At 34.2% G+C, this 71,502-nt stretch overlaps 5 protein-coding genes and 1 pseudogene across 11 annotated transcripts; 3 read left to right on the forward strand and 3 right to left on the reverse strand.

The window, feature by feature from the left end:
- The first annotated feature begins 7,243 nt into the window (after nucleotides 1-7,243).
- On the forward strand, nucleotides 7,244-9,827 carry LOC117921750 (annotated as a pseudogene).
- Nucleotides 9,828-10,335: 508 nt separating this feature from the next.
- LOC117922667 (protein DSS1 HOMOLOG ON CHROMOSOME V-like) lies at nucleotides 10,336-15,449 on the reverse strand. 4 transcript variants are annotated; one of them, XM_034840842.1, is made up of 3 exons: nucleotides 15,404-15,449; nucleotides 14,049-14,157; nucleotides 10,336-10,784 (listed from the first exon to the last, which is right to left on the reverse strand). In XM_034840842.1, exons 2-3 carry the CDS (start codon nucleotides 14,137-14,139, stop codon nucleotides 10,654-10,656), a joined length of 222 nt encoding a protein of 73 aa, XP_034696733.1. In that variant the 5' UTR covers nucleotides 14,140-14,157; nucleotides 15,404-15,449; the 3' UTR covers nucleotides 10,336-10,653. The 4 variants fall into 4 exon arrangements, with proteins under 4 accessions (XP_034696733.1, XP_034696732.1, XP_034696734.1 ...); XM_034840841.1 differs by having other exon boundaries at nucleotides 14,049-14,171; XM_034840843.1 differs by lacking the exon at nucleotides 15,404-15,449 and adding an exon at nucleotides 14,874-14,973.
- Nucleotides 15,450-38,164: 22,715 nt separating this feature from the next.
- Nucleotides 38,165-49,077, forward strand: LOC117922662 (zinc finger BED domain-containing protein DAYSLEEPER-like). The gene is made up of 2 exons (XM_034840835.1): nucleotides 38,165-38,375; nucleotides 46,667-49,077. The coding sequence occupies exon 2, from the start codon at nucleotides 46,689-46,691 to the stop codon at nucleotides 48,756-48,758; it is 2,070 nt and encodes a 689-aa protein (XP_034696726.1). The 5' UTR covers nucleotides 38,165-38,375; nucleotides 46,667-46,688; the 3' UTR covers nucleotides 48,759-49,077.
- A 1,476-nt stretch (nucleotides 49,078-50,553) lies between these two features.
- Nucleotides 50,554-53,017, forward strand: LOC117922788 (putative pentatricopeptide repeat-containing protein At3g15930). Its single transcript, XM_034841002.1, has one exon. The coding sequence runs from the start codon at nucleotides 50,724-50,726 to the stop codon at nucleotides 52,980-52,982; it is 2,259 nt and encodes a 752-aa protein (XP_034696893.1). The 5' UTR covers nucleotides 50,554-50,723; the 3' UTR covers nucleotides 52,983-53,017.
- Nucleotides 53,018-53,410: 393 nt separating this feature from the next.
- LOC117922789 lies at nucleotides 53,411-56,237 on the reverse strand. 4 transcript variants are annotated; one of them, XM_034841004.1, is made up of 2 exons: nucleotides 56,169-56,237; nucleotides 53,411-54,756 (listed from the first exon to the last, which is right to left on the reverse strand). In XM_034841004.1, the coding sequence occupies exon 2, from the start codon at nucleotides 54,717-54,719 to the stop codon at nucleotides 53,748-53,750; it is 972 nt and encodes a 323-aa protein (XP_034696895.1). In that variant the 5' UTR covers nucleotides 54,720-54,756; nucleotides 56,169-56,237; the 3' UTR covers nucleotides 53,411-53,747. The 4 variants fall into 4 exon arrangements, with proteins under 4 accessions (XP_034696895.1, XP_034696894.1, XP_034696898.1 ...); XM_034841003.1 differs by having other exon boundaries at nucleotides 53,411-54,761; nucleotides 56,169-56,233; XM_034841007.1 differs by lacking the exon at nucleotides 56,169-56,237 and adding an exon at nucleotides 55,512-56,109.
- Nucleotides 56,238-59,585: 3,348 nt separating this feature from the next.
- On the reverse strand, nucleotides 59,586-64,075 carry LOC117921751 (protein FAR1-RELATED SEQUENCE 6-like). The gene is made up of 3 exons (XM_034839712.1): nucleotides 64,042-64,075; nucleotides 63,545-63,666; nucleotides 59,586-61,791 (listed from the first exon to the last, which is right to left on the reverse strand). The coding sequence occupies exons 1-3, from the start codon at nucleotides 64,073-64,075 to the stop codon at nucleotides 59,791-59,793; spliced, it is 2,157 nt and encodes a 718-aa protein (XP_034695603.1). The 3' UTR covers nucleotides 59,586-59,790.
- Nucleotides 64,076-71,502: the final 7,427 nt, after the last annotated feature.

A 71,502-nucleotide genomic window follows, 5' to 3' on the forward strand; every position in this document is an offset into this window, starting at 1 on the left:
GTCATTTCTTGGTTGAAAAATCTTATGATAATGAATGAATCATTTAAAACTTTTTTTTTTTTTACACCACATTGCATTAGCATGGATAGAGGAAATATTTTCTTTTTTATTTATTAAAGAAAATTTTAAATGGTAAGGAAAATGTGTGTATGTTTTCATTTAACTATTTAAAAAATGCAAGAACAAATATCATTATTTTGAATCTTAGACATCTCAACTATTTAAAATTCAAAAAATGTGAGAAGAAAAAAAAAAAAAAGGCACCAAAATCATCTTACAAATTTAGAAAAGATTGAACTTAACAAGTTGAGTTCATCCCAAGCTTACCCAAAAAGGAAACATCATGATTGCAGAGGATACGTATGATTTCACCCAATACTTTTTGAGATGTTTACAAGATAAAAATTAAAAATAAAAGAAAGTGAAGCATATGATTGGGGAGAGAGAGAGAGAGAGAGAGCGAAAACACAAAAAATAAAAATAAAAAATAAAATAAAATTGAAGGACCGGTAGGAACAAGTATCATTATTGATGATGGAAAGCAACAGTGTGGCAAGGAATCTTCTCTGCAACTCAACACACTGGCTTTCAGTCTCATCTAAAAATATCTTTTTTCTTCCACTTGTATATTAATTTACCAACCAGAAAGTTTTCTACTAATAGAATATGAACAGTAGAATTATAATCAACAATTATTCCTTGATCCATGAGAGCAACTGCTGAAAAAATTCAGTGGTTTTACAATTTTCTCAAATTTGACATCAACAATTATTCATAGTTTTAAATGGTCATTAGGAGTGGAATGTGACGATATTTTATTGCTAACATAATTACACATTTTCTAGGAAAATACAAAAAAAAAAAAACCTGCATAAGAAAATTCATTGAGTATATAATTATAATTCAATGGATAAGAAAATTATCGTAAATGTTAATGAGATCAAGAAAAGAGTATGTTCCATCCTCGCGTAGCTTTGAAGAGGTTCTTATTCCTAATTCAAGGATCGCCGTAAAAGCTCAATTTTTAAAGCGCAAAACAAGCTTAAGCCTTTCTTATCCCAAGTACCTAGATCCAAGGGGTTGGAAGGTCTCATTTTCCTACCAAGCCATAGTTAATAAGTTTTCTCGCTCTTCCGAAAAGAGTATGGAGAAAAGGCGATGGACCAAATGGTAAAATGATCCTGAATTAATCACTAATTATGAGAATTACACTGATAAATGAATTTCAACCATCCACAAGGAGCAAAGCATGAAACCCCAAATTGTAAAAAGACCTGAAAATTCATAATTTTGTACCAAATTCCTAGCAGAAAAATGGTTAGAAATTCAGAAGAAAATGATAAACAGGTATGAATTATTCATAATTATTGGCTTATTTTGCACAGCAAGTAACCAAGAACAACCATCACCAAAGTCCTAGGATCTGCATGCAAAACAACAAAACTATGAACTAATCCACATTGTCAACAAGCCTGAAGATCTCCCACCAAATTGGAAGAAAAAAAAAATTATATATATGGGAAAATGATAATATATCAAAATACAAAGAAAAAAAAGGTAGCTAATTAAACTTCAGGAAAAAAAAAAGAGGAAAAAAAACTAAAACTGGTTTGGATTCTTTCAGTAAATATACGTATAGAATCAGTACTATAATAAGCACATGAAATGTCACCAAGAACTGGAGTAATAGATCTGTAAAATTGAGAGAATTATCAAACAAATGAAGAAGTCCTGACTTGCCATGTCCTCCCACAGCTTTCTTGAGCTTCTATTTCACACTCCTTATGAAGAAGATCATCAAACAGGTAGATGGAAAAGTAGTTCAAGAAAGCTGTGGAAAAGCATGACAGGACTTGCCCACTTCACATGGCCTCTCCCTTCCTCTTCTCTTCTCATAAATTACTCCCCACATCTTCAAAACCAAAAGGGTTTCTGAATGAATCAAAGTTTAGAAGAAAAGAGCTGGAGACTTGAATAATTCACAGAGAGAGAGAGAGAGAGGGAGGGAGGGAGGGAAGGAGGGAGGGAGGGATGGAGAGGGAGAGGTAGGGATGGAGAAGGAGAGGGAGAGGGAGAGGGAGAGGGAGAGGAGTAAGGTTGAGAGAGATGGGCATAGAGGCAATGAAAAAGGACCACTCTACACTGCATATATAACATATATTGTGAGTGCAACAGCTTTTATAGAATGATAAGAGAGTGGGGAGGTTGTATGTTTTACCAGTCTTCCTCCAAGCACAATACACCACAACTTTAGTAGTGGGTGCACTGTGGGATGAGGGTAGATGCCCAGCTTGAGTTATGTGAAGACAAATACATATACATAAAATAAATAAAAAAAACCAATAATTAGGAAAATAAAATAAAATAAAAGAAGAAAATTAGTCTGGAAAATTCTAAAAATACCCCATTCCAGCACATGCATGTGATCACATTACTCTTCTTTTTTAATTAAGGGATGGAGGGGGTTTATATAATTTTATGGCTTGTGTATGGTCCCCCAACCTCTATGTTGCCTCTCTACCTTACACGTTGTATTTTTAATGGAAATCATCTCCTTCATCTAACCATCTTCACAAATAAAATATGTACCACACACCTATCAACTATCAAGTTGGTTGAGCAAGTTATTTGTTCTCCTTCATTATAGAAACATTAGGGTTTTTTTCTTTTTTCAAAATGTTAAGTAAAATGATTTTCTCATATTTGTTTTATTATAAAAAATAAGAAAAAAAATTAACATAATTAAAATTTTATGTATTTTTAAGTTATGTAAAAAAATAAAAATAACTAAAATAAATTTGAAACATTATATAAAAATAATTTATTATATTTAAATTTATTTTTTTAATATATATTTTCCTTCAAATTTCCTGAGAACTAGACACAGCCTAAAAATAAAATTTAATCAGAAGATATATTTTTTCTTTTATTAGTCTTATATGTTTTTAGAAAAATTGATACCTCAAATGAACCATATTAAAACTTTGATTAATTAAAAGTCTCAATTTCAAGTTTCTCCTATTATGTTTCTATGATCAAAGTTGTAAACTCCAAACCCTAATAATGGAGGAGCACATTGGTAAGATTATGCAAAGAAAAAAAAAAGTAGGGAATGGGAAGTGAAAAATCTTATACATTTTCATGATAAGAATGCTAGGTTTGAGAGAGATGAGAGAGTTTAGAATAGTGAAAGGATAGTAACAAGTCATGAGACTCATCTGTTGAATTACCCATATGGTGGGTAGAGAATAGGGTGGGAGCAGGCTACAGGCCATTTGGCCCCACCTAAATTAAACCCTAGCAGCATATCATGCTGGCCACATTTGTAAGGGCTTTGATGGGATTTGCCAGCATACCTAAACCCTAGGCATTTTAATGCTACCAAATTTCACACATGCATTTTTCAAAGGGACATCAATTTAAATTTGTACAATTCAACCGTTGAGACTATATATTCTTTTCTTCTGTTTTTTTTTTTTTTAAAAAATAATCTTATTATTTGCTTATATTTGAACATAAATATCTTTAATTTATTGTTCATATTACCATAGGTTGTGACACTAAATTCCAATGGAAGAATAAATCCCTCAAAATCAAATGTTAAGGCTATGTTTGATTCCCAGAAAATATGAAAGAAAATAAAAAATAAATTGAAAGTTGATAAATTATTTTTAATTGCTACTTCAAACTCATTTTACTTATTTTAATTTATTGATATAAAAATTAAATAATTTTAAAATACATAAGTTTCTAACTAGTTTTAATTAATTTGATTTTCTTTTATATTTTTCATAAACATCCAAATATAAAAAAAATAATTTTTCCTGTATATTTTTTTCTTTTTTTAATATTTTCCGGAAACAAGCATAACCTAAAACATTTTTTTGTGTTACCAAAATAATACTCATAACCTAATTAATAAAAAGCCCTTTCATTAATAACACATGTATTATCATCTATTTGAATACACTTTCCATTTTTTGTTTTTAAAATAAAAAATAATAAATTTTATAAAACAATTTTTAAAAACTTATACTAGATGAAGATGATGATTTTAAAAACTACTTAAAAAATCAAGGTATAAACAAATTTTTATTATCTCAATTTTTGAAAATTTCAAAAATAATTTAAAAAAACATAAAGTAAATTAAAAGATGTCATATTTTTCTATAAAAAAATTCTAATTTAAAAATAAAGACAAAAGTGCATCGAAATGGAAACTTAGATTTGACTTTCTATTTTTAAAAATAAAAAACAGAGTATTTTCATATAACATCTTTTAAAATTATTTTTTTTAACTTTTTGAGAACTATTTTAAACAATGGTCATATAAAATATGCATAATAATTTAAAGTAATTTTTAAAACATAAAAACATATTCATAATATTTTAATTTTCAAACAAACTTTTATTCTATAAAACATTAAAAACGGTTTTAAAAAAATATTTTAAAAAAATATTTTTCTAAATTTTATTTTCCAAATAAATGCTTAACATATTAATAAAAAAATTTATAACTATCATAATTCGGGTAAATATTGTTTGCTTCGATGAGGTGATTCTTATGGTTGAATTATAAGAATGAATTGTTTGCTTAGCTCATAACCCTTTATGCGGAAGGGAGGAAGCCATGAATGGAAACATTGTATATGGATGAAGAAGCTAAGAAAGCATAGGAACGAATCCAATGAAAGAAATGGTGAAGGAGAGAGAGAAAGGCAGAGGCAGAGCATGAGAAATATGGCTTAGGCTGTTAGGCAGCAGCCCAAAGTTGCATACGAAGAAAAAGGAGCTGCTGTTGTAATAATGGTACGACACTTTGGCTCCATGCATGTGCTGATGGTGCAGTGGAGCCACCCAAACGTGTGGAGAATGAAAAACCCTTCATCAATTCATTGTTTTCCTTTTTCTCTCTCTCTCTTTTTCTCTGATTATCTCAGCCAATTTTTATCGATCATCCCGTTCAAGAAATGTCCACACATGCATCCGCAGTTTGTTGCTTTGGAAAAGGACGCCATTAGTCCACTGCTGCATCATTGCAGACTGTCGTTACTAGTGAAGAAATATCATATATATATATGATGGAGAGCAGCACGTCAAATGGTAGTGAATATCATATATATATATATATATATATATATATATATATATATATATATATATATATATGATGGAGAGCAGCATGTCAAATGGTTAGGCCTTCTTCAGTAAAGCTATGTTTGGTGCTGGAAAATTTGAAGGAAAATGGGAGGAGAGAAGAAAATACAATGGAAAAGTAGAAGAAAATAAAAAATGAAGGAAAATAAAAGTTAATAAATTATTTTTATTTGCTACTTCAAACTTATTTTACTTATTTTAGTTTATCGATATAAATATTAAATAATTTAAAAATATATAATTTTTTAACTAGTTTTAATTATATTTAATTTTTTTGATATTTTTTATTGGACAATCAAACATAAAAAAAATCATTTTTCTTTGTGTTTTTTTTCTTTATTATTTTTTGGGAACCAAATATAACCTAAATGCTTTTGGGTGAAACTAATAGTTAGACGTAGTTTCAAGTCAACTGATCGATCATATAATTAATCAGAATTAGTCGTTATGGTTAAAATACAATCATAGGTGTCTGTTAGACCATATAAACCTCAATCAGTTGAGGTAAAAACTCAATTGCATCAAGACCATAAGTCTTTGCTAACAGGAATGCACTTGTCCAACTCAATTGATTTACGTCGATCGAAGCAGCCTTAGACTTGCTCGATAGTACTTTTAGTAGAAGTGTTTTTATTAATTTCTATAGCACTTCAATGAAAAACACTTTTATAAAAATTAGGAAAAGTAATTTTAAAAGTGTTTTTTTTTTACAATATATCGTATAATTAAATGCAAAAATGTTTTTAATATTAATAAATTACCAAAAAGAGCATACAATTTAATTACAAAAACAAAATATTATAATAAACCAAAAACTTTTCATTATAAAAGAATACATAAACATTTATATTGTTAAAAAAACAAGAATAATTGTTTTTAAAATTACAAGAAATTTAAAAAATGGATTAATAAATAAATATCACAATTTCTCAAAATAAAACAAATTATTTCACTATATGTTAAATTAAAAATAATAAATTCTTATCACAGAATAACAGGTATAACTACTCAAGATTCAAAAGTTTTCTTAAATTACATTTGTGTAAATTTGAAAGAATCAAATGTTAAAACCTTGCTATATTCATGCCCTAGTGTGAGGTGTTAGGTTATATAAAAAATAGCATATAATTCAATAAAATCATGCAATTTAATTTTAGTTAGACCTAAGTCTCTCTTAATTTGGATAAGTTATGTTCACTAAGGGGTTGTGTGAAAATATATGATAATTGATCATTAGTGTTAAAAATTCTAGTGTAATGTTCCTTTTTATGCATGATCACTTCAACAATGATGCTTAATTTCAGTGTCCTAAAGTATTGAATGAGATTTTGATGTTGTGCTCACATTTGATAAGTTATTCTAAAATCTAGCAAAGTTTATTTCATCCAAAGAATTTGTAGGCAACATAAACTTGGAGCTATGCATTCGACTTTTGCCATCGATAGTGCAACAAAATTTTGCTTCTTATTATGCCAAGACACTAGTGAGTAATCACCTAGGAAGTGACAAGTGTCATTAGTGTTTTTCCTATTGATTTTATAGTTGATAAAATCGATATCCAATTTGTTAAAATTGGTATACTTAAAATATCACAAGCCTAACTCAATTGTATCTTTTAAATATCTAATGATTCTTTAATAGCACTAAGATGATGTTCTTTAGGATATGATTAAAAATAAGAACACAAGTCAACACTAAACATGATATATGATCTACTAAGAATAATATATAACAAGGAGTCCATCCTTACTCCATAAAGAATTGAGTAAGTGAATTTACCTCTCTTATCCTTATCAAGTTTGATAGAGGAGCTCATTGAGATAAACATCGTTTTTACATTCTCTATCTTGAATCTCTTAAAAACATCTTTGATATACTTAGTGTGATTAATGAAGATTCTCTTATTTGAGTTTTTGATTTGTAGTGCAACAAAAATGCTAATTCTCCTATCATATTCATCTCAAACTCACTATTCATGCTCTTAAAGAACTCTTCATATACAGAAATGTTAGTAACACTAAGAACCCGTTTGATAGTGATTCTAGGAAGTGTTTTTAATATTTTTAATACTTGAAATTTTGTTTGTCATCCTTCTGCAAGTGACTGCATACTTGATTTTCAGTCTTTGTCATCCTCATCTTCAAGCTGTGAAGAGGGTGATTGGGGAAGTTTTCTAAACAAGGGCTGCTGTGGAGCAGCTTTTGGTGGATATCTCTATTCACTGGGGAAGCATGCAAATGAAACAGGGAAAGTATACTTGAATTCCACTGAACAGAGGAATTGCTTGACTTCAATGAAACGTTTTGAGGCAGATGCTGTCAGTTGTGGAATTGAGAAGCTAACAAGTGGTACTGGGGGCTGTTCTGACTTCTCTGTCTTTGATGTCACTGAAAAGTTGGGAGATGAATTTAGGAGTTTGGAGGAAAATTGCAAATTTGTGAGTCCTGATGGAGAATGGGATCAATCATGTAGTTCTTGTGTGACGAGTTGGGAAGACATAAGAGGAATACACTCCACTTTGAAGGATGAAACTGATGTTTGTAGGTTTGCAGTGCTGGTATCACTAATAAGCAGCAGAACTGAAGATGAGTCATGGTTTGGAAAAATTTACACATGCCTCAGGGAGCAGGACATTGACAAAGGTATGTAGCTTGAAAGTATTTACTTCTTCTAACACCATCTATGTACTATTACTTGATAACAATCTAGGTCATTTCCATTTTCAATCAAATACGCGGTCCTCTGGACAGGATGAAACATCAAGGAGTCATACAAAGTTTAAAATTAGCACAGGTGAGTCTGCATCCACCATCATATCTTAGATGGTTTGTTCTTTTCAATTAACTATGTAGAATTTTTACTCGGGTACAGGTTTATGGTTTCTGATAGGAGGTCTCATAGCGATGGCTTTGATAATAACCATTGGTATATGGTTCTTGTTAAGGAGATGGTGTAAATCATATGCTATACCAAAGAGAGCAGGTACAGCATTACAGCATTTCATATTCAATATCAGAAACCAAAAGTTCCCATACAAATAGCTTATGATATATGTATATATTGATTCTGTTTATTCATTTGACAGCATTAAAAGCCGTGGCACCAGAGGGGCCTGGTTGTATGAAAATCTCAATCAAGGAGGTCTACTCTGCCACAAACAATCTAAATGAGAAGAACATCATTGGTGAAGGAACAGCAGGTGAGAACCCAAGTGAAAGAGACATGGAACTTGGTCTACCAAGCCACACTAAAGAGAAACATCTTCCTTTTTGTTGCCCATTTTCTTTGACACTTTTTCTAATATTCTTTCATGGTATTTGAAACAACAACAACATCAAGGAATGTATCTATGTTGTCTAGAATGGGTCTTCGAGAAGTACTAAGAATGAAATTATGATAACATGTTTTTTAAGTTTGCAAGTGTGTGACCAACATGATCATAACATATGGTTTTCAACTTTGACATCTCGTTTGGATGTTCTATCAGGAAAGGTATACAGAGGCATACTACAAAACAATCAACATGTTGCAGTCAAGCACATCATCAATGACAATCATATGGAGACCTTTGTCAGGGAGATCACAAGCTTATCACACATCAAACATCCAAATCTTGTGGCCTTACTGGGTTATTGTGAAGTAGAAGATGAGTGCTTCCTTCGTTTATGAACTATGTCCCAATGGAAACCTCTCAGAGTGGCTTTTTGGTATCCCTTTTTCTTATTATGGAGCTATTCTCTCTGTTTGATACCTTCATTGCCAGTAAATATAAGTTGATGCATGACAGGGAAGGATAAAGTCCTGTCTTGGATTGACAGTGCTCAAGGTCTTCTTTTCCCCCACACATATCCAGCAGGATGCATTGTTCACTCCCATTAGTATAGTTCTTGCATTTCTCATGAATATATCAGTATGCAATGCCTGTTGATAGTTTTTTGTTCACATCTCTGCTAATACTATAGGTTGGATGGTTCTAAACTATTACTGAATCCAAAAAAACTCAAAACTATAAAACAATTTTGTGCCTTATGCTTGACCAAGTTTTCTCTAGACGCTATTCTTATGTTTCCCATTAGCAGTAATATGATATATGACACAAAGGGAAAGACTCCAGTCCACTGATGAAAATAGCTTTTAATTCCTGCAGCCAACAAATATTCTTCTTGGAGCAAACTTAGAAGCCAAGCTGTCTGACTTTGGATTGTCCAAGGTTATTGACCAGGGTGAATCCCATGTTAGCTCAGAAGTCAGAGGAACTTTTGGCTATATGGATCCCGAGTACCAATCCAACCACCATGTCAACTCATCTGGTGATGTATACAGCTTTGGGATAGTGCTTCTTCAAATCCTCTCAGGGAAGAAAGTTATAAATCTGAATCTGAAGGAACCGATTAGATAAAATGGTAAAAAAAATCACTGCCTGCATTTGTTTTCCTATTCTAAATTCTCTTGACCTATGAACTGCAATTTTATTCTTTTATATTTCTGCTTTCCAGGCCAAAATCCTTACAAAAGATGGAAGCATAACAGAATTTGTAGATCCTAAACTTGATGGGGAGTACTCAGCAGAAGCTTTTGACCTCATACTTAAGCTTGCTCTCTCATGCACATCGCTTAAGCAACAACAGCCATCTATGGAACAAGTTGTTCTGAGGTTAGAAAAGGCATAAATCCATGGAACAACATTCTGGTAGAGAATTACTAGACATTGAAAATGGCATTTCCTGAATGCCATGAATCATTTGACACTACTAAACAGCTTTTCCTTTCCAATTCCAGACATGGAAAATTGACTCCCTGAGATTATCTAGGTAAACTCCCCGAGTTATAATACAAGGTTGGGTTTTTTCCCTTGTAAAGAGTTGGTAAGCCTTGTCTGCTGCTCACAGGGGTTGAAAAGGTCTGGTTTAGAGGGCTTCAAAGCCCTGTACAACACAAAAAAATTGGAAGGTAAATTTCATGATTATGACAGCCAGCACGCTTAATTCCTTCACTGCTATTGCCTTCGGTCAGACGAGAAATATTCATAACTAACCACAAAAGCTACCAGTACTGAGTTGGACAGAAGTCAAAAGAATAGAATGAGTGCACCTGCAGGTTTCCTAATAAATCCCTATGGAAACACTTCAGATATCCTCCAATTTTTTTATCATACAAGCAATTCAAAGAACAGAAAAATAAAAACCAAGCGGCCCAAATGAAATTGTAAAACCATGGTTTGCAACCACTCCTCTTAAACAAATTTGACTTTGCAATACTTGAAAACAACAAAAACTCCCTACATCCAGAAAAGATAAGTAAAGAAAGGAAAAATATCCATCCAACTTTAAGTTGCATGCCAACAACTAAACTCCATCACTAAGGGTTTCTGAGAAAGTAGTTAAATAGTTCCCACTGCATGAAGAGCAAATACTAGGGTATTGATACACTGTTACCCATATATTGTTCATCAATTGCCATAGCAAGAAGGAAAACTTCATCAGAACACATAAGAACTTAACTCTTCTCAGCATTATTCTCCAATTCCTTCCTCAACTGAAGGGAGAAGTCATCATTCACATCATCATCATCCCAATCATCTTCCCACTGTTGTGTTGTATCTTTTCCTTCTTCTTTGTCATCCCACTCTGCAGTTGTCAGTAACAAAAAGCAACCAAATCAAGATGAAGGCATATGTGAGTCTTCCTCATTTAATTTGACACAGGAATCAGGTAAACACAAAACCGTTCTTGTTTATGTCAAATGTGCTCATGCCAATTTGACAATAGGTATTGCAATAACAAGACCAAAGAAATTCTTAAAACAAAAAGGGTAAAAAATAAATCCAAGATAAGACAGCACTTTCTGAAATCATTCTGATGAATTCAAGTCATTTAGTTTTCTCTCATACTCCTATTGACAGTGACTTTGATAGTTAAGACACAAAACTTAAGGGTCTCTTTGGGAACTGTTCTTAAATAGGGTTTTTTTGTTTTTTAGAACAAAAAACAATTTTATAACTTAAAAAATGTCTGATGAATCTTTGAGTAAAAATAGCTTTAGGGTAAGAGCAAGTTATTTTTTAGAAAAAGTTTGAGTCGAAAAGTAACAAGTTTGAGTCAAAAAGTGTTTTTTATTGAGTATTCTAAGAAACAACTAAAAATATGAAAAATACTTTAAAAACTTTATAAGTGCATATTAAGAATGAGTTGAGAACATTGTTTTCCATATTTAGGTTTCCAAACAAAATTTTATTCTTAAAAAGAATTAGTAACTTATTTTAAGAATTGTTCTTCAAAACTGTTTTTGAAAACATTACCAAACAGATCCTAAATATGTACATACTTACCTACAGATATTTCTGGGTGGGTTGTGTGATTGATAACTTCACTCACCACCCGTCCGGCATAAGGAAAATTTTCCCTAACCTTTTAGGGAATGGATGGCAGTGCCTGGACACATTACAGGGTTGGTTGACAAAAAAAAGGTTGGGGCCAACTGGATAATTCCATGTACAGTGTTTTGCTTTGTTGTAGAAACAATCACCCAGTACCATTAAGTGTGCCCAGCGTTAGATTTGTCATTAGGTAGGGTCGTTGTGCTCCTCTATTTTCATGTTCTAACACAGGACAAAGTAATGGTGGCAACTGGCAAGTTGTCTAGAAGAAAGGGACATTCTTTTTCATGCAACACTGTTTCCAGTAACAATGACAAGAACAAGCTGTTTGGCACAGCTTCCCAAACCACGGAACCCATGTCAACTGTTTGCAAAGAAGTGAGCAGCAACATAATGTGTTACTCCTAGTCCCCCCCTCCAACCCTGAGGTAGCAGTGCCCTCCGGCAATGAACAGTGTCCCAAGTTTCAGCCTCCCTGTTATTTAAGTAATAAAAGGGCAAACCCATCTCCTGGGGTTATTTATATATAAGTGTGTGCATGTAATTAGTTACTACTGCTTATATAAAGAACCTGTCTTGCTCCAATTTGGTTTAGAAAGCTGACTTCACATTCAAATGGACCAAGCACAGGCAAAACACTAAAACCCAATAATGATCCAAACTGGGAACTGAGACAGGTTTAAATCCCCTTCACCAGCCCTATCCTGACTTACAGAGGACACCATACCTGTTCTGATGATGGATTGGATGGCTTACACAATTGCCATACCCTATTGTCACCCCTTCTCTTAACCTCAAGCTAATCAGATAGGTACCATAGCACTAACAAACTCCCACTATGTTTAGAATTGACTCATCATCCTCATCAAACAAGAAAGAATGCCCCAGCTTACCCTATTTTGGTATAAATCCAAAGAAAAACTGTCTAGATAGTAAAATTTATCCAATTTAATAAATACTAGCCCACATCATTTCCTCTTCCACAAGGTTTTTCCAATCCATTGCGGGCACATTAGCTGACACACCAAAAATAAGATTCCATCAACTTGACAACTGCATCACTAATGTTTTCCCTCATGCCTCCATCCTCAACTACTTTGCTAAAGAAGCCAACTAATCCTAGCACTTTTCATCATACAATGAAAGAACACAGCACATTTCTCTCCCTCTATGATTATTATCCTCAAGTTTTATCTTCAAACTGGTAATCTAAGCCTAGCTGACTTCCAGCATGTGTCTCCTTTCCTATGAAGCCGAAACTTCCAATTCATCTCTTAGATTCAAGATACATTTATATTGTAAAAGTCATTCACAATTACCACTCTTCCCTAACCTTAATTACCTACTTGACGATTTATAACATGTTAAGAGATGTAGCTAGGCTTACCCAAAAAACAAAACTAGATTCTGACAATTACTAGATTGCCTAGAAAATATAGATCCTCAAAAAATATACATTTTGATCCAAAACAGCCGAACTCTCTGCGAAGCGGTTCTCTAAAAGAAGCAAAACATCATCAATGTCCGACATAGAAATAATGGAAACTGCCACCAAAGGAGTAGATGGAAGAAACCATCCACCCTAAAGAATGACTTGGGCCCAAGTGAAACAATTCCCATGCAAAAGGCAAGTGAATATAGGAATTGTTGTCAACAAACTTGAAAAAGAGTCCCATTGTTCAATTTATCAGGTCCTATTGAATAGTAACCACGGAAATACACCAAACTAAAGTCATCTTTAGTAGACCACCAAAATAGCATAATCATGTTGCATGTCCAAATTCAATAGAAAAATTGTCTTACGTCAAACCCTACACAATGTGTAAAAGTAAGTAGCATCAATGTTCTCCAATTCACCAAACACTGAATAAAGCAAAACAATAAAATTCAGTCCTGATCACCATCTTATACCATGTGATGGTCACATCTCAAGGGTTTCTGATGCATAAAAACTCTCTTAATCTTTGCACGAATCAAAGGAGAATTACTCACAAGACTTCCATAAGTCAGGCCAAACTTTAATTCTTTAATATATTTACAACCTCAATCCACTCAGCTCAAGAAAATAGCCTACAAAATAGTGTTTAAATCTATAGCACATAGATCCATCGGATTCCACCAGTACTCATAATTCAAAATCCTCTCCTCTCTTAAAGCTCAAGCCCTACATAGAAACTCCTTCACCCACTAGACTCCCCATCAAAGAATATTTAACAAGATATCATTACCTTATTCCTCAATCAAATGAAGCCACAAAAATCAACTAGCTCTCTCAAAACTCTATAATCACTCAACAATTGATTCTTTCACTGTCAAATAATGAACACACAAGTAATTTTATAGATACAAATCACAGTGAGGAGGGTTCCCCATGCATGTATTCTTTGAAAGCATAAACCACCTTCATTTCTTTACAATGAAAAATGAACAAATACACCAAGGAAAATCAATCATCGTTGAAAAAAAAAAAAAGGCCAAAATTTGCAAGATTAAACACAACAATGAACAAAATTACCTTCATTGATCTCAAATTCCTCAAACTCATCATCATCCTCAAACAAATCAACCTTCGGATCTTCATTCGCTACCTTGGGCTCCTTCTCCATTCTTCAATCTGACAGCTCCTGCAATCACCACCCTATTACAACCTATCAGCCTCAAAATAAAAAACTCAATGTTTTAAAACCGGACCGGACCGGCCGGTCCGACCGTCGACCGGTCACCATTCCGGTCCGGTCCGGCCATTTGGCCCGTGAGCCAGAATCGAACCGACGATCAGACCGCCGAACCGGACGAACCGGCCGGTTCCCTTCGAACCGTCCGGCTCAATTTTTTTTTTCCTCCCAGCATCCGCGCAGCTGTTCCCATTGTCGCCAGTCACTGGAGTGTCGTCCCGCTGGCAGCAGCCCCCACGCGTTGGAAAGCCCTCCCCCAAAATGCTACAAAGCCCCTTTGCCGGCCACTCAACCCCCCATCCCCCGCGGCTGTTCCCATTGTTGCCGGCAGGGTTTGAAATATCGAAAAATTTTGGCGATATTTCTCAAAAATCGTGGAGTTAGGGTTCGTGAAATTTAAATCCATTCGCACAAAAGCAAAGAGACCCCTAGAACAGATCCAGAAAACACATGGAGCCAAAAAAATAACAATTTTCTTGGTTTTCCTTGGGGGTTTTGCATGGATTTTCTCGGAAATCAAACGAGGATGAATTTTCCCGGAAATCAAATGGGGAATGGATTTTCTTGGGAATCAAACAGGGGTTGCAAAGAAAAAAAACAAAAACATGATTAGATTAGTAACTGCAAGGATTGAGAGTGGCAGAGGAAAGTAGGGCTTTTTTTACCTTTTAGGGATTGTGTCGCCTGGAGGGGAGGGCAACTTCAGAAAACAGAAAACGGCTTCTTGATGCCTCGAGCGAGAGAATTCCTCCATATAAATAATTATTAATTATTAATAATTCATCATAATTTTTTATTAAATCAAAACCGTGGCTTGAGTTGAATGTATGCTACCTTATACTATGATACTCTTTGAATTTGTTAAGGTTCATCATTAAAAAAAATCTAATTTTAATTATTTTATTTTAAATTATATTTAATTGATTAATAAAATATAAAAAATAATATTATAATTTTTTAAAAATTTTAATAATATATAAAAATATATATTTATGACATCACCGGTTCAATCGGTTCGACCACCGATCCGACCAGTGAACCGTGAACCGATAACTTTTCCGGTTCAATGACCGGTCCGGTTTTTAAAATAAAGAAAAAACTCACTTAAACCCCAAAACCATAGATCGCATTCACCATTTCTCACAAAACCCAAACCCTAAAACACAAACGCACATACATATAGGAAGAGGCTTACGATTCAGAGAGAGAGAAGTGTGCTTCAGGTTTCGTGTTTTGCAAACCTGATTTCGATGGCCCCGATCATATGGCATCCGGAAGCTTAACTCGCGGGTATGCGGTGGACCCTATGGATGACAAACACGCGGATGGTTGAAAGGGTGCATGTCCACGTGCGAGAAACAATAAGCTTATTTGAAAACATTTTTTAAAAACATTTTTCAAAAGACAGTTTTTAAAAACACTTGTTAATTTTTTTGAAGAGTTAAATTTAGTTTGTGAGAATATAAAAAACGTTTTTTTCAACTTATTTTCTAAAAATCAAAGCTTTCAATATGTTGTCCATCTTACAAAGTAAAAATAACCAAAGACAACTCAAATTTGTTTTTAAAAAACAATCTGTTTTCAAAACAAATTCTTAAAAATTGTTTTTATTAAAAAATTTTCAAATGTATTTTCTAAATTAGAAAATATTTTTCAAAACTAATTTCCAAATGGAACGTATTTATGGGAAAAGTGCGTTTTGGTACATAAATTTAAAAGATAAACAAAAAAATAAAAACCCAAATTTATGAAATCCAAATTTAATACATTTACTAATTTTTGTACACTTACTACATTCAATCATTTAATTATAACATTTAATCAAATATAAACTATCTTTTATTATTCAAGCACAACATGTGATCCTAGAATACATAAAATTTAAATAGTTTTTTTTTTCTTTTCAAATATCTATATCAAGACACACTTTCCCCCTTGTCTATTCCATTTGTTCTCTTTATATTCGAGTTTAATCTCTTTACATCAGGGTGACAACTTGAGCGGGTTGGGCTAGGTTTGCATCCAACCCAAACCTAATTTAAATTAATAAACACTCAACTCAACTTCTAACTCAAGGTATTCAGTATAAGTCTAATATATCCTTACTTTTTTAAGTTCGGGTTGTTAGCTTTTTTCCTATAATGTGTGGTCATATATAATTATATTTATATGAATATTATTTAAGGGTATCAATTGATAGGTAGGTGAATCAATTGATTGGGTATCCAAGAGTCTTATGTATGGAAGATTCAAATTACAAATGAGGAGTTAGAAAATTTACTTTATATGAATGTGGTGTTACAACTTTTGTAACTCCATCATTATGAAATTTATTTTGTACATTATGTTTGAGTAATGGAGGAAAATGAAAAAGTATAACCTATGCAATTATATAGATGCATTCAAGTTCATAACCCACCATTACCCATTAATTTGTACATAATGGGTGTAAATAATGAGTATAACTCCCATATAGTCTTTGATGGGAAGACTAAGAGATGTACAACTTATTATAAATTGAGGTCCCAAGCCACACTCTCATTCTTATGTCTTTTTCTTTCTTGTTGTTTATTTTTAACAACATATACCACACAAGTGACCCATCCACTATATGAGAGTAGTGAGTTGAAGACCTTGACAATACAATTCACAAGGTGACTTAATCTCACTTCATGGATCAAGGAAAGAATATGATAATTATTTTAGTACTTCCATTTATTTTGTTTTATGTATCCAAAATTGTTTTCAAAAATAATTATTTCCGCATAAAGTTTATGAAAGTTTGGTTAACAATTGGTATCAGAGCCAACCAATTTTGGATCATACATATAGAGAGAGGCTTACGATTCAGAGGGAGAGAAGTGTCCTTCAGGTTTTGTGTTTTGCAAACCTACTGATATTCGATGGCCCCGATCATCTGGCATCGGGAAGCTTAAGACTAAAGTCACCCGCGGGTGCGGTGGACCCTATGGATGACAAACACGCGAATGGTTGAAAGGGTGGGTGTCCACCTGCGAGAAACAATAAGCTTATTTGAAAACAATTTTCAACAAACAGTTTTTAAAAACACTTGTTAATTATTTTGAAGAGTAAAATTTAGTTTGTGAGAATATAAAAAACGTTTTTCTCAACTTATTTTCTAAAAATCAAAGCTTTCAATATGTTGTCCATCTTACAAAGTAAAAATAACCAAAGACAACTCAAATTTGTTTTTAAAAAACAATATGTTTTCAAAACAAATTCTTAAAAATTGTTTTTATTAAAAATTTATCAAATGTATTTTCTAAATTAGAAAACATTTTTCAAGACTAATTTCCAAATGGAACGTATTTATGGGAAAAATGCGTTTTGGTACATAAATTTAAAAGATAAACAAAAAATAAAAACCCAAATTTATGAAATCCAAATTTAATACATTTACTAATTTTTGTACACTTACTACATTCAATCATTTAATTATAACACTTAATCAAATATAAACTATCTTTTATTATTCAAGCACAACATTTGATCCTAGAATACATAAAATTTAAATAGTTTTTTTTTTCTTTTCAAATATCTATATCAAAACACACTTTCCCCCTTGTCTATTCCATTTGTTCTCTTTATATTCGGGTTTAATCTCTTTACATCGGGGTGACAACTCGAGCGGGTTGGGCTAGGTTTGCATCCAACCCAAACCTAATTTAAATTAATAAACACTCAACTCAACTTCTAACTCAAGGTATTCAATATAAGTCTAATATATCCTTACTTTTTTAAGTTCGGGTTGTTAGCTTTTTTCCTATAATGTGTGGTCATATATAATTATATATATATGAATATTATTTAAGGGTATCAATTGATAGGTAGGTGAATCAATTGATTGGGTATCCCAGAGTCTTATGTATGGAAGACTTAAATTACAAATGAGGAGTTAGAAAATTTACTTTATATGAATGTGGTGTTACAACTTTTGTAACCCCATCATTATGAAATTTATTTTGTACATTATGTTTGAGTAATGGAGCAAAATGAAAAAGTATAACCTATGCAATTATATAGATGCATTCAAGTTCATAACCCACAATTACCCATTAATTTGTACATAATGGGTGTAAATAATGAGTATAACTCCCATATAGTCTTTGATGGGAAGACTAAGAGATGTACAACTTATTATAAATTGAGGTCTCAAGCCACACTCTCATTCTTATGTCTTTTTCTTTCTTGTTGTTTATTTTTAACAACATACGCCACACAAGTGACCCATCCACTATATGAGAGTAGTGAGTTGAAGACCTTGACAATACAATTCACAAGGTGACTTAATCTCACTTCATGGATCAAGGAAAGAATATGATAATTATTTTAGTACTTCCATTTATTTTGTTTTATGTATCCAAAATTGTTTTCAAAAATAATTATTTTCGCATAAAGTTTATGAAAGTTTGGTTAACAATTAGTATCAAAGCCAACCAATTTTGGATCATACATATAGAGAGAGGCTTACGATTCAGAGGGAGAGAAGTGTCCTTCAGGTTTCGTGTTTTGCAAACCTACTGATATTCGATGGCCTCGATCATATGGCATCGGGAAGCTTAAGACTAAAGTCACCCGCGGGTGCGGTGGACCCTATGGATGACAAACACGCGGATGGTTGAAAGGGCGGGTGTCCACGTGCGAGAAACAATAAGCTTATTTGAAAACAATTTTCAAAAAACAGTTTTTAAAAACACTTGTTAATTATTTTGAAGAGTAAAATTTAGTTTGTGAGAATATAAAAAACGTTTTTTTCAACTTATTTTCTAAAAATCAAAGCTTTCAATGTGTTGTCCATCTTACAAAGTAAAAATAACCAAAGACAACTCAAATTTGTTTTTAAAAAACAATATGTTTTCAAAACAAATTCTTAAAAATTGTTTTTATTAAAAATTTATCAAATGTATTTTCTAAATTAGAAAACATTTTTCAAGACTAATTTCCAAATGGAACGTATTTATGGGAAAAATGCGTTTTGGTACATAAATTTAAAAGATAAACAAAAAATAAAAACCCAAATTTATGAAATCCAAATTTAATACATTTACTAATTTTTGTACACTTACTACATTCAATCATTTAATTATAACATTTAATCAAATATAAACTATCTTTTATTATTCAAGCACAACATTTGATCCTAGAATACATAAAATTTAAATAGTTTTTTTTTTCTTTTCAAATATCTATATCAAAACACACTTTCCCCCTTGTCTATTCCATTTGTTCTCTTTATATTCGGGTTTAATCTCTTTACATCGGGGTGACAACTCGAGCAGGTTGGGCTAGGTTTGCATCCAACCCAAACCTAATTTAAATTAATAAACACTCAACTCAACTTCTAACTCAAGGTATTCAATATAAGTCTAATATATCCTTACTTTTTTAAGTTCGGGTTGTTAGCTTTTTTCCTATAATGTTTGAAAGAAATTTTCATGCAGCATATTCAATCAAACATATGAAACTTCTGCCATAAAAATCATTTCTGAAAAATTTAGGATCATCTACTTACCTCTAGCCATTGTTTCCGAGTTGTAGTTGATGAAGTTTTTTTTTTTTCTTTTTCAAACTCTGATCTCTCTTATGAGATGGTATATTGCTAAAAAAACAGTCGAGAGATGAGTTCGGGACCAAGACTATTCTATATATATGTGGCTTCCCATCAAACCACATTTTTCTGATTTGCCACCACTATGAGTAGTTTATGAAACATGCTCCTTAACCGCAGGGAAGTGAGATGGCTGGTGGAGGACGTGGTCAAGGTGTTGGACCACTTCAGAGGATGTGAATGTGTGTGTGAATGTGTGTGAACATGTAGCTGATAACATTCTCCCACTTGGTCCACATCTTTAACCTAATGTCCTATCTTAGTCCATCAATTATCCGCATTGAGTAAAAAATACATGAATCATGGCGATAAGTCTTCTATATAACGAGTGTTACCTTCCATGTTTTACAATGTATTCATTTCTTAACATTATACTTTATGTGGCAATATTACTTAATGAATAAACCCTATGTTCATTCTTGGTCCAATGAAGTTGAATTTTCTCAAAATTAAATAAAGGTGCACATCAATATGATGAAACATCATAATAAAAGTTTGTACAATAGAAACTACATAAGGGAACTAAGTCCCATGTTCACTACATGATCCTTGAATTTCAACGATGGCATGCCCTTAGTCAAAGGATCAGCAATCATCAATTCAGTGCTAATGTGCTCAATAACCACTTTCTTTTCTTTAACACGTTCTCTTATGGCTAGATACTTAATGTCGATGTGTTTGCTTCGACTTCCACTTTTATTGTTCTTCGCCATAAAGACTGCAGCTGAAATGTCGCAATATATACTCAATGGCCTAGATATTGAATCATAACTCTAAGCCCAGAAATGAAACTCTTAAGTCATACACCATGTGAAGTAGCCTCAAAACAATATATGAACTCAGCTTCCATAGTAGAAGTAGCAGTCAAGGTCTGTTTAACGCTCCTCCAAGATATAGCTCCATCGGCCAATATAAAAATGTATTCAGATGTTGATTTACGCGAATCAACATAGCCAGCAAAGTCTGAATCTGAGTAGCCAACAACCTCTAAATTGGTTGTCCATCTGTACATAAGCTTGTAATCTTTGGTTCCTTGAAGATATCTCATCACTTTCTTTGCAGCTTTCCACTGGTCCAAACCTAGGTTACTCTGATATTGTCCTAACATTCCAACAACAAATGCAATGTCAAGCCTTGTGTAGACCTGAGCATACATCAAACTTCCGACTATAGAAGCATATGGAATGTTCTTCATTTGTTCCCTCTCAAGATCGTTTTTCGGGCATTAGTTTAGATTGAACCTATCACCCTTCATTATAAGAGAGACACTAGGTAAACAATCCTTCATCTGAAATCTCTTTAAAACTTTATTGATATAGGTTTCCTGAGATAGACCTAAGATACCTTGAAATCAGTCTCTATGGATCTTAATGCCAATGACATAAGATGTCTCACCCATATCCTTCATGTCAAAATTTTTAGAGAGGAATTGTTTCACCTCATGAAGTAAACCTTTATCATTGGTTGCAAGTAAGATGTCATCCACGTATAAAAACAAGAAAACAAACTTGACTCCCACTGAGCTTAAGGTATATGCATTGATCCATAACATTTTCTACAAAACCAAATGAAGTAACTATGTTATGGAATTTTAAATATCATTGGCGAGATGCTTGTTTTAAACTGTATATGGATTTCTTGAGCTTGCAAACCAATTGCTCACCATCACTAGAGAGGAATCCTTTAGGTTGTTTCATGTAAACCTCATCCTCTAGCTCTCCATTAAGAAATGTTGTTTTCACATCCATTTGTTGCAATTCCAAATCAAAGTGGGCAACTAATGTCAATATAATGCGCAAGGAGTCTTTCTTAGATACAAGAGAAAAGGTTTCTGTGTAATCGATTCCTTCTTTCTGAGTGAACCTCTTTGCAACAAGTCTAGCCTTATATATCTCAATGTTGCCTAATGAGTCTTTCTTTGTCTTAAAACCCCATTTTTAACCAATGACTTTTGCACAATTAGGCAACTCAACAAGGTCTCAAACATCGTTGCACCTCATGGAACTCATCTCATCCTTCATGGCATTGTACCACAATTCTGATTCTTTACAACTCATGGTTTGTGAAAAGGATTCGGGATCATTTTCGGCTCCTATATTATAGTCAGACTCTTGTAGATACACTACATAATCACTAGGAATTGCTGACATCTTAGTTCGAGTAGACCTTCTTAAGGTTGCACCATTATCTTCTAGAGAAGCATGAGGTTCAACTTGTTGTTCAAAAGTGTCAGGCAACTCCTGATCAACTTGATCTACTGAAATGTTGTCAACGGCTTGTGGAACTTCAATGACTGGTTGAACATCGACGATTGTTCGTTGTACACCCGTTTGAACTTGAGGGGTGTTATGAACAACAAATAATCTATCACTCGAAGTGGAAGGTTGAGACTCTGTATGATCAATATCAGAAACTATGTTTCTGGATTGATCGCTCCCACTGACCAAGTCATATTCAAGAAATTTAGCATTTTTTGACTCCACAATCCTAGTGTTGTGAGATGGCCAATAAAATCTGCATCCCTTAGACTTTTCAGCATATCCAATGAAATACCCACTAATAGTCCTTGGGTCCAGCTTCTTCTCTTGTGGATTATAAATTCTCATTTCAGACGAGCATCCCCAAACGCACATATGTCGCAAACTCGGTTTCCAACCTTTCCATAACTCAAATGGCGTCTTTGGGACAGCCTTGGTTGGAACTCAATTTAATATATACACTTCTATCTTAAGTGCTTCAGTCCACAAGAATTTAGGAAGTTTTAAGTTGCTAAGCATACTCCTCACCATGTCCAATAAAGTTCGATTTCTTCTTTATGCTACACCATTTTGGTTTAGAGAACCAGGCATGGTGTATTGGGCAACAATCTCATGCTCTTGAAGAAACTTCGCAAATGGCCTAGGTGTTTGTCCATCTTCCAAGTATCTACCATAATATTCTCCACCTCTATCTGATCTCATGATCTTGATTTGTTTATCACATTGTTTCTCTACTTCTGCCTTGAAAACCTTAAAGACATCTAATGCTTCATTTTTGTTATGAAATATGTAGAGATACATGTATCGTGAGAAATCATCTATGAAAAAGATGAAATATTTCTGACCATGAGAGTCTATGTCTAGACTACATATATCAGTATGTATGATCTCTAGTATGGTGGAACTCCTAGTAGCACCTCTTTTTGACTTATTGGTCCGCTTTTTCTTAATGCAGTCCACATAAGTCTCAAAGTCAGTAAAATCTAGAGTACTAAGTACCCCATCATTAACCAACCTTTTAATTCTATCTATGTAGATATGACCTAATCTCCGGTGCCACAATGTAGAGGAATCCTCATTTACAACACATCTCTTAATGCCAGTTTGGACATGTAATGAATTATGAGTTGTATTGTTTTGTAAGAATATGCAATAAAAACCATCAAACATAATACCATTCCCAACACAATCAGATTTATAAATCAAACTGGAAGATGTCTCTAAAAAATGAAAGGAATATCCAAATAGTACAAGTCTAGAAACTGAAATCAAGTTTCGTGAGAAACTTGGTACATAAAAGGTCTTTTGTAATTCCAAAACAAAACCACCATTTTTAAAGTTAAATAACATGTCCCTATTGCTTCCACATGTGAGTCCATCTTGTTTCCGGATAAGATGAATTGCTCACTTCTCACTGGCTTCCTTAGGTTTTGCATACCCTACAAGGAATTTGAAATGTGGATTGTAGATCCAGAATCAATCCACCATGTGTTGGTATTTACCTTAACCATATTAGATTCATAACAAACAAATGAGATAGGATTACCTTTCTTCTCAAGTCATTTCTGGAATTTTAGACATTTCTTCTTCACATGTCCTTTTTTTTTTACAGAAGAAACATTTTTCGTCTTTCTTAATGTCAAATTTGAGAGGAATTTTTTGTTTCCCTTTCTAACTGGCTTGAGATTTTCCTTTCTTTTGCGTCACTAGCATGACACTTTATCCTTGTTCCATCATTAACCTTCCTTCCTCTTGAACACACATGGTCATCAATTCATTGATAAACCACTTATCCTTATGTGTGTTGTAAGAGATTTTGAAAGGTCCATACTAAGGCGGAAGAGTGTTAAGGATAAAGTGCACCAAAAAGGATTCAAACATTTCTACCTCGAGCTTCTTCAATTGAGCCACTATATTCCTCCTCTCCATGATGTGTTCGCGTACACATCTTATACCGGTGAGCTTCAGGGATGTGAACTTCATAATTAAGGTGCTTGCCAAGGCTTTATCTGAAGTGACGAATTGCTCGTCAATAGCCTTTAGCAATTTGCGAACATTCTCATGTTGCTCGATTGAACCATGTATACCAGCACTAATTTTTGTCTTAATGTACATCACGCTGAGGCAATTAGATTTCTCCCAACGTTCATACAATACAATTTCATCAAGTGTGCTGGTATCAGTGATCTTATGTGGTTCATCTTTCCTTATGGCATAGTCTATGTCCATGCACCCTAATTGAAGAAGAATTCTCTCCTTTCATATCTTAAAGTTATCTCCCCTGAGTTCAAGAACCTCACAACGAATATCATATATGCTAAGTAAAATTGCACAAAAAGATTACAAGCTTATTAAATTTGAGGCTTTTATTTAAATTCATGTTTTACCTATGTAGAACACCCTTAAAAATTGAATCTAATTTTATTAAAAACTGCATGTGGACTAAATCTTTAATTCAATCAGATTCATTTTCTTTATGATAGATTTTGTCAAACTATTTTACTGAATTTATGAAATTTATTATGAATATAGTTTGATATTTTCTATCCATAAGCTTTATGATAAATGATTCATGCCTAATTGGTGTCTCAGCTGATGTATGTCCAGCTGGTGCTCCTTGATGGCAGGTGCAATCAACAAAATTTTTAACCTATAACACCATGAACTAGGGTAGCAAATACAAAGCTACTATAGCATAGTGGCTCTAGGATCGTTCCACTGGAAAGGACACTCAAGTAAAAAATGATACCAATTCAAAGTGAATTGGTGTTGTTTCATTTCAAGATTAGCTTAAGAAATAAAACACAAACTTTGGTTGAAAAAGGTTTGGACTTAGATTAACAACACAAAAAGTGATGAAAATAACTTAAGAAGAAAAGCATTCCTTGGAGATTCAGGTATACAGGGGAGGTTTCTCATGCAAAAGCATAGCTCCGGTCACTTGGTTCACTTCCTCACATTAGAGACTTAACACTAAGTCAATTCTCTAACAGGTGCTGCTTAAATGCATCCCTCAATTGGATTTCAGCTTTAATTATCTCACTGATGCAACTTGCAATGGTTCAAGCCTCTCACTTAGCTTTTACCATTCAAGGTGATCTTTAACCTTGGATTATCCGTCAAAAGCTCGCAAGAGGTAACTAATGGATGTCTCCTAAGAGTCCAAAAGCTTACCAAGTGTTGGCTATTCTAGAAAATCCTACCTTCAAGTCACCTACCAAAGGCTCGCAAGGGGTAAACTAGTGCATCTCTACGGTTAGAGATCACTTGCCTTACCAAGTGTTGGCCCAGGTGACTCCAAGGTGTTTTAAGTTAACTAAAAACATTAGAAACCATTCACGGGACACACTTACTCTTCATTCATAGCTGAAACCACAAAGCTTCTGATTGATGCACTTGGAACCTTTCCCGGCAACCTTAACTCCAAGGAACTAAGAGGTTTAGCTACTCATTCTCTGGGGAAAACTCCTCAGAGAGTGTATAACTTAGTGAAAATATAAAAATACGAAGTGAGAAGGTAAGGTAGTCAAGAGCTAAAGCTCTTTGTATTTCTTTCTTTTCAAACTTACAAAAGGTTCAACAACCAGAACACCCTCCGAACAGGCTCCTCGGGCTCCCTTTATACCAAAAATCACAATGATAGCTATTCTTGGATATTTTTGCCAAATTCCTAACTTAAAAGCTAAGGAAATCTATCATTGGTGACTTACAAGGAGAATTTAGGCATTTAAGCAACAAAAATCTAATGAAAAATATCTCTAAGAGTCGGTTACAAATATCAGGAAGCACTAAGGGCCACTTCGCAGGTGAAAGATGAGGTCTGCGAAATTTCGCAGGTGCACAAGGGGAGCTGCGAAATTCCTTCATAGCAGCCAGCTGCTTCAACACCTTTGCAAAGTGAACTTCCAACTTGAGGTGTTTGGCTTCCATCGCGGCGCGAAGCTTCAGGGGAACTCCATAGCACTGTGCAAAAAGGCTGCGAAACCATTCCGCAACAAGAATGGTGATTTCGCAGCACTTTACTGAAGTCTTCCTTCCTTCAGCTTGGAGCAGTTATCTTCCAACGGCTGTAGCTTCCTCATTTCAGATCCAAATTGCACATGGTTTGAGGCATTGGATTGTTGACTTCCCAAGCTTTCAATGACATATTGTATGCAGGAAATGGACTTCGGGAAGGGCTCCAAAATTAGCCGCAGTGACTGTCATCAAGAATGTTCCATGGGTGAATCCTCTTTGCTTCCCCTTTTGCATTTCCACTTTGCTTATGGCATAAGAGCTTCAAGGTTGTGATTCTTCATGCCTCTGAGCTTCCCAAAGCTTTCTAAAGATTCCATATCACTCTCCTCAATCTCGTAATGCTTTGGTGGTCAAAATGCTATCAAAACACCAAAACTTAAGGCAATTTGATTATAATTGATTGAAAGGAGCCTTAACATGCTAATTGGGTTAAAAGGCACTAACTACTACTCAAAAGTGTTTAAAAGGATTAATTAGAAGCTATGAAATAGCACTTTTTGAGTAGTAATCAATAAACCTATTAAATTAATTCTTCCTAACTCCTATGGGTAAATTAGGAAAAATTAATTTTAATATTTTATCCTAATTAATTATATAAACATAATGAAATCCATGTGGGGCAAAATCATCATATTTATATAATTAATTACAATTAATGTCCATAATGTGATCCTTATTTACTTAATATATAATTTTATATAATTAAGGATGTTGTGGTTATTCCTTAATTATTTAAAATTATACAGTTCACTAGACATTAAAACTATATGATATAAATTTAATATATCTAACACAAATTTAGGCAACAATTGCATGCAATTAAAACTACAACTTTACACATACAAACATATAAATTAGAATAATTTATTTTGCATGTATAAAAATTACATGATAATTTAAAATTAATTTAAAAGGTTTCAAATTGTGATTGGGTGCCTAAACCTAACAAAATTATTTCAAACGGGCCATAAGTGCCTAAACTGGCCCAATTTTAACAATTATCACATGGCCCAACACTTGAAGCCCTTTAATTTTATAAAATGGGTCATTGCCATGCATTGAGCTTAATGGGCCCAAAAGCCACTTATGTCAAGGCCCAAAACAATAGTGGAACCCAATCTCTCTCTAGGTTCAACAAATTAATAACACTTGCATCGAAACCCACCATCCTAATTTTTCGTCACCCCGTGGACTACTTCATCACCGGTAGCAACGTGCTCGCCGCCACCCACATGGACTACACTATCACCAGCTAGCCATGGAGCCGCCTGCATCACCAGCAGCCAGCCTCAATACACTCTGGCCAGATCATCATGGTTGGCCACAACAACGTCAACGGCCACCACAAAAGGGACGGGGTGGTTCCGCCGGAGTGCAGTCCCCGACTCTTCATCACGGACTCAACGCCAGGCTCCATTGGCAGTCCACCGTAAACCCAATCTCAGAACATCTGAATGCATAAACCCAACGAAAACAAAGTGGCAAATGCCAGATTCTCCGCCCCGTGTTACTGTAGGCGACGTACAACGTTGAATACGTTATTGGGAAAGCGTATCAGAGACTCTATACATTGTAGGCAACGTGTCACCGAAGCCTTTGGTGTGGTGTGTATTCCAGCATAGGAATGGCAATTTTTCATGTAATTCGGGTCACCCGTCCCGCCCTTCCCCTATTGGGACGGGTATGAGAATATTCTATTCGGGTATAGAACGGGTTTGGGGAATATATAAAAACCCGAATCGGGTTCAAGTCGGGGATGGATTTTGTAGTTTCCGCCCTACCCCGTATGTGAATTACCAATTTACTCTTATGTCATTACAAAATACCCAAAAAGTCCTCCATATATAATCATTTCTTCCTCAAGTTTTAGGGTTATTTGGCTCATGAGAGAGTCAAAGGGCTTTTGCTCTTAGAGGGCTTTCGCTCTTAGAGGGCTTTCGTTTTCATTTCTTCCCATTTTTCATTTCTTCTTAAATTGTTCAGGGTTCTTTTGCTAGTAAGAGGGCTTTCGTTTTCTCATTTCTTCCCGGTTTCTCATTTATTCCTAAATTGTTTTTTCCTATTTCATCCTAAAAGCACAATTTTTGCTCTGAAAACCAAAATACCAAATTCGTAGACAACAAATTATTAGGGTTTCTATGGATTCCTCATTTCCAGGTAAGAAAACCCTAAGTTTTGAGGCTTTGTTAGATATGTCTTGTTTTTCATATTTTCTGGTTTTGGTTGATGGATTTGAGATTTTTTGAGTTGTTTATTTGTAGATCTGTGCATTTTGTTCTCGTATGTGCAGTTTGCAGTTTTGTTGCACAACAAATACTTGATTAAATGTGTTTATGATAACCCAGATAACGTTTATTGAAATTTCAAAGACCTATGTTTTGTAAAAGCATAATTCCTGAAAATACATTTGGGACGGAAATGGGATTATCAACTCTTTTGTAAACGGGCATGGGGGACACCAACTCTCCCCACCCCGAGTTTGGAACGGGGATGGAAAAAAAATATATAACCTCTCGGTAATGGGGTAAGGGTGGCCTGTCCCATACCCGCCCCGTTGCCATCCCTATGTCGGCATCGCAGCCAGCGCGGAGAGCACCGGCTACAGCACGCCGCTTCTTATACCAATAATGCCATGTTGGTGTTTTCTTCACCGGCGTTAAAGGTGGACTTCGGGTGGGGAAGGCCGACTCTGGGTTTATACCATTTTCCATGGGGTGGGGATGCTGGGTACGTGATGCCAATGTCGAGTCTAACAAAGATGGCGATTAGGTGGTAGATGCAGTAACCAAGGAGCATTTTTTGTGCCATCAGGGGCAGAGATTCCCCACGGCAAGCATGAGTGTTTTAATTATTTAAGTATTAATTGAGAGATCATAAAATATAATAAAGTATCTCAAGAAAAAATCAATACAAGGCAGAGGTAAGATTTAGCAGTGCTCTGATACCAAATGAAAGAAATTTTCATGCAATATTTTCAATCAAACATATGAAATTTCTGCCATAAAAATCATTTTGAAAAATTTAGGATCATCTACTTACCTCCAGCCATTGTTTCCGAATTGTAGTTGATGAAGTCTTTTTTTTTTCAAGCTTTAATATCTCTTATGAAATGGTGTATTGCTAAAAAAATAGCCGAGAGACAAGTTCGGGACCAAAACTATTCTATATATCTGTGGCTTCCCATCAAACCACATTTTTTTGTTTGCCACCACTATGTGCAATTTATGAAACATGCTCCTTAACCGCAAGGAAGTGAGATTGCTGGTGGAGGACGTGGTCAAGGTGTTGGACCACTTCAGAGGATGTGAAAGTGTGTGAACATGTAGCTGATAACATTTTTATCATTCAAGTGTTAGAAATGCTTTCTAATATCACTCTCAAACATACTCTAAATATTATGCCATCAACATAAATTTGACCTAAAAGCATATCATCATCTTTGGTCACAATGAAAAAAGTTGTAACAATGTTGCCTAATTTAAAATTATTTTTCAATAGAACTTGATTAACCTATTGTACCATGCCCCAAATACTTGCTTAAGTCAATAGTGTGTCTTTTTTAGTTTAAAAAGTATGATTTGGAAATTTCTTAGGAGGTTTACATAAAATTTTTCCATTATATATTTTTTTAAGAAAACACTCTTATCATCCATTTGATAAAAAATAAAAATTTTATAATGTGCAATGGCTAATCACATCCTAATGGCTTTTAGCCTAGCAACCCGTACAAAAGCTTTTTCATGATTAATTCCTTCTTATTGGTTGAAACCATGAGTTTTCTTTGTTTTTTATAATTACTAGTTAGTAAAACACGGGCTATGCCCATGAAGGTGCACACAGATAATATCGTTTTCATAATTTAATCATATTTTTCAATATTATGTATGTATAGTCATCATCAAATATTTCATTTTTATATAATAAATTTATTATATAAAAGTGAAAATTAACATATGCTTTTATTTCTTATAGTCATCTACATTTTTATTTAGTCATTAATTTAACTAAGTTGTTTAAATCAAAATTTATTATGATAACTCTAAATATCATATTATTTAATTTTTAATAGTTAATTGTGATTTGTATTAATCCTTTAAATTGGTGTCATTGAATGACTTAATTCATTAATATAAATATTAAAACTAAGTTAGTATCTGGTATAGGTGAAATTGGCCAGAAGAAATAAAGCTTCAAAAATTAATAAGTGATTATCAAAATGTGATTTTATTATTTTAAATGAATTAAATTTTTGTGAATTATTTTTTTACATATTTAATGGAATATATATATATAAGAAAAATTATTTCCTTTAAATATTTTATAAATAATTTAAATTAATTAAATAATATATTAATTGTCATAATATAATATTAATCAATAAATAATATTTACATATATCAAATATATTATCCAATTATTATATTAATAGATAAATTGAAATTAATTATGATAATTTTATAAACGTAAACTATCAATATTTTAATGTTTAAAAATTAATTTTAATAATTAGGTTGTTGTATTTGGTTTGAAAAACGCTTTTAATTTTTTATTTTCATTTTCTGTTTCTCCTTTCTTGAAAACATATTTAATTAAGAAAAGTGAAAATCATTTTAAAAATAAATAAATTTGTAATTATTTTTATTTTTATTTTAAAAATTATGAAAAAAACATAAGTAAAATTTTATATAATTTATATTTTAGTTTGTAAGATTTATTATTATAATGGATAATATGCCTTCTTCTATAATACATGTAATATGATGTCATGTTGTAATAATAATAATAAGAATAATAATAATAATAATAATAATAATAATAATAATAATAACTTTTTATTATCTTCAAAAAGCAATATTATATATATTATTAAATATAAAATAACTTTTTTTTTATTAAATATAACTTTAATAGAAAACAACATTCTTCAAACTCATTTTAAATTTTTTATTAATTTGATTCCATTGTTAACCAAATTTTGAGAAAAATACATTGTAGAATAAAATTAAATTATAAGTTTTTTATTTAAAAAATATGATCACTTTTAGAGATAAAATGAAACTCATCATGTTGTTGTCAAAGATTTTCCACCACCAAAATAATTTTATCTCTCATTATTTTAGTTTTTCATTCCTAAAACTCTTTTAGGACCAAATAATTTGAGCACTTATGATCATTCTTTCATCTCCAAATATTTTTTGCAACAAAATAATTTTGTTATCAATTAAATTTTGTCTCCCAAAATATATTATTCGATTTTGTTCTTTTGTTGGGCTAAAATTTACCGTCATAACGCGCATACTCAAAATATGGTTGACATGATTTTGTACAACTTTTTGTAATAAGCTTATTATTTGTCTCCTAAAACATTCTTTGGAGACGAAATTTTGTTAAAGAGATGAAATTTTATTTGTACCAAAAAAAATTGTGTCAAAAATTATAATTTCTTGGGATGGATCCACCTTCTTTTGATGTTCATTCATACAGGGTGAGGTGTCCTTTGTCACATGGTAAGGGTAGTCCTATAAGTTTTCAACTATTTTGATGCCCTACTTGACTATAAAGTTCGACTGTCAAAGAAGGTACAACCAGCCTTACTAGCCATAGGTAAGGGATTTTCATATTCCCAATGGCCTTAGATGGTGCATTCTCCCTTGATATTTGACTACCATGAGAGAGTAGTGCATCTTGGAACCATAATAACCTATTCATGAGTCATGACAAGATGGAAAGGGTATCAATAAAAAGAACATGAAAACGTTTAAGTGTAATAATAACTTAATTTTTAAAGGAAATTGAAACTTGATCAAACCTAACGCAACTAAACTAATAAGCCTACGTGATTATTGAGATTATTTGTGATGATTATTTTCTCTTGTGTCATATTATTCATTTTAGATCCATGATATATATATATATATATATATACATGAATAAGTAAATCATTACAAAAATAACTAAAGTAGTGGCGGAGCCAAAAAAGGGTTTGAGGGGATAAATTGTAATATCTCACGTCAGACAGGGGGAAAGTTTTTGATGTTATATAAGTATGAATTTTTCTTAACCCTATAGGCACTTTTTAAAGTTGTGATGGTTCATTTAAGCTTAAAGTGGACAATATCTACACAATTTAGTGCGAATCGTTACAAATGATATTAGAATCAATCATCGATCCTAATGTGAGGATTTGTTTAGTCTCATAAGAGGTGTTTGTCTATTTGATCCCGTAATCTCATATGACACAACGAAGATATTGTGTTTGTACGAGAAGTGTTTGTAACATCCCACATCTGTAGACACGTTTTAAAGGTATAATAATTCATTTGGGGACAAGGTCGTTCCATAAATCTAGCTATTAATTTCAGGGAAACAAAAAATTAAACAAAATGTATTATAATCTAGTAGTAATAAAGGACTATTTACATATTCATGAAAAGTGATTTGTATAGGATCTATCCTGAACTAAAATATAAATAATATAACTGAGAGTCCGTTTGACAATGATTTTATAAGTGTTTGTAACATTTTTAATACTTTAAAATTTTTATTTTTCAAATATTAAAAAGATTAGAAATATTTCCTAAAATTAGTGTCAAACGTATCCTACTATATACATTAGGTATTGTACATGTCTGATATTGTAAAATTTTCTTTTATTTCATTCCTTTTAATAAAATATTTTTTAGTTTTATCTAAATATATATAAAAGTAATTATATAAGATGACTGAAACTTGAAAATCTTTCATCCGCCATTTTCATTTATTCCGACCATACATTTTGAATTTTATTTCTTACTTCTCTCAATTTCAAACTCCATCCAACTTTTAAAATTTTCTTTCTACCTACGGAGAATGTTTGGAAGGTTAAAATAAAAAATTGGGAAAGAGAAATGAATTCCATTTCCAATTTAATAATATTTTAGATCATTTTTTAGAATGGAAAAATTTATTGTTATGAAAATAAATTTTATTTTTACTAAAATTTATTTCCATTCTCATTTTATGCCTATTCATACTAAAGACATATCAAACACACTTCTTCTTTCTTCTATATAAAAGTCGCATCATCATTTCCTAAAGTATTTTCACCACTCCCTTTCTATATATTTTTAAAATTCTTAAATTTCTCCCATTAATGTTCTCTTAATCCTGAAAATATAGAAAATTGGATTTTACATAAATATAAAAAATATCATAATGCGCATACTCAAAATATGATCGACATGATTTTATACAACTTTTTATAATAAGCTTATTATTTGTCTCCTAAAACATTCTTTGGAGACGAAATTTTGTTAAAGAGATGAAATTTTGTTTGTACCAAAAAAAAATTGTGTCAAAAATGATAATTTCTTGGGATGGATCCACATTCTTTTGATGTTCATTCATACAGGATGAGGTGTCCTATGTCACATGGTAAGGGTAGTCCTACAAGTTTTCAACTATTTTGATGCCCAACTTGACTATAAAGCTCGACTGTCAAAGACGGTACAACCAGCCTTACTAGCCATAGGTAAGGGATTTTCATATTCCCAATGGCCCTAGGTGGTGCATTCTCCCTTGATATTTGACTACCATGAGAGAGTAGTGCATCTTGGAACCATAATAACCTATTCATGACAAGATGGAAAGGGTATCAATAAAAAGAACAAGAAAACGTTAAATGTAATTATAATAACTTAATTTTTAAAGGAAATTCAAACTTGATCAAACCTCTCGCAACTAAACTAATAAGCCTTCGTGATTATTGATATTATTTATAATCACTCATTTTGTCTTGTGTAATATATATATATATATATATATATATGTGTGTGTGTGTGAATAAATGAATCATTACAAAAATAATTAAAGTAGTAGTGGAGCCAGAAAATGGCTTGAGGGGATAAATTGTAACATCTCATATCGGATAGGGAGAAAATTCTGGACACTATATAAGTGTGAACTTTTCCTAATTCTATAAATGCATTTTAAAGCTGTAAGAGCTTTTTTGAACTTAGAGTGAACAATATCTACATAATTGGGTGTGGGTCATTACAAATGGCATTAGAGTCAATTCTCAATCCCCATGTAAGGGTTTGTTTGGTTCATAGGAGGTATTTGCCTATTTGACCCCGCAATCCCATAGTACAAATATTGTGCCTCCATAAGAGTGTTTATGACATCTCACATTTGTAGACGTATTTTAAAGCTTTGAGGTCCCCTTTGGACCTAGAACAAACAATATTTACACGGTTGGAAACATGTCATTCCATAAATCTAACTATTAATTTCAAGGGGACAAAAATTAAACAAAATGTGTGTATAATCTAGTGGTAATAAGGGACAACATCTCACATTTGTAGACGTGTTTTAAAACTGTGACTCCCTTTAGGCCTAGAGCAGACAATATTTATACGGTTGAAAACAGATCATTCCATAAATTTAGCTATTAATTTCAAGAGGACAAAAATTAAACAAAATGTGTGTATAATTTAGTGATAATAAAGGACTCTTTACATATTCATGAGAAGTGGTTTGCATTGGATCCATCTAGAACTAAAATATAAATAATATAACTAAGAGTCCATTTGACGATGATTTTAGGAAATGTTTCTAATAATTTTAACACTTGAAAATTTGTATTATTCAAATATTAGAAATAATAGAAATACTTCTTAAAATTAATATCAAACGTACCCTAATATATACGTAAAGTATTGTACATGTTTGATATTGTGGAATTTTCTTTTATTTCATTCCTTTTAATAAAATATTTCTAAGTTTTAGTATGCTAAAAATATATAAAAGTAATTATATAAGATGGCTCAACTTGAAAATCTTTCATCCCCCATATTCATTTATTCCGACCATACATTTTGAATTTTCTTTCTTACTTCTCTCGATTTCAAACTCCATCCAACTTTTAAAATTTTCTTTCTACCTATAGAGAATGTTTGGAAGGTTGGAATAAAAAATGGAAAAGAGAAATGAATTCCATTTCCAATTTAATAATATTTTAGATCATTTTTTAGGATGGAAAAATTTATTGTTATGAAATTAAATTTTATTTTTACTAAAATTTATTTCCATTCTCATTTTATGCCTATTCATACTAAAGACATATCAGACACTTCTTCTTTCTTCTATATAAAAGTCGCATCATCATTTCCTAAAATATTTTTACTACTCCTTTTCTATATATTTTTAAAATTCTTAAATTTCTCCCATTAATGTTCTCTTAATCCTTAAAATATAAAAAATTGGATTTTACATAAATATAAAAAATATCATACAAAAATTTTGGAGAAAAAAAAAATTAGGGGGAGAGAAAAAGGGATGTGACAATTCTACATGAAACTTTTAATATCGATATCACAAAATGAAATTTGTAAATCATGTGTCGGTATTCTGATTTCTTCTTTAGAATTTTTTTTTTGGATTTCTTTTTATGCTATTTTTCAAATGGTATTTTGTGGATAAAAATAAAAAATAAAAATTTATAAAATTTTTGTTGAAAATATAAAAAATAACATGACTATTTTTGTCCTTATTTTCATTTTAGCATGTAATGTACTTACAAAATAACATTGTCATGCTTCACCTTAGATATGAGAAAAAGATATTGAGACATATAACTATGAAAAAAATCTTTTTAACCATGTAGACACATTTTAAAGTTATGAGGGTCCCATTTGAACTCAACGTTGCTACATGATTGAGTGCAGGTTATTATAAATTGTATTAAAATTGATTTTGGATATAATGTGACTGCTTATTTGGCCCGAGGACTCCCTTTGAACGCATGTCATTATACAATAACTGTTTTATTTATTTTTTATTTTTTATATTTTTATATTTTATTTTATAAAAATACTCTATCTCATAAAAAATATTTGTAAGCATTGCTCCATAAGTTTGTGCAACTTTTTTCTTTTTGGAGAGTATTTTTTATAAAAGAAAATAATAATAATAAATAGAAAATAAATAAAATAAAACAAAATAAAACCAAAAACAAAACAAAAGGGCAAAATTCCCCCCTCCTCCCCCCCCCCCCCAAAAAAAAAAAAAAAACTTAGCCATTCTTTGTCTTCGAATGGAATGCTCAAAGCAATAATTTTTTGTGGAGTAATACTTTTTCTTTCAAAATAATTATTTGGAAAATCTGATGCAATTCACACATCCTTCCAATTTTGGGAAAAATTTAAGATTTATTTAATAAAAAATTGAAAAATTTTATTAGAAAATGATGTCATTAGATTAATATGAAATTTATTTTAAATGTTTTTGGGGCATTTGATTTGTTTAGGATTCATTTGATCTCATTCTTAAAATTAAAAAAATACACAATATAACGAAATTTTTTTTATCAATTTTAATTATTACATCACTATTTAAAAATAATTTATTTTCAAAAATTATATTGAAAAGTGGTGTCAAACACATTGTCATTTCATTTTCCCTTCTTTTCTAAATTTTATTTTTGGCCCTTTATTGAAAAATGGTGAAAGTGGGTTGGCATCCCCCACTACCCAAACTCAGCCAAAGTGGAAATATTAGGATTATGCTTTTCAGATTCATTCACTCAATTGAATACAAGTTATTTTAGAGGTGTGGCCTACCCATGTTTTTCCCATATTGATATGATCCTATCCATTCATGTGCACCAACTTCATCAACCCTAAAAGACCCATCACCCCACCATGGGGCACATCCATAATTTGATCATAAAATCAATAGATTTAATGTCTTTGATTGAACAATGTTCCTCTAGTGGGTCACCTTCATTGATGTTTATATGTATATTTTTGGGCATTTGGACCCTAAGACAACTCCCAAACCCATCAATTGCATGGGCTACCAACTCCACTGCCTACCTAGAAAGAGATGTGTGTTCATGGCAAGTTGAACTTCTTTTGGTATTCTTGTCACTTGTCACTTTTTTTTCTTTTAAAAAAATTATGAAAGAGATATGGATTAAAAATGGAAGGAAATCAATTATCATGATTAAAAAAAAAGGGGGCATTATTTTTTAGGCACCTGCCTCTAATAAAACGGGTTCGAAATAAAGATCGATAATTGTCTTATCTCACCCCACCTCCCTCAATAAAATTTAAAATTTTTTTTTGTATTATAAGGTCGCGAGGGGATTGGAATAGGATGACTCTTTCCAAACCCGACTATTTCCATAACTATCCAATTACCTTTCCCATTGTTCAAATTCTAATTTTTTTTATTTTTATTTTTTACATTATTTTTAAAAGTAGAATACCAATATTTTTGGATAAAAATGTGTGATTTTATAATTTTTAAAAAATAAATTAATATGAATATTTTTAATTTTATATCAATTCCATTTTAAAGCAATAGAAAAGATGGTACTACCATCTTTTCATTAAGGAACACTAACCTTAAAAAAATATTAATCCTTCTATACTCTCCTTTCTTCCAAGTAATCATATCCATTTTTTAAATTCTTATTGGAATATTCCTCAATATTCTTGATTGATCATTCATAAACTACAAGAAGCAAATCGTCGTTAGTCTCCTTTTAAAAGAAATTAAAGAAAAAAATTTAATTTTTTTTGACTTATACAACAACCTAACAAATTAAGATAATATCGAAAAATAAAATTTAAAATTTTGATATAATATTTTAAAAAATAATTAAAATTAGGATGAAAATAAAATCAATAAGCTGATGTCACATGTATTATTCGTTATATTTAAATTTTATTGATAATGTGATTTCATTTATTTATATTTTATTCTATGGGTTAGATTTCATAGTATGAATTGAACGGTTGGGATTGAGAATCTGAGGGGTTTATTATTATTTTTTTTTAAAAATATTATTATTGATATTATTTAGGGGAAACCTTATCCTAGACCCACGTGTGTTGTTTTGAAAGGCAAAAAGCCATTAAACCCTAGAAGGGCCACCAAGAAGGACGGTTGTGATTGACGGGAGAGGGCAAGTGGGCTGTTGGTACGGCCAGAAATGGGGAGGAGAATTACAAAGGTGGGTCTGATATAAAAATTGGACCTCAGAGTCCATATCCAAATCCACCTCTTATTTCCCTTTCTTGGTTTTTCACCCTTATTTAGCCTCCAAGCCCTAGCCCTCTATGGTCCATTAGGGTTCCCCCCAAAAGCCTCCTAAAGCCCATCAACTTCTTCTTCTTCCTCTTCAACCTCCCATAACCATTCTGCAACCCAAACCCTAGACTTTGCAGTTGCAGACGGCTTTTCTTTGATTTTTTGATTCCGCAGATCTGGGCTTCACAGTAAGAATTTCTCTCCTTTTTCTCTATTCAGTTTTTTCTTACCGATCTTGTGTTTGGCTTTCACGTTGTTGATTTTCATTTGGATTTGATTATATCTGTTTGTTTTGATTGTGGGTGTTCGTTTTTGTGGATTTGCGATTGTGGTTGTGGCATTGGGGTGTGGGGATTTGGGGTTGGGGAGCCGTAGTTGCAAGGTGAATGGCTAGGGTTTGTGTGAATTTATGTTTAGCTTTAGGTTTTGCTGAGATTTTTGAGGTCTGAACGACTTTTGCTTTGGTCATGGTACGTGCGGTTATGTAACGCTTTTGGGGCTTTATGCCACGTGGCAGTTGCTTTTCGGAATTGAGACTTCCATGGGATTGCTTGAGAGAAAATGAATGTCAGAAATATGAGACTGCTTAGTTTTGTGGCAATCTTTCTCTCTACCGAATCAATTAATTTTCAAGTCTTAACCTTGGCGCCAAAGAGTAAAGGGCGAAAAGGGTAAAGGAAAGTGGTTTATTTGGATAACATTTTTTCTCTCATCAATTGACTATGAAGTTTTAACCTTGGTGCCAAAGAATAAAGAGTGCAAGGGGTAATGGTTGAGTTTAGGTATCAATTTTTCTCTAAACTTAGATCAACTAACTTCAAGTTTGAACCTTGGGGCGGAAGAATAAAAGGCACAAAGGGGTTGAAGAAAAGTAGTTGTGTTTGCATATTGGATGGTAATTGAGTTTTTGAATGCTATGGGCAACTTGCCGTGTGTTTCTTCTATAGACTCGATGGTTGATATGTACCTTATCTAAAGTGCAGGTCATTTGTTTGTTGATCTTAACCATGGCACAATGAAAACAAAGAGTGCAAACAATATAGGAAAGTAATTGAGCTTTTGAATGCTATTTTGTATTGTTTCTTTTATAGATTTAGTGGCATAACGTGTAATTTTGTATAAGAGTAGAGGGTATTTTTTAGAGCAGGTTTGATGGTTTTGTCTTACTAAATTGGTGCATATTTATCGATCAAGAGGGATCCATTAAGCCACTGAGCCCATCCCACAGCATGTAGTAAAATATGTGAAAAAGATGATATCAGGCACTTGAAACCTTTTGGTTATTATTAAATTTTAGTACATTCAATTCTTTATGTAGGATCAATGGCTATTTGTTTACAATCCTTCTTAGGCAGGTTGACACAGGACAAAAACTGATAATATATGATTGTGTGGAACATTGACAGAGCAAAACAAGTGAATTGTTTACTCTAGATAAATGTTATATCTACTCTTCCTGCAGGGGAAAAAAGTCTCCAATGTGTTCAGCTCCTTGCTTTAATTTCACCATGTTAGTACCCAAAAAGCTAGGCAGCCTGTTGTTACGTGAACCACGAAGATTACTCCAATAGAATAGATTTTAACCATTTGGTTTGTATATCCCTTTTCTTATTTTGAGACATTTTATTAGAACTCTAAAGTCTAAAACCATTAAATATGTATCTTTTTCTTTGGGAGATTTGGCTTTGTTTTGCTTACCAAGTGTCTGCTGACTGCTTGGCCTTTTTGGCCATGTTACATTCTTTTATCAAAAGAAATCAAATCTTGTGAGGCAGTGGTTCTTGCTTGAAAGCAGTAATCGTGCAAGAAATTGGCATGATTCATTGAGTTTTAACCATTTGATTTCGTGTTCTAAACAATTTCACACATTTTTTACCACTCAAATTTTAGTCAAATGGTTGAAATTATCTAATCTTGCCAACTTTTGATTCAAGTGAGGATTTTATGATGATTCATTAGATTGTAGCCATCCATAGTTGAAACAAGAATTCCATGTGACCAAAAGGGCCAGACAGTACATGAACAGTCACGTGCTTCTTGTAACAAAGCCAAATTCTATTTTGACATGCTTACAAAATCAGACCAACAAATGGTATAGTTGGATGCTTCCCTTTTTCTTTTTATATGATGAAATTTTAGGGGTATCATATTACCTTACAAGCAAAAGACTTACAAAAATAAATTTGGTCTCTACCATAGTTTTAAAAGACACAAGGCGCACTTAAGGTGCAAAAGTTTCCTTCAGCTTAGGCCCAAGGCACAATTCACGGTGTATGCTTGAGTGAAGTAAAACATGACTTAAGATGCATATTAATTTTATAAAATATGATTATCGAATCAATAAAAAATTTAAGATCTCAAACATTTAAAAGAAACATTCAACAAAAAAATAATGAAATTTTCTATGCTTTACCCATCAAAAAAACAAAAAAGTAATGAAATTATATAAATTTCAATATACAATTAGAAATTTCAAGAATAAAAGTGTTTAAAAAGAATAAGTAAAGTAGACAATGTGGGCCTCTTTAACAAGGTGCATGTTTTGACAAGCGAGCTGCTACAACTAGGGAGTGGTGCCTTCGGCCTAGTCGAGCTTTAATCATGCCTTTTAAAACTATGGTCTCTACTTGGCTTTACATTGATGTGGAGGAACTCCCTTCTGCTCATTATATGACAGAGTGATTTGAGGTCTATTTCTTATAATTAGACAATTGTATTATATGTTCCTTGGATTATGTCATATAATCATAAGAATGTCCTTAAATATTTTGTGAAGGGTGAACATGTTTTTCTGGAATTCTGATAAAAAGGGTTGTTCTCTGGACCATCTAAGTTTAGGTTCCTGTACAATAATGTGGAGCAGGAGGTAAGGGAGGGGATTGCAAATGCTTATCAACAGAGGCTCTCAGAAGATTTGGGGTGGAAGGCGGATATTGAGAGGATCCATTTAGATCAAATTAGTCAGCAAGAAGCAGAGGGCCTTGAGATCCCGTTCTCTGAAAATGAGATTCATTCAGCCTTAATGGAGATGAGTGGGGATAAGGCCCCTGGGCCGGATGGCTTTACTATGGCGTTTTGGCAGAGCTGTTGGGATTTTGTGAAAGGGGAGATCTTGGAGATGTTTAAGGAGTTTCATGAGCAAAGCTCCTTTCTAAAAAGCCTCAATCATACTTTCCTGGTTCTGATTCCTAAGAAAGGGGGAGCGGCTGACTTGGGGGATTTTAGACCCATTAGTCTCCTGGGGGGGCTGTACAAATTGTTAGCTAAAGTGTTAGCTAATAGACTCAAGAGAGTGTTAAACAAAGTGGTAGCCCCAACTCAGAATGCATTTGTGATGGGTAGGCAAATCCTTGATGCTTCTTTAATTGCGAATGAGGTGATAGACTCATGGCAGAAAAGAAAAGAGAAAGGGATCATTTGTAAGTTGGATATTGAGAAAGCGTATGACAGCATCAATTGGCAGTTCTTGCTGAAGACTCTTCACAAAATGGGATTTGGCTCAAAGTGGGTGGGGTGGATGTGGAGCTGTATATCTTCAGCCAAGTTCTCAGTTCTAGTTAATGGGGTTCCAGCTGGCTTCTTCCCGAGTTCTAAAGGGCTTCGTCAAGGGGATCCATTATCTCCTTACCTATTCGTTTTGGGTATGGAAGTGCTAGATGCCTTAATTAGGAGGGCGGTCACGGGGGGCTACCTTTCAGGGTGCACTATTCAGGGGGATAGGAGACACAATCTACAAATCTCCCATCTATTCTTTGCTGATGATACAATCGTGTTCTGTGAGGCTAACAAAGAGCACTTAACATATTTGAGCTGGATTCTTTTGTGGTTTGAAGCAGCTTCAGGATTAAGGATTAACTTGGACAAAAGTGAAATTATCCCAGTTGGTGTGGTGGAGGAGATTGAGGAGATGGCAGTGGAATTAGGATGTAGGGTGGGCTCTCTACCCTCTCAGTACTTGGGCTTGCCATTAGGGGCTCCTAATAAAGCCACCTCAGTTTGGGATGGGGTGGAAGAGAAAGTGAGAAGAAGACTAGCGCGATGGAAACGGCAATATATATCAAAAGGGGGGAGAATCACTCTCATAAGAAGCGTCTTGGCTAGCATGCCAATCTATCACATGTCTTTGTTCCGAATGCCTAAGTCAGTGGCTAGGAGATTAGATAAAGTTCAAAGAGATTTTCTGTGGGGAGGGGGAAGTATGGAAAGGAAAGCTCATCTAATCAAGTGGGAGGCGATTTGTGAGGATAAGAGCAAAGGAGGACTAGGCTTAAGGAAGCTAGTGCTCTTGAACAAAGCTTTGCTTGGTAAATGGATTTGGAGATTTGCTTATGATAAAGATGATCTTTGGAAGCAAGTGATAACAGTGAAATATGGGCAAGAGGGTCATGGTTGGAGAGCAAAGAGGGCTTATGGGGCTTTTGGTGTGGGGGTATGGAAGGAAATATGGAAGGAAACCGATTGGTGTTGGGATAACATGGAGTTCAAAGTTGGCAAGGGAAGCAAAATCAATTTTTGGACTGATGTGTGGTGTAAAGGTTCAAGGCTGTCCCAAAACTTCCCCCATTTATTTGCTATGGCTGCCCATAGGAATGCGACGGTGGAGGAGATGTGGGATCAAAATTTTGGTCAAGGGGGGTGGAATCTAAGATTTTTGAGGGCCTTTAATGATTGGGAGTTGGATATGATAGGGAACTTGTTGCATGTGCTGAGGGATTACAAGCCTTCTATGGAGGAAGATGCTGTCTGTTGGAAGGGAGGAAGGAATGGCAAATTTAGGGTCAAAGAAGCCTATAGACTGGTGGCAAGACCCAATGATTTTGTCTTTCCTTCTAGATACATTTGGGTGGATACAGTTCCAACCAAGGTCTCATTCTATGCTTGGGAGGCTACGTGGGGGAGGGTGCTTACTCTTGATAGACTTCAGAAAAGAGGATGGCAGCTACCCAATCGTTGCTTTCTATGTGGTTGTGAAGAAGAAACTGTAAATCACATTCTTATTCATTGTATAGTGGTCAGAGTTCTGTGGCATATTGTTCTTGGGTTATCAGGTGTGCAGTGGGTCTTTCCAGAAACTGTAAAGGAGGTCTTAACTAGCTGGAAGGGTCCTTTTGTGGGAAAGAAAAGAAAAAAGATATGGAAATCCATTCCGTTATGTATTTTTTGGACGGTTTGGAAGGAAAGAAATAGGCTAGCTTTTAGGGGGGGAATGTTAGATATACAAAAGCTTAAGAATTCTTTTGTTTGTAGTTTGTGGAGTTGGGCTAGATTGTATATTGGTGAGGAGCGTATGTCCCTTATAGGGTTTTTGGAATGGTTGGCGTCCAACTAAGGGGTGGTGAGCCTTGTTGGTTTTTTTTTTTGGTTTTGAGAGGGGTTGTTGCTTTGTATACCCCCTGTATACTTGTAACTTTCCGCCTCTTTATTAATATAGTCTGATGTTTATCTATCAAAAAAAAAAAAAATAATGTGGAGCCTAGTTTTCTTCTAAGAAGTTTATGCAAAATGAAGACAAGAACATTGTGATATTAATAGATAATCTTGTCTGTCCTGCACTGAAATGACTGGTAGAGTTCCTAAGTTTGTATATTTAAAAACATTTTTGTTTTGGTGGCACTGTGGCAGCAGTGTTCGGTGTGGTTTTCATTAGAGAGATTATACTAGACCGGCTACAAGTCCTTGAATATGGTATTTGTGCACAATCCAGATTTGGTTAGTGGTTCTCTCCAGGAAATGACAACCTGCAAATAACTGGCAATTATTGGGCTAAATAACCACTTTTCAAAGGGTCAGATGCTAACCAAATACCTAAGATGAATGATTGTTGTACCTAAAATAGATAAGCAATTGTACTAAAAAAAAGGCTCAGGTTGCTTTTGTATGGCTATGGTGATGTTACTAAGATCAGCTCCATGGATAGATTCATAAATCCTTAAAGCAGAACTGTGGTTAAAGATTTCATTAGGTTTTATGTGGCTTTAGGCTTTGGTTGTGCTGGCTCCTTGGCTATCACTCTCGTTTTTTGATCTGTTCAAATGATTTAAGATTGTTTGAGAAAAATGAGTCTTCCTTTTTCTTCCCCATTTGTCAACATTGGAATTTTTCATTGTATATGTGATTGTTACTTCACCTATGTACATTTGATGCAAGTTGCAGTAAGGGAATCAACTGTTCTAGCTTCAGAACATGCTCATCAATGATGATATTTATTTCTCCATTCTCATCCTTTTTTTTTTTGCTCCTTTTTTTTTGGAGCAAACATGTTAAGAATCACCATCAAGACCATCGTATATGGGAAGTATACAAGGAACTCCTGAATATTGTTCTTAGGTGAGCATGCAGAAATATTCATAAAAAGCTGTTAGTGGACTTACCTGGTGTCTTTACACAGCTTTTTTAGGATGTAATGCTAACTGTGTTTCTTGGGATTTAGGATGTCACATGCAGTAAGTTGAGTTTAAACTATTGCAATATATATAGTGTCTTCTCAACATTTGATTAAAAAAACCCTGTTTTACCAGGTTGTGTTAAATTTTCTCCTTTGCCTTTTCAGGACAATCTCATGTTAGTTAATTATTTTCTGTCTAGAGTATAAGTGATTCACAATTTAGTAGATTTAGTTAATTATTTTACTAAATCCTTTTTGTTTTGTTCTGAGTTATTATATCATTCTTAGGTCGTTTTTATTCAAAATTTTAGGAGCATATGCCTTGTATGCTGTTTTGACAACAGAAACCCAATTGGTGGACTGTTTAGTTGGTTTGTCTAGGCATGTGGCACATAGAACAGGAAGTATAACACAGTTTGGTGCTTGTACTCTAAAATTTAGTGCAATGGAGTTTAGATATATTTAGATCATCTTGATATTTTTTCTGTGGAAGGAAAAAATAGAGAAATCTAGGTTTTCATTTATGGTCATGTGCTAATTAGATGTGGAGTCAATCTTATGATTAGGGATGTCAGTGGGGTGGGTTTGGGATAGCTGGTTCTGTCCTAGGTTTTGGGATAGCTTGCTCTATCCTGATCCCAACCTCTAAATCCTTTGTACATTCCCCATTCCTAGATCAAATATAGGTGGCAGGGTGGGTTGGGACCTTGGCAACAGGGGTGGGATGGGCTACTTACCATTACCAAAACTGTGGATGCCATGACAGGAAAGGCTAGGGTTGATGGTGGAGAGAGCATTTGATTGAAAATATTGATGCTATGATCTCTAGTTGGTTGTCTTCCCATTGTGGGTTGATTTATGCTGGAGAGAGGCTTGGATTTGAAGTTGTTACACCTGATTTTAGGATTGATCTGCTGTGTTCACATGCTAAAGGTATGTTGATGGGCTTCCACTTCTGGGTTGATTTGTTCTGTCCACATCCTCTCATACCTTTATCCCATCATCTTCCTGGATTTGAACAAGATTATGATAATTATTAAGAACCTGTTTGTGGACATTTTATGCAGGGAAAGATGCATGGTCATTTTAGCCTGTGAATGGTGTTTTGAGCACATGATGGTTTTGGAATGACGAGAGATTCCCCTTGCTTTGTTTAGGGTTAGGTTTGTGAATGACTAAAGTGATATTTTAATTAATTGAACACATAAGATAAAAGTACATATTTACCTCCAATCCAGGGCAGGGTGGGTTGAGGCGAATAAAACCCTAGCACAGCCTGAATCTGATGTGGTTTTTTGGAATAATTCCCAAACCCGCCTCTATCCTGAATATGCTGTTCCCAAAACCCTAATAATAGGGGTGGGGAGGGCTGGGTTAGCCGATAACCCTGACCTGTTGCCATCCCTACCTGTAGTTAGTGTTCCTTAATACCGGTTTCAATGTGCCGTAGTTCATGCTTGTAAAATTTTTTTGGAAGTACAAATTTAAGGAATATAATTTTATTTGGGTTTAATTAAATTTTTTTATAACTGCTACAAAAAGAATAAACATAAAATGGGAAATTACTGACTTATCCAAGAAAGAAATTTGCTTTTCTTTTATAGGGTAGGGAGGTATTAGTTTAATCTCTAACCTTTAGGCTAGTGAGAGGTATTAGTATTTAATCATGTCCTTGGAGTAACCTTATGGATGTTGTGGCAAGGCTTGTGGAATGAATTGTCCTGCCTTACTGAGGCATAAAGCTATGTTTGAGCCTCAATGATAAACTCTCACTCATTAAAACATTGCCAAGTACCTCAGTGGACCTCTCTACCAGGGTATTACTTGTTTAGGTCATTGCTAAGCTGCAACCCTCGGCAAGTTGGCTAATTGATTACTTCAGAAAATTGTGGTAGTGTGTAGATTCTGACATGTTATGAATTAGAATTTTCAACTTTATCACTAGGATTGCATATTCAGAATTTCGGACTGGAAAGATTGTTAAATGATAAATGGTATTGGAAGTGTTCTGTGTATGCTTTTATGGTTGCTTTGCTGCTAGAGTCATTCTGCTTATTCTTGCTCTCTAAAAGATGTCTTTTCTGTCTAATGCAGGAATTCATCCCTTTCTACAAAGATGGAGGATACCTTTACTCCCAACAATGAGCAAGCCAATTCAGAAATACAGCTTAACAAGCGTAGGAGAAAGAAGTCCATAGTTTGGGAACACTTCACTGTGGAAACTGTTAGTGCTGGATGCACCAGGGCATGCTGTAAGCAGTGTAAGAAGTCATTTGCATATATTACTGGTTCAAAGCTGGCTGGCACCAGCCACCTGAAACGACATATTGCCTTGGGGATCTGCCCAGTTAGTCGCCGCAATCAGGAGAAAAATCAACTAACCCCGTATACACCAGCCTCCCAAGCTGGTTTTACTGGAAATTCTACTGATGCACCTAAACGACGGTACAGAGGAACCCCAGTATCTGCAAACATCCCTTTTGATCAGGATCGTTGCAATCAGGAGATTGCAAAGATGATCATCATGCATGAGTATCCGCTTCACATTGTGGAGCATTCTGGTTTTATCAATTTTGTTCACACTCTTCAACCCCAATTTAATATGGTTAGCTTCAATTCTATCCAAGGGGATTGTGTGGCTTTGTTCCTGAGGGAAAAGCAAAATCTCTTGAATACCCTTAATGGAATTCCTGGGCGGGTTAGCCTTACTTTGGATATGTGGACTTCTGATGAAAATCTAGGATATGTTTTCCTAACAGGACACTTCATTGATGGTGAGTGGAAGTTGCACCGCCAGATTCTTAATGTTGTAATGGTACCATCTCCTGAATCAGATGATGCCTTTGCTCAAGCTGTTGTGGCTTGCCTTGCAGATTGGAGTCTGGAGAGCAGGTTATTTACCATCACTCTGGATCAATCCTTCTCTAGTGAAACAATGATGGGAAATCTTAGAGGTGTAGTGTCTGTCAAGAACCCACTTATATTCAATGGCCAGTTGTTAATTCGAAATTGTTTTGCTCGTGTTTTGAGTTCTCTTGCACAAGATGCACTAGGGGCAATGACAGATACTGTCAAGAAAATCCGTGAAAGTGTGAAGTATGTAAAAACCTCAGATGCTCATGAAGAAAAGTTCCTGGAGCTGAAACACCAACTTCAAGTCCCTAGCACAAAGACCCTTTTCATCAATGACTATACAAAATGGAATTCAACGTATCATATGCTAGCTGCTGCATGTGAACTAAAGGAAGTATTTTCATGTCTTGATACTTTTGATCCAGATTACAAGGAAGCCCCATCCATGGATGACTGGAAGCAGGTAGAAACTCTTTGCACATTCTTGAAGCTTCTTTTTGATGCCGCCATTATCTTCACTGGAAAAACATACCCAACTGCTAATACATTCTATCATGAAGTGTGGAAAGTTCAGTTAGAGCTAACAGAGGCAGCTAAGAGCGATGACCCCTTTATTAGTAACCTAACTAAACCTTTGCAAGATAAGTTTGATAGATATTGGAAGGATACTAGCCTTGTCTTAGCAATTGCAGTAGTTATGGATCCAAGGTTCAAAATGAAGCTTGTTGAGTTCAGCTTCAGTAAGATATATGGTGCTGAGGCTGAGATGTGGATCAAGATTGTTGATGAGGGTATTCGAGAGCTTTTTGTTGACTATGTTACACAACAGCCTCTTCTATCTATACAACCGGCTTATGTTGAAGAAGGTACTGAAGTCATCTCCCAGACTTACATGGAAGAAGGTACTGAAGTCATTCCCAAAACAGAGATGACTGACGGAGGACCCCTTCTTTCTGATAGTGACAGGCTCTCAGATTTCGATGTATACATCTCTGAAATTTCGGGTGGCCAGGATATGAGATCAGAATTAGATCAGTATCTTGATGAGTCCCTTATGCCTCGGTCTCAAGATTTTGATGTATTGGCTTGGTGGAAACTGAACAAGCTAAAGTATCCGACTCTCTCTAGGATGGCATCTGATATACTGTCAATCCCAATAACGACTGTTGGCCCAGACAATGTGTTTGACACGGTAGGCAGAAAGATTGATAGTTATCGGAGTTCATTGCGGCCTGTGACTCTTGAGGCCCTCATCTGTGCCAAGGACTGGCTCCAGAATGGAGCCACAGAACCAGATATGTCAGTCCCACCAATTGTGAAAATGGAATTTTAAGCTTGGTTTATTTTTCATCTTGTAGCATAGAGAGATACCCTTTTTATCCATGGAGTTTTAGACTTGATATATTTTTCGTCTTGTAGAAATAGGTAGATTTAAGCTCAAGTTTATTTGCCATCCTGTAGAATAGATACCTCATATCCATGATGGAATTTTTATGTGTTGAAAGAGCAACTCATGTCGCAATTGTCTAATTCTTTCCTACCATGAGATGTATATCATCCTGCTCCAATTATTGGTTTCTTGTACAGTGGAAGTCTCCTGTTAGTTTATTGCCTTTCCTTACCTCAATCTGAAGTTTCTGTTTTTATTTATATAATTTTTGGCTTGCATGTTTTCAGTTTCATATATATATATATATATTAATCATGGAGCATGTTGAGACTTGAGAGTCAAACCAGGAGGAAACTGCCTTGTCTCTCTCTCTCTTTCAACTCTTCTTTCTGATTTTTTAATGAAACTGACTATATGCTTTGCCATTGTCTTTCTTAGACAACTATTTCAAACAAATGATTTTAGAAATCTAACCATTTTTCTTTTCATATGTGCCTTGTCTTCATATTCAGCTTGCTAACATTCTTCTTTGATCGACTGTCATTGAGTACTTGAGTACTTTCATGAACATTTTCCAAAAAGAAAGCAGCAGCATTTTTTATTTTTTATTTATTTTTAATTGAATCGAATCATTTCAAATGATTTTTAATGATTTTTTTTAAAGGTATTTTTTAAAAATTTGTCAAATACCTTTATATAGGAGGCGTTTGGTACACGGGAATAGGGAGTGGGAATAGACATCTCATTCCTTTTCTCCCTTATTCCTATGTTTGGATAAATGTTAAGAAGGCGGAAATGAAATAAAAAATTATTCTGGTAGAAATCAAATCCAACTTATGAGTCGGATTTGCATTCATTAAAAGTAGGTGGTATTCTGATTCATTAAACCTATTTGATAATATAAAATAACCTAAATTATTATTTTACCCTCTTATCTTGTTTTCAAACCCGATGTTTATCTTCTTTGTAAAGGTCTGTCCATTCATCATCCACTTCTTATTTTTTTTTTCTCTCTTTTTTTTTTCTTAGTAAAATATAATTCTATAGCTTTTTTTGCATGACAAATTATTTAAAATTTTGATAAAAAAAAACGAATATTTAAAATTTTTTAAGGTTATGGATTTTATCGGATATGATACTTGTTGAAAATTAGAATAAATTTGAATTCTTTTATTTCCTCTTTTGAAAATAGGAAAAACATTTGCTAACTTTGAGAATTTAAATATTATAATAAATAATTTTTTTTAAAAAAAATATAATTTTATAACTACTTAAGCATGACAAATTATTCAAATTTTTAATAAAAATAATAATTAAATATTTGTGCATTAGGGTTATACGATTTTTTATGGTTCATTTTTTATTTATTGAGTATATATATATATATTTTTAGTCTTATTATTTAATAACAAAAAACCTCTCAAATTTTATTTTTTAAAAATAAAAGTAAAAATAAAAAAATATTTTAAATTATATGTAAGGATATTATTGTAAATTTATTTCTTTTTAATTTCCATTCCTATTATTATCAAACATTGGAATGAAAACAAATAATCATTCCAATCTTGTATTCCTAAGTTCATCCAAATGCTAGAAATGGAATCATCAAATTCATTCCATTCCACTAAGAAATAGGAAAGGAAACAAAATATTATTTCCATTCCCTATTCCGACGTACCAAACACCCCCTTATATATATATATAAAAGAAAGTATTTCAAATATTAGAAAGTGCTTCTAATGTTTTCTAAATCACTTCATGTTACCATAAAAGCTTAAAAAAAAAGGGGCACAATTTTGTTAAAAGGAAAAAAAGAATAAATCGGATTCCATGACTTGAAAAATAATAGTAGTACAGAAGAAACATGTCGTGGGGTAGAAGATGAACTAAGTGCTGTACTCTCTTTGTATGCCATTCTCAATTCCATTCAAGACCCACTTCCCATCCTCATCCCTAACCTCCGCATCTTTCCACCCTTCACTTCTTTGCAAAATGATCTCCGCCACCACTCTTTCTCCACCACCCACTCACCTCCCTTCTCTCCCACAAACCCCACCCCTTTCTCTCATCAAAACCTGCAAATCCATGGCCCAACTCAAGCAAATTCACTCCCAAACAATCCGCACTGGCCTCATATCCAACCCCATTGTGCCTGCTCAGATAATTGCCTTCTGTTGCAAGCATGAGCTGGGTGATATGGAATACGCCCGTATGGTGTTCGACACAATGCCTGAACCAAATCACTTTGTTTGGAACAATATGATTAAGGGGTATTCTCGTGTGGGTTGCCCCAATTCTGCGGTTTCAATGTATTGTGAGATGCTAGAGAGGGGTGTCATGCCGGATGAATACACGTATCCGTTTTTGCTCAAACGGTTTACGCGGGATATGGCGGTGAAGTGTGGAAAGGAGTTGCATGATCATATAGTGAAGTTAGGGTTTAGTTCCAATGTGTTTGTACAAAATGCTTTGATTCATTTGTACTCATTGAGTGGAGAAGTGAGTGTTGCTCGTGGGGTTTTTGATAGGAGTTCAAAGGGTGATGTTGTCACTTGGAATGTGATGATTTCAGGGTATAACAGAAGTAAGCAATTTGATGAGTCAATGAAGCTCTTTGATGAGATGGAGAGGATGAGAGTGTTACCCAGTTCAATTACACTTGTTTCAGTGTTGTCAGCATGCTCCAAGTTGAAGGATTTGAATGTAGGGAAGCGGGTTCATCAGTATGTCAAAGATCTGAAGATTGAGCCTGTCCGTGTATTGGAAAATGCTTTGATTGATATGTATGCAGCTTGTGGTGATATGGATACTGCTCTTGGGATATTTGATAATATGAAGAGTAGGGACGTGATTTCATGGACTGCTATTGTTACCGGGTTCACAAATTTGGGACAAGTTGATCTAGCTAGGAATTATTTTGATAAAATGCCTGAACGGGACTTCGTCTCATGGACAGCAATGATTGATGGGTACCTTCAGGTGAACCGGTTTAAAGAGGTTTTAACACTTTTTCGTGAGATGCAGGCTGCTAATATAAAGCCGGATGAGTTCACCATGGTCAGCATCCTTACAGCTTGTGCACATCTGGGAGCGCTTGAATTAGGAGAATGGATAAAAGCCTACATTGACAAGAACGAGATCAAGATCGATTCCTTTGTGGGAAATGCTTTGATAGACATGTATTTCAATTGTGGAAACGTAGAAAAAGCAATAAGAATTTTCAATGCAATGCCTCACAGGGACAAGATTTCATGGACGGCTGTGATTTTTGGTCTTGCCATAAATGGATATGGAGAAGAAGCTCTTGATATGTTCTCTCAGATGCTGAAAGCTTCAATCACACCAGATGAGGTGACGTACATTGGCGTTCTTTGTGCTTGTACCCACAGTGGAATGGTAGATAAGGGGAAAAAGTTCTTTGCTCGAATGACCACGCAACATGGGATTGAACCCAATGTAGCACATTATGGGTGCATGGTTGACCTTCTTGGCCGAGCCGGGCATCTAAAAGAAGCTCATGAGGTGATCAAGAATATGCCAGTAAAACCTAATTCAATCGTCTGGGGATCACTTCTTGGTGCTTGTAGGGTTCATAGAGACGAAGAGATGGCTGAAATGGCAGCTCAACAGATTCTTGAGTTAGAGCCCGAAAATGGGGCTGTCTATGTTCTGTTATGCAATATATATGCAGCCTGCAACAGATGGGAAAAGTTGCATGAAGTAAGAAAATTAATGATGGATAGAGGAATCAAGAAAACCCCTGGTTGCAGTTTGATAGAGATGAACGGTTCTGTTCATGAATTTGTGGCTGGGGACCAGGTTCATCCTCAATCGAAAGAAATCTACTCGAAGTTAGATGAAATGTCAGTAGACTTGAAATTTGCAGGTTACTCGCCGGATACTTCAGAGGTGTTCCTTGATATAGGGGAAGAGGAGAAAGAGAGTGCCGTTTACCGGCACAGTGAGAAGTTGGCTATTGCCTTTGGGTTGATCAGTTCAGGACCTGGGGTCACTATTAGAATTGTGAAGAACCTTAGAATGTGTGTGGATTGTCATTATGTAGCAAAGTTGGTATCGAAGGTGTACAATAGAGAAGTAATTGTTAGGGATCGAACCAGATTCCACCATTTTAGGCATGGCTCATGTTCCTGCAAAGATTATTGGTAAGATTTCTAATAAAACATATTTCGAGTTTGGTAATCTATTCTTGCTTTATGGATCCAAAATCCGAATGTTGTGTTCCCATTGGGTTGGCTTAAGCTTAAGCTCGAGACTGTGATGCAATTATTGGCCGCAAATACGTTGCTTGAAAGCTGAGGTACTAACATTTTTGGACACCCCACATCAAATAGGATAAGTTCCTAACACTGAATATACAGTGAACTTCACTTAATCATGTAAACATATAGATTATGAGAGCTTATCTGCAATCAAATGTAAACTGTGCAGAATTATTTGTTTGGTCCATAATGGATATCTGTCTGACATAAGGAAAGAAATTGTTGACACCATCAATGTAATGAACTCCACTTGACCATGTAAACACGTTTTACAACTGTGAAGATCCATTGGCCATTCATCTAACTACATATGAATTGAACTTGTCATTTGAAGAGAGACAATATATTGGGTTGTGCATCTTGTTGACCAACACTTCAATACACTAGCATTTGTAAGGAGAGCCACCAATAAAGAAAATAGGCAAAAGTGGAAAAAAAAAATTCCCAACTGCATTTTGATGATCAACACTTCCCACACAACAGAAATGTACAAAGAAGATGAGCCCAAAAAAAAGTTCAATGGGCACCATGTGGAAACTATGGATGCAGAGAGAGTTACCCTGCAACTCAAACCATTAACTAAGCTGTCAAGAAACAACTGACCCTGTCACATTGCAATCAAATGCAGAAAATCTTTATCTGCAACTGGCCCTCAACTTGAGCCAGGGTCGAGAACAGGAAGCCTGCAATGCAAGCTAATTGATTTATCATTTTGCCGCGAACCAGGAATGAAGAACTGGAATATCACTGTCAAGCAAGCGCCCTCTTGGGCAATGCCATAGAAGGCACAATCTGGCTTCGCTAAGTGACACTGAAGACTCTTTGCAAAGTGCTTCATGCTCACTTGCACAGTTTGAGCATCTCCCCTCTGAACTGCCCTCTGGGTTCGTGACTGTGCACTCAAATCTCGATCCTCAGCTGGAACTTCCTCTTGTTCTCCAACAACCAGCAACTTGCGAAACTCGGCACCAAGTGTGATTAAAGTAGTTGAAATCTGTACATGTAGATCCCCATATTTGCTAATGGAGATGTTAAGCAAATCCCCTACATGCTTCATCCGATCCACATAGTTCTGCAACTGGTTCAAATCTGGAACCTGAACCAAAGTTCGAGGCAGATCTTGGGCCATATCAAGTGCAGACTGAAGCTCAAGAACATCAGCCCTAGACAAAGGTTTTGAGATGGGTACATCTTGGATCACTGCAGATTTATAACCTTTGCTCTCAAAGGTGAGGAAGGGCAGTGGTTGGTGAGAATTAGGAGGTAATTTCTTGACCAGCTTGATTTGGAGGCGATTTGAACCAGTGCCAATGTCATCACCACCACCCATTTCAGCATATATACTGACACTACTACGAATGGCACGTTGTAGGAGAGAGAGGTCAATGGTGAAGGCAATGCGGTCATCATTCTGGCTGGAGATTCGGTAGTTATCAAACAGAGCTTCTTTGCGGAACTGGGCAATGGATTGGACACCATCGCCATTGAGGAGGTTGTGGAGGAAGATTGTGTGGTCTCTAGTGAAGTAGAGATGGCATACCTTCCCCATCTTGTCTAGAGCTGGTAGGAACCTCTTTTCTAAGAGGCTGGTACCATTGTCTGTAAGAAAAGCCTTGAACTTCATCTTTGTCTTTCTGGCTCTTTCTCAGGGCTTAGAGATACTGCCCTAGGAAAAAAACAATTATAGAAAGCCAGAGGTTAGGGCATATGCAAGTGGCTCATAGTCTTTGGCACTCTGCAATGTGAATATTCAAGAATTCTGAAATGCTGACTAAAATTTGAATTGTCTATGGAACTTGAAAGGTTGTTGTCCTAGAATATATGACATAAAATCATAATCAATTGAACTACTTTATTAGCTGAAAAATAGTTTGTTGCTATAAATTGCAAAGCATGAAAAACAAAGTTCCATCCCTTCCTGATCGGATGATACCTATTAACTTTCAATGAATTAGCTTCCATGTTTTCATTAATGATCAAGAGGATAACTCAGAAGAGGATATCCAGGTTGTCAATGTGGGCTTTGGCAAGGAGGTGACCGGGACTTCACATTGAGAAACCAAAAGAAGAAAACATGATAGAGCAGAAATTTCTTGTAGTACATGGATGCCAACCCATTTCTTTGAGTTCTCAGTGAAAAACCAACCAACAAAGCTAACCCATAAGAAATATATGAAATTATGAGAGCCCTAACAATACAATTCAAGGATACAAGAGAAGAATACTGTCAAAATTCCCACAGATTATAAATCGGCATGAATTCAGAATCAAACATAGCCTAAGCCCATATGATAGAAAATCTTGTTCCTAGGAAGTTGAATTTATTATTCATTTAATTAGTTAGGGATTTGTGTGTTTGGTTTCTGAGAATACAATGGAAATTAGAATAAAATGTGACTTCAAACTTATGTTTTACCTAGTTTTGGGTCATCCCAAGAGATAAAAACTCAGCCTTGTGCTAGACTTAGTTGAATATTTGTTTTTTTTTTCTACCCTTTCTCAGCAGCCTAACAGAGCCCTTTACTGACACCTCTTATAGATCTCCAATTGTGATACATTTCCTCCACTGAAACAATAATCTAAAACAACTAAACCATAACTGAAGATTTATTTTTATTAAACATAGTTTACGGGGTTCTGTTTCCTGAACTCCCAAACAACCAAAAGAAAGAAAAATCTAAGATTCATAGTTTAGTTTCCTACATTTTCTACGAAACCAAACAGAGATTTTCCGTCCATTTGGTTCCTCAGAAAAATGTGGAAAAGGAAAAGGAAAAGGAAAAAAAAATTGAAAATCCTCCGTTCAGCCGGAGAGACCTCTTTCCTCTTCTGAAATCCTAGGATTTATAATATCAATCTCTTGTCCTTTCCTCCCTTTTCTCGGCCACCAAAAGGAGATGAAAAGAGAAAAACGAAAAACCCAACTGAAGAAAGCCGAATTGTGGAATTTCCCTGGTCCCAAAAAAAGGAAAAACGAAGACCCACATTTAAAACTAATCATGTTTCTTAAAATTTTCAACATTTTCTCGGAAACCAAACATAGGCTCAGAGATTTGAATTACTGGGAACGCACCTTAGATCGCCAAGAACCCGTTTTCGCGGTTCGAGAGCGAAGACCCAAATTGCTCTCATTTCAGGTTGGCGCTAGCAAATATTAGAAATATTTGCTTAAAAGGTATCAAACATTCAAAATTGTGAAAGTAACCCTTTTTCTTCAAAAGTAATCTATTTTTAGATAAATACTTTTTTTTTATTTTTTTATTTTAAGTATTTATATATAGGTTTTAGATAAATATTTTTTTATTTTTATTATATTTATATAGGTTTTAGATAAATATTTTTTTTTTTTTTATTTTTTATTTTAAGTATTTATATATAGGTTTTAAAAGAGGTGGCTTTCTTTATAAGAAAATAATGAGAATATTTTTATTTAAATGAGATAAAAAAAAGAATGAGAGGTTAAATTTAAAAATTGAGTTTTTAAATACTCTTTTACTCAAACCTAAATAAATTATGACAAAAGGGCAAATTTAGAAACACACAAATACAATTTTTTATAATTGAAAAATAAATTAATTTTAAAAAATATATAATAATAATTTTAAATTAATTAATGTTTTATTGCATATAAAACTTTCAACAACTAATGTTTTACGAACTTTTGGTGGTGTTTTACACTTTGTCCCCTCGTATTTAAAACTCAAGACTTTTCTCCCCAAATTTATTAAAATGCATCACTTTACCTCCTCAATTTATTTAAAAGTCAATAAATAATTTGTTAAATAAAAAACAATGTTAAAATGCAAAAAAAAAAAAAAAAAAAAAAAATTGCTAAGTTTGAAGTCATCATATTTCATAGTTGCATGTAAAAATTATGAATATCTCTCTAAAATAAAAAAATCAAAACGGATAGTTATTACATTTTGAAGACATATACAAAATTTCACTTGAAGGCTATTAATTCAAAGTTAGTTTTACTTAATTTTATAACTAATGTTTGAATAAAAGTAAAAAAAATAAAAAACAATCTTTTTTGTAATTTCAAGTCGGGTTTGTAATTGGGGGTAAAGTGTTGATATTTAATAAGTTTAGAGAGCAAAATATCTGGATTTTAAAAGTGAAAGGGCAAAGTGTAAAATACACTAAAATTGAATTAACCCATCTTAAAAAATAAAATGCTTTCCTTTTTTATATGAGAGCTATTATTATTATTTTTAAAAGCAGAAAACAAAAAAGTATAGTGTTTATTTGGATAAATAGAAAACAAAAAGTGTGATACAAAAACTTTTAAAAGTTCACATTGAAAAGATGATGATTCCAAAAACTATTTAAAAAAAAAATTGACCTCAAATTTAATTTATTATTATTATTTTTTAATTTTTTTTAATTTTTAATTTTTTATTTTATGGTAGAGAAAATGCATCTTGATGTAGTCCATTGTCGCGGAAGACGAAGAGATTCGTATTTCTTGTTTGGTGTTCATGGACGAACTAAACTTTTATCCTCTTCAAACCACAATTACCATCTTTCATAGATAAGAAGGAACGTCTCATTCCTTTTCTATATAATAATTATAGCAACCACCAATTGGGAGGGGTCTGAACTCTGAAGCTGGAGGCTCCGAAGTCCGAACTACCCATCCAGGTTTGTGAAGTTAAAAGACTGATGAACCTGTTCAAACAGGGAATTCCAGGTTTGATTCCCCTGTAATGGGAGCAGGAAATACATTCTATTACACTTACTCCAAGCCATTCCTCTAGATTGTCCAGCTCCTTATCTAGTGGTGAGATTTTTTCCACACAGGACTTCTGCAGAAGACCCAGCCCTCTGCAGTGGGATGGTTCTGATATAGCAAATAGCGTCCTACAAATGAAGAAAGTGAACCCCACTGCAATATGGAAATGGGGTATCAAGCACTCTGTGCTAGTGTCGAGGGCATTGCTACGGCTAGTGAGGATGACAACAGAGAAGTCTGGCGACAGCCAGCCCTCTTCTCATCCTTATCTGCAAATAACAAGGGACGACTCCACCCTGTTTACGTGAACAAGGCAGTAAGGGCAGCTGGGCAGGTCAGAGCTAAGCTCACGATCTCCAGAAATTTCCTCTTATGTATATATTCCAACAGGTTCACCAACTGGTTGAGGTTGTCCAGCCCTATCTAAAGCTTCCATCTCATCCTAACAAACTTAAGAAAAAACCCAATAAGTTACCAGCAAGATTGGCACAAAATGTCCTAACTCAGTTCTTCTAAATATCCCCTGATAAACACCTTAAATTAATTGTCACATCTCCTTCAACGCCGATCTTATTGCCATTTAGCAACCCTGAACTCTACTCAAAACCACACAGGGGTTTAGGATAGACTTAGTTCAGTAACAAAGGTATTGTTGCATCATGGCCACAAGAAACTGACCTAAAACCCTGGACTCCAAAACAGTGTATCACTTCCACAACCATTATAGTTAATCAAACGACATTTTCAGTAATAATACATCCAGTAGTCAACAGACTTGCTTGCCTTATAGATAATTGAAAGCATGAAGTTCTAACAATAGAAAAAAATAATGTAATTGTCATCATAAACATCATGAGCATCTCTGTCAATGAGAGTCCATTCAACATGAACATAGACTCAAACCTAACAAAATTCAACCAAAAATATAGAACCCCAGATATCAGAAGCATCTTAATTTTAACCATAAAGATGAAATAAGAGAGATCCTTTTCAACAGAGGCATCAATAAGATGATACATAATTTTCAAATGCCTAGAAGCTTTTCAGATTGTTAAAAGAACTTTTACACACATGGTTATAAGTCAAGCATTTCAAAGTAGAAAATGTTTTGAGGCATAAAGGCTCTTTAAACTTTTTAATATAACCGTCAAACTCTTCCATCTTCAACCATTTGAACAAGGAACCATGTCACTATGAAACCCATTTAGCAGTTTAAATATCTGAACCACTAGAGGGGATAGCTGATCTTCTTTCCTGTGGTTTAACTAAGGGAGAATTATTTTTTAAAGAAATGGCAGTGCTGCCCATTGAATAACAAGTTGAAAAAGGTTTCTACTCTCCTGAATGGGGAGCTTTGGAGAACGCCCAAACTTCATGAGGTTTACCAACATTTAGCATGTAGTTCTAAAAATGTTGATTGCACAAAACCTACATCTACAGATGGCAGACTTTGCATTAAATTGCCATGTACAACTATTAGAACTCATCGGAGGTTTTCATTGTTGGAGACTTGCCCCTTGAAATAGCAAAAAATTACTGGGAAGAAAACTATGGCTCAGTGACTCCTATGGTTCAGTGACTCTGAACTTGAAATTGGAATCGACAATAAATGTATAAAGAAATAAGGAAACAAAATTCTATTGGCATCGGTAGATGTGCAGCAATAATGTATTAAATGTGATAAAAGAATAAAAAAACAATCGATAAGTGTAAAAGAATAAAAAATCTAAAAAAAAAATAATATAAAAATGTACATAGAAACAAAGAAATGAACAAGCTATATTTTATAACACTATGACAACTAAATTTATATTACAAGAGCTACCAAGTTGTTAATGACAGCACCACAAGATCTGCATGTATAAACTATATCGAAAACTAAATAAGAGCAAAAAAACATCAAATTATGTGATATCCACAAACATCAAGCAACATATGTCTAGGACCTTCATTTTATAAGCTACACTGGATGATCTTCTATCAGATGAACCTTGTTCAGTATCTCATCCAATGCCTGTATTGCATCCTTGTAACGATCTTGTGATTTCCTCGCTTCCTCAACAACTTGCACAACACATCTATATAAATGATCATACCTGTGTACTGGGTTATTAATATCGATGCCACTGCAACCATGATCAAGAACATATGTGCGCTTCGTGTCCTTTCTCCATCTTGACAGAATGTATTGAGGTGGGATCTCTTCCATGCCATTCTGGTTAAGCACAGTTAGCGCATGCCTGCATAAATATCCCTTAAAGTTGAATAAACCACAGACACAGAAAACCTCCATTTCAGAGGTGTCAAATGAAACCTCGTAATCTCTTGTCTCCCTCCTGTTTTCCTCAACTTCAACATGTTCTTTGACCATGTATGTTATGATTCGCCCATCAGCATGTATTTGTCTTGTGCTAAAACAAGAGTATATTCCCTCCACCTCTCTTTGGAACTTCTTAAATATGTCGTTTGTGTACAATTTTTCCAGCTGAAACTCAAAATAATATCGTGGCTTTAGCACAAACCTTGAGTTTCTCGACTCCAAATCTGCCAAGGCTTCTTCCTGCTGACTTGTTCGAAGAGCTTGATCATATTTATCAAAAAATTCTTTTAAAGGAGTATGTCTATGCAAATATCCATCAAAAAATGGAGTTACAACCTCATTTTGCTGGTTAGGAAACATTCCTGCCAAAAATATATCCTTCAAATAAGCTGGAACCCATCGTTTCCGATCTTCATACAATGCCTGAAGCCATTTATGATCCCCAATTCCAAAATGTTGAATCATATCCTCCCAAGTAGCTTCAAACTCATCTGCTCTCAAGGAGTAGTAAACTGCTCTACTCAATGCAACTTTAATCGCTTCAAACTCTAGCAACCCTCCCAGTTTTTCTGGGATTTTTTGCATGATAAGTGATAAACAAAGACAATGTGAAGCTCTAGGGAAAACATCAGCTACAGAAGCTTGCAAGGTTCGACATTGAGCAGTAATGATAGTTTGTGGAGGGCGTCCTAACATACAAGTAAGCCATGCCCTGAACAACCAAATATATGACTCAATTGTCTCACCTGCAACTAAACCACAACCCAATAGTACACGATGTCCATGGTGATTCACTCCAATGAATGACACCAGTGGGACTTCATATTTGAAAGTCAAGCATGTAGTGTCAATTGCAACTACATCACCAAAATATCCATATGCAACTCTAGACCTTGCATCTGCCCAAAACACATTCCTCAAACATCCTTTCTCATTGAGATCAATTGAGTAAAAAAAATTTGGGTTCATCAACTGTGAGCTGCAGAAGTAATTATGAACAGCTTGTGCATCTCCTTCTTTAAACCTCAATTGATTGGAGTGATCAACATTATTCCCAAATTCTCCTTCATCTACATCTGCATTTCCATCACCATCTGCATCTATGATAACTGTTCGGAACAATCTAATCGTTTGTACTTCTTCTGCAACATCTGACTGCAAAGGTCTCTTGGTCCCTAAACCCAAAGTCTTATGTGATTTATAGAATTTTCCACTTGTTGGACTAATCAAGTGGTTGTGCTCAAGCTCGACTTCAATAATTCTCCACCTTTTGGTCTCCATCAATCTGAATTTTATCATTGCTGGACAACCAGTTCTTGTTTCCGGTCTTGGCCGGTTTGCTTCACTTTTCTTTTTGAAACCTGCACTACTGCAGCTAAGTTTTCCTCTGTATCTTTCTTTACTCTTTCTGTACCATGTATTGCTCACTCTGACCCCAAATCCCTGTTCCTTTGCATAACAATTATAGAAGTAATAAACATCCTCGTAGGACTCAAACTCCATTCCAACAGCAGGAGGCAGGGGATTCTGAATTATGCCAGTTTGACCAACATATTCTGTCATTGCACAATCTCCTTCAATCTCAAATTCATCACCTTCATCATCATATACTGGCTCACTGTTGAGAGAAACTTCATCCATCTGGAACAGACGAGGAACTGTATGTTAATTACCAGAAGGAAAAAAAAAAAAAGGGAAGGAACCAGGTAACCATTAACCAATAAAAATTGCCAGATGGAAAACCACAAAAATGAGAAAATCAAGCAAACCAAATGTTTTTATTAATGGTCTGCATATCTTTTTTTTTAATTCTATTTTTAAATTTTGAAATAAAAAAAATTAATTTAGGACATTTCAAAAAAGGAACTTCATTCCCACATGAGTTCATTGATTAGGTTGTTTCTTTAGTTATTGTTTACCCTTTCCATAGTAACCACGTTTCGCACTCAAGCAACTATTAAGTTAACATATGCTTGAGCTCACAGAGTTTGCAGAATTACCTATTAACAGAGCACTACCACATTTCTTATCAATATATGCACCCTATGATTGAAGACCAAAACATTTTGCATTACTCAATCATAAAAGGAGCAAGTGCAACAAATGGTCGTTAACCTTCCAGGATATATGACAGCATACAGAAAAAGAGCTTAAATTTGATCACAATAATTAAATGATCATTTTCCCTCCTTTTTTGTCATGATAATTTTCTTTCTTTCTTTCTTTTCTTCTTCATTATTCTTTTAATTTCTTCATCATTCGTTATTTCCTTTCTCCTTCATTAGTGGATAAGACAACAAAGGAGAACAAAAAATTAAAAGCAATCCCTTTCATTATGAAGCTAAGAAATTCATTACTTGATCCAACATAAAAACTGAAATTCCTTAGACCAGAGGAATAATCTCAAAAAGGTTTCAACCCCTTTATTGTCCAAAGCGGTAGACCCAATAAGATTGTTGTCCAAGTTTGCCAACACAATTGAAATAACCCCTTCTGGGCTCCCAGCCACCAATCTCTCTACGATGAGATGCGAGACCATCAAAACCTTCTAACAAATAGTTTTTTCAATGGTTGTTACACAAGAGACTTCATCCATTCCCTTTTTTTTTTTGCTCAGAGTATTATTTTTTGATTTCCTTATTTTTATTTTTTAAGTTTTTGGGTTCTCTTTTTTTTTTTTTTTTAAGTAAATAGGGTGTAGATTAAAAAGAGAAGCCCCATTAAAGTGCTCCAAAGTATACAGGGAGTATACATTGGTTGCCTAAAAACGGCACCCCTCAACAAGACCCTATCCGATCCACAAAATCTGCAATGGAAGGGCGGCCATGAGCTGTAAACAATTTGGACAATGTGGTTGATGATGAAACTGAAAGTTTGAAGATTCGGTGTTATGCAAGTTCCTGGACTTAAAAGTATTAACACAACAGAACTTGCATATCATATTTTCTTCAAACTCATTATATCCAAACCCTAAATTTAGATGTTACTTCTCATCGAAAACCCAACCAAAATAAAGGGAAGGAAGTTCACCAAGAAACTTGACAGAGATGACCATATGAATGTTAATTTTTTTTCTCTACACACTAGATTTGTTCCCGACAGCCACCTTGTTTCCAAATTAACGAGAGAGAGAAAAGAACCTCTAAAATCACTACTTAACTGAGCTTGAAGCAACAATTTGGCTAGGTTGGATGTTTTTTTTTTTAAAAAAAACATTCCTTTTGGATACAAGAACGACATAAAACAATGATTACATGCATTCAATCGTTCATTTGCTTCAATTTTTTCCAGCGTTTTCTCATGAACCAAACAGAAGGTGACGGTTAAGTCAATTCCAAAAAAAAAAAATAAAAAAAAATAAATAATAATAATCAGGAGAGTTCAATTCGATTACCGGATCCGAGAACTTTCCGGTTGTCGCAGTATCGGGAAATGGACTGACAGAGTCGCCGGCGACGGCGCGTGAAGTGCGGAGAGAGCGCGTGGTTTTTAAAGAGAAGCCTACTAGTGGTTCTCCTAAGAAAGGGAAAGTATAACAAGAGAAAATATCAGAAATACCCCGTAAAATCTTTAGTAATTTAACTAACCACCCACTCTGTTTTCTGAAATATCAGTTTTGGTCAAGTCGGAAGCTGATAGTTTGCAGCAAGACCCATTTTATTATGAAACTCGCTCCCTTTTGGGCTCCTTTTTGTAATTAGCATACATTAACTACCCCAACTATAAATTAATTTCATCCCACTGAGCATCATTAATTTAAATTAAATCACATTACACCATTGTTGTGTAAAAGGCTATTATTATTTACACCTCACGAAGGCCCACAGCCCAAAGCCCAATGGGCTATTAGGCTATCGGGCCGGGTTCGACTCCTTTCTGACCTGTTCAAACTTGGGCCAGCCAAGGTTTCCCGGAAATCCACCATTTTCCTACCAATTTTTTTGGTTTCGATTGTTGTCAATCAATGTTTTTAGAATCGAACCAATCATTGAACCGAAAAAGTTATCAGTTCACAATTCACTAATCGGACTGGCGGTCGAACGGTGATGTCATAAATATATAATTTATATATTATTAAAAATAAAAATTTCATTTGAAAATCAAAAAACAAGTTTCAAATTATAAATTTAAATTAAAATCAGAATTTTAATTTAAAATTAGAAAATTTAAAATTTATTTTTAAATCAAAAACTGATTTTAAAATAAAAAATTTATTTTAAATTAAAATCATAAGTTTTAAAAATCATAAAATTAAAAAATATAAAATATAAAATAAAATAAATAATAATGGAGATATACAAGGTAAATAAAAATAAAAATAAAAATTTGGAAAGGAAGGGGAAGATCGGAGGAGGCGCCATTGGAAAAAAAAAAAAAATGGAAGGTGAGGGAGTGGAGGTGGTGGCAGTTGTGTAGCCCTGGGCCCCGGGGGTTAGGATTTGGGAAAAATGAAGGGTGAGGGGAGGGGCAAAGGGGGTGCTCTGCATGGGGAAGAGGGGAAGGGTTTGTTGGTGTGTGGGGCAGGGGGGAGGGAGAGAAGAAAAGATGCTTTTAAGCCCTTTATAGTTATCAAAACAATGTCATTTTGATTTCAGAAACACAACATCGTTTTGATGCTGTTAAAAAAAAAAAAAAATGGTTGAATCGTTCGGCTCGGAGGGAATCAGTCGAACCGTCGATAAAATCATATTTCGGCCTAATTCATTAGACCGAATCGGAACTATCACCAGCCAGAGGTCAAACCAACCGATCCGATTTGGTTTTTAAAATCATGTTGTTAATACTTAAGGGAAAAAGACAAATAAATTAATAACAAAAAATTTTCAAAAATATTTTAAAGAGAAGTTTAAAAAGTTGATAAAATATTTTATGTGAAATTTTATTTAGAATTAATGAATGATTTAATTTTTTTATCACTTAATAGGTGGAAAATGGTTAAATTTTTTGTCTTTCTAAAATTATTGAATTTTTACCATTTTATAAATAATGACTTTTAATCTTTCAATTTTATAAAGAATAATAATCAATTAATCATCAATTAATAGGAGGAATCTACCAAATTTTCATTATTTTATGGTGATGATTTGGCCATTCATGCAATTTATTTCGTTGAATTGATATCATGATAAATTTTCTTCGTAAGCAATGTTGTCAGCTTTAAATACATTTATTACTATTTTCCTTTACCATTATTTTTTCAAAAATAAAAAAATAACAAAACTCCCATTTTTCCATGGAGCATGTCCTTCTATTTCTTTATGGTTTATGTAGGGCATGAACTAGACCATCCAAGGAAAATTCTACAATACCAAAGTGGGTATCATAACTTTAAGGATTTGTTTGGATGAAAACATTTGACAATGAAGGCAAGACTTAAGCTTGATATTAAAGATGAACTAGGAAAAAAAAAAATTGGCATTTTCCTCTTTATACTATCAACTTTACGTTCTTAATGAGAAGCATACCCCATATAATTCCTTCCATTAAGAAAATGGGGAAAGTGAAAGAGAAATTCCAAGATGGAGATAGTGAGTTGAAAATGACATCATTTACCTTAAAATCATAACAAAAGAGAAAAATAAAACATAATAAAAATCGAGTTTAATTAATGGATGAATTTAATAAATTGGGCAATCAACTTATTTTTTAAAAGTTTCAACTTTGATTAATTGAGAGGCCTTGAATTTTGATAACTCCATTTCAAAACTCTCTTTATTTAACATAGTTTGTGTGAGCGTTATTTATGTTGGGAATGGGTAATAAAGATTGTGTGAATGAGATTTTGAAGATAATAATAGAAGGGTTCATAATTTCTTGAAAATTATAGAGATTTGTGGGGAATTTATTGGAGTTGTTAAGATAGTGTAGTAGTGAAAGTATCATTCATTTATTTATTATGTATTAGTTTTATTTCAACTTATCCCTTAGGCATCTTCATTCTTCTCATTTATAACCACAACCAATATAAAAGAAACAATAATAATAAGTTATTACATATATTTTTATAAAAACTTCAAGCCTCTAACATATTTAATTGAATTTATTTTATAGTATTTTAAATCATATTATAAAATTAAATTAATGATTTGATTTATTTTTTAGGAGTAAGCACGACGGTGTTGAACTTCCTACAAATCCTAAGAGGCTTATTGGAGCTTTTTTTTAGCAAGACAAATTAGAAATTTGTAAAGTAGTAATTAATTTTTTTGTCTTGTTGTTATACTTATGTTTCTTCCAAATTATTATGTAATAATGATCAATTGAGCACGATCAAATAAAATAAAGGGGTCAAAATAAATGATGATGTAAGGAGTAATATTTTTTTGGCTAATATAATTATTTTCTAAATTTGAAATTTCAACTAACTAGCAAATAAATGTAGTTGAGGAAAATTTTAGGCAAGAAGTGGAATGAGCTTTCGAAAGTAGAAAAAGAAGACTTCATGGTAAAATCGAAAAAAAGTTCAAAATTAACAGTATTTGCTTAAAAACAGCGTGGGTCCAAAAGTGAAAGTGTTTTTAATTAATAAAAAGTTTCATTAGTTCTATATTTGTTTAAAATAATATTAATTTAAATATGTTTACATATCTTTTCGGTTATATCTCCATACACGATGCTACACCTAATCGAGTGCTTACAATTGTTGAAGAGTTACAACCAAACAAAAAAGACAATAGAAGATATTGGATTTAGTAGTCTTTTACAACTTCAATGTACCAAAATCGATTAGGACTTGTCTTTGGTTGGTAAATAATTTCGATTTGTACTCTTACATGTTTGAAATGTATAACACTTGTATAAAATTCTCACTAATTGATGTAAAAAATTTTATAGGTTTGAAGGCAAAATAGTTGAAAATTGATACGAACAAATATATCAATAATAAGAATGATTTGTGCAATAAATAGTAAAAAAAAAAGGGCAATTGTTATTAGTTATGTTAGAAAATCAAATTAGGGAGGATAAAGATAATAGGAATAATTTTAAAGTTCATTTTATATTATTTGTGTTGGGTGCCTTGATATGCTTAATAATGAAACTTTTTGTTAAACATTTCTTCTTACATTTTTTTAGAAGACATCGGTTCAATGAAGAAGATGAATTAGGTCAAACTTGTCTTGTCTTATCTTATGCATGGAATCAAAGAGTTTAAGGCCAACAAACAAAGTGACATTTATAATTGCTTATTGTTTTTTTTTATGGTAATGTGTATATAATTTATTTTAAAGTGAATTTGGAATTTGTTATAAAATGTGAGATAAACTAAGTATATGTTTTTCTAAAATATATTTACAACTATTCTACCACTAAAGTATATCATTTCAACAAATTTTTCCACCATTATCTACTTGACCTTGTCCTCATATTCGTTTTTGGGGAGATAATGAGCTATTATAGATGAAATGAAACTTTTAAAAACTTGTTGATTATACAAATCTCGATGTAAGCCATATTGACTAATTTGGTTGAATATTTTATTTTATTTTATTTTTGGTGATTTCGAATAGGGTTTGTCTTATATGTTCATTAACATATGGTAGGTGAAAATATTGTAGGGAGTTAAACCAAATTCCCAACCTGTGAGAAACAAAAAATAGAGAAAACACACGCCAAAGAAAAAACAATCACACGCACAAGACGGTATTTACGTGGTTCGGCAATTTGCCTACATCCACGGAGTTGCAGGGATATCACTATTATCAGGGAAGAATACAGAGTACAACTACAACAACTACAATATTTTCTCTCTATATATAACACGAGAACCACACTACACTAAAAAACCCTAATTACAAAAGGTGGTTCCACAATGGGCTAAACGGCCCCAACAAGCCTCAGTAAATCTCCCATTAAAAAGCCATGCAATATTATTCGGGTCAGGTCGTCAAACTGAATCAAACAAAACTAGACTCGACAAAGCTCGACAAATCTCCCACTTGGAGACTAGTTCAATCACCAACATCAAACCGCTATCCTCTAAGAAACAATCCCTCACTCCTGCAACTCATCCTTCTGTCCTCAAGCTAGAAGACCAATTGAAGCTGCACACAACTTTAACTTCTCAATAGTGACACCCTTAGTCAGCATGTCTGCAGGGTTCTTAGATCCACAAATCTTCTCAAGTATTACCAGTTTATCTTCAACAAGGTAACAGATAAAGTGATATTTTGTTTGTATATGCTTCGACTTTGAATGAAAAGCCAAATTTTTGGCAAGAAAAATTGCACTCTTACTGTCACTGTGTAGAATGCCCATCTCCTGTTTCTTACCCAGTTCATCTAAGAAACCATGTAGCCAAATCATCTCATTTCCAACTTCAGTTGCTACAACATACTCAGCTTCTGTAGTAGACAAAGTAACAATCTTTTGTAGATTTGAAGCCCATGATATAGCTGTACCACCTAGAGTAAAAACAAACCCAGTAGTACTCTTTCTACTATCAATATCACTAGCAAAATCAGCATCTACATAACGCTCCAGTTTCAAACTTGCACCTGTGAAGCAAAGACATGTATCTAATGAACCCTTTAGATATCTTAGAATCCACTTGACTGCCTCCTAATGCTGCTTTCCAGGCCTACTCATGAATCTGCTCACAACTCACACTGCATGTGCAATGTCTGGCCTTGTACACACCATAGCATATATCAAGCTGCCAATAGTTGAGGCATAGGGCACCTTGCTCATATGGTCCCTTTCTTCTTCTGTCTTTGGTGACTGTTCTTTGCTTAGTTTGAAATGACTCCCCAAGGGTGTGCTCACTGGTTTAGCTTCATTCATGTTGAACCTATTGAGAACTTTCTTCACATACTCTGACTGTGAAAGCTTCAATGTACCATTAGCCTTGTCTCTAATGATTCTCATACCAAGGATTTGTTTTGCAACTCTCAAATCCTTCATTGCAAACTGTTTGGACAATTGCTTCTTTAGATTATTAATCTCCTCAATGCTAGACCCTGCAATAAGCATATCATCCACATACAACAGTAATATGATGTAAGAATTGGCAAAAAACTTAACATATTAATAGTGATCAGCTTCACAGCTCTTGAACCCAATTCTATGCATAAAACTGTCAAACTTCTTGTACCACTGTCTAGGAGCTTGTTTAAGGTCATGCAAGCTCTTTCTCAGTTTGCAGACTAGGTTCTCTTGTCCCTGAACAATGAACCCTTCTGGCTGAATCATGTAAAGGTCTTCCTCCAAGTCACCATGAAGGAATGTTGTCTTCACATCTAACTGCTCAAGATGTAAGTTTTTTGCTGCCATCATTCCCAGTACAAGTCTGATTGTTGACATCTTCACAACTGGAGAAAATATCTCTCTGTAGTCAATGCCCTACTTCTGCTGGAACCCTTTAACAACTAATTTAGCCTTGTAACGTTTGCTACCATCATGCTCATTCTTTATTCATATACCCACTTGTTGTGCAAAGCCTTCTTTCCTACTGGCAATTCAGTCGGTTCCCATGTCTGATTCCCCAACAAGGAATCCATCTCATCCTTCATGGCTAACTCCCACTTGCTTGAATTTTCATCTTGCAAGGCTTCATCATAACACTCTGGCTCACCACTGATTCATGCCTAATTGGTGTCTCAGCTGGTTCGTGTCCAACTGGTGCTCCTTGATGGCGAGAGTAATCAACAATATTTATAACCTATAACGCCATGAACTAGGGTAGCAAATACAAAGCTACTATAGCATAGTGGCTCTAGGATCGTTCCACTGGGAAGGGTACTCAAGTTGAAAATGATACCAATTCAAAGTGAATTGGTGCTGTTCCATTTCAAGGTTAGCTTAAGAAATAAAACACAAACTTTGGTTGAAAAAGGTTTGGACTTAGATTAACAACACAACAAGTGATGAAAATAACTTAAGAAGAAAAGCATTCCTTGGAGATTCAGGTATACAGGGGAGGTTCCTCATGCAAAAGCATAGCTCCGGTCAGTTGGTTCAATTCCTCACATTAGAGAATTAACATAAAGTCAATCCTCTAACAGGTGCTGCACAAATGCATCCCTTAATTGGATTTCAGCTTTAATTCTCTCACTGATTCAACTTGCAATGGTTTGAGCCTCTCACTTAGCCTTTACCATTCAAGGCGATCGTTAACCTTGGATTACCCGTCAAAAGCTCGCAAGAGGTAACTAATGGATGTCTCCTAAAAATCCAAAAGCTTACCAAGTGTTGGCTATTCTAGAAAATCCTCCCTTCAAGTCACCTACCAGAGGCTCGCAAGGGGTAAACTAGTGAATCTCCATGGTTAGAGATCACTTGCCTTACCAAGTGTTGGCCCAGGTGACTCCAAGGTGTTTTAAGTTAACTAAAAACATTAGAAACCATTCACAAGACACACTTACTCTTCATTCATAGATGAAACCACAAAGCTTCTGATTCTTGCACTTGGAACCTTTCCCGGCAACCTTAACTTCAAGGAACTAAAAAGCTTAGCTACTCATTCTCTGGGGAAAACTCCTCAGAGAGTGCATAACTTAGTAAAATAAGTAAAAACACAATCAAAGAGAGAAGGTAAAGCAGAGCTCAAGCTCAAGCTCTGTGTATTTCTTCCTTTGAAACTTACAAAAGGTTCATCACCCAACACCCTCAGAACAGGCTCCTCGGGCTCCCTTTAAACCAAAAAATACAATGATAGCTATTGCCCTCATATTTTTGCCAAATTCCTAACTTAAAAACTAAGGAAATCTATCATTGGTGACTTACAAGGAGAATTTGGGCAATTAGGTAACAGAAATCTAATGAAAAATATCTCCAAGTGTCGGTTACAAATATCGGGAAGCACTAAGGATCACTTCGCAGGTGAAAAGTGAGGTCTGCGAAATTTCGCAGGTGCACAAGAAGAGCTGCGAAATTTCTTCATAGCAACCAGCTGATTCAACACCTTTGCAAAGTGGACTTCCATCTTGTGGTGTTTGGCTTCCATCGCGGCATGAAGCTTCAGGGGAAATCCATGGCACTGTGCAAAAAGGCTGCGAAACCATTCCGCAACAAAAGGCTGATTCCGCAGCACTTTTCTGAAGCCTTCCTTCAGCTTGGAGTAGTTGTCTTCCAAAGGCTGTAACTTCCTCATTTCAAGTCCAAATTGCATACGGTTTGAGGCATTGGATTGTTGACTTCCTAAGCTTTCAAATGACATATTGTATGCATAAATTGGACATCAGGAAGTACTCCAAAAGTAGCTGTAGTGACTGTCATCAAGAATGCTCCATGACTGATTTCTCTTTGCTTCCCCTTTGCATTCCGGATTTGCTTATGGCAAAGGGCTTCAAAGCTTTGATTCTTCATGCCTCTAAGCTTCCCATTCTTTTCCAGTGATTCCATAAAACTCTCCTC

Source organism: Vitis riparia, chromosome 9 (genome assembly GCF_004353265.1).
Source record: "Vitis riparia cultivar Riparia Gloire de Montpellier isolate 1030 chromosome 9, EGFV_Vit.rip_1.0, whole genome shotgun sequence".
NCBI classification, from domain to species: Eukaryota; Viridiplantae; Streptophyta; class Magnoliopsida; order Vitales; family Vitaceae; genus Vitis; species Vitis riparia.

Coding starts and splice junctions, on each gene's coding strand:
- LOC117922667 (XM_034840842.1), bottom strand. CDS start 14,139: ATGGAGAAGGAGCCCAAGGTAGCGAATGAAGATCCGAAGGTTGATTTG. Junction 10,785..14,048: donor GGAATTTGAGATCAATGAAG/GTAATTTTGTTC, acceptor TGACAACTGCAG/AGTGGGATGACAAAGAAGAA.
- LOC117922662 (XM_034840835.1), top strand. CDS start 46,689: ATGGAGGATACCTTTACTCCCAACAATGAGCAAGCCAATTCAGAAATA.
- LOC117922788 (XM_034841002.1), top strand. CDS start 50,724: ATGCCATTCTCAATTCCATTCAAGACCCACTTCCCATCCTCATCCCTA.
- LOC117922789 (XM_034841004.1), bottom strand. CDS start 54,719: ATGAAGTTCAAGGCTTTTCTTACAGACAATGGTACCAGCCTCTTAGAA.
- LOC117921751 (XM_034839712.1), bottom strand. CDS start 64,075: ATGGTGGATTTCCGGGAAACCTTGGCTGGCCCAA. Junction 63,667..64,041: donor GGAAACCTTGGCTGGCCCAA/GTTTGAACAGGT, acceptor TCCCTTTCTTAG/GAGAACCACTAGTAGGCTTC. Junction 61,792..63,544: donor CCGGAAAGTTCTCGGATCCG/GTAATCGAATTG, acceptor CGTCTGTTCCAG/ATGGATGAAGTTTCTCTCAA.